This window comes from Scyliorhinus torazame, chromosome 12, assembly GCF_047496885.1.
Source record: "Scyliorhinus torazame isolate Kashiwa2021f chromosome 12, sScyTor2.1, whole genome shotgun sequence".
In the NCBI taxonomy this organism is placed as follows: Eukaryota; Metazoa; Chordata; class Chondrichthyes; order Carcharhiniformes; family Scyliorhinidae; genus Scyliorhinus; species Scyliorhinus torazame.
The window spans coordinates 86554266-86625737 of record NC_092718.1 but is presented as its reverse complement, the minus strand read 5'-3'; the positions used below and the strand labels follow the sequence as shown (position 1 = coordinate 86625737).

At 51.2% G+C, this 71472-nt stretch overlaps 1 protein-coding gene across 2 annotated transcripts; it reads left to right on the top strand.

The window, feature by feature from the left end:
• The first annotated feature begins 23842 nt into the window (after positions 1-23842).
• Positions 23843-60575, top strand: LOC140387207 (CD276 antigen homolog). Of its 2 annotated transcripts, none has more exons than XM_072470189.1 (8): positions 23843-24036; positions 28729-28811; positions 37991-38043; positions 49745-50098; positions 52029-52331; positions 53483-53614; positions 54590-54646; positions 60233-60575. In XM_072470189.1, exons 3-8 carry the CDS (start codon positions 37992-37994, stop codon positions 60268-60270), a joined length of 936 nt encoding a protein of 311 aa, XP_072326290.1. In that variant the 5' UTR covers positions 23843-24036; positions 28729-28811; position 37991; the 3' UTR covers positions 60271-60575. The 2 variants fall into 2 exon arrangements, with proteins under 2 accessions (XP_072326290.1, XP_072326289.1); XM_072470188.1 differs by having other exon boundaries at positions 52029-52367.
• Positions 60576-71472: the final 10897 nt, after the last annotated feature.

The following is a 71472-nucleotide window of genomic DNA, read 5'->3' as shown; positions in this document are numbered from 1 at the left end:
GACCATGCCGGTCCCAATCCGGGCCGGCTCTAGTTGGGGACTGCTGACCACGCCGGTCCCAATCCGGTGGGCTCTAGTTGGGGATTGCTGATCATGCCGGTCCCAATCCGGGCCGGCTCTAGTTGGGTACTGCTGATCATGCCTGTCCCAATCCAGCCGGCTCTAGTTGGCGACTGCTGACCATTCCGGTCCCAATCCCGCCGGCTCTAGTTGGGGACTGCCGATCATGCCGGTCCCAATCCAGCCGGCTCTAGTTGGGGACTGCTGATCATGCCGGTCCCAATCCGGGTCATCTCTAGTTGGGGACTTCTGATCATGCCGGTCCCAATCCGGAACATCTCATGTTGGGGATTGCCGATCATACCGGTCCCAATCTTGCCGGTTCTAGTTGGGAACTGCTGATCATGCCTGTCCCAATTCGGGCCGGCTCTAGTTGTGGACTGTTGATAATGCCGGTCCCAATCCGGGCCGGCTCTAGTTGGGCACTGCTGATCATGCCGGTCCCAATCCGGGACATCTCGTGTTAGGGATTGACGATCATGCCGGACCCAATCCGGCCGGCTCTAGTTGGGAACTGCTGATCATGCCTGTCCCAATTCGGGCCGGCTCTAGTTGGGGACTGTTGATAATGCCGGTCCTAATCCGGCCGGCTCTAATTGGGAACTGCTGATCATGCCGGTCCCAATCCGGGCCGGCTCTAGTTGGGAACTGCTGATCATGCCGGTCCCAATCCGGCCGGCTCCTGTTTGGGACTGCTGATCATGCCGGTCCCAATCCATTGGTCTGTCGTTGGGGATTGCTGACCATGCCGGTCCCAATCCGGGCCGGCTCTAGTTGGGGACTGCTGACCACGCCGGTCCCAATCCGGTGGGCTCTAGTTGGGGATTGCTGATCATGCCGGTCCCAATCCGGGCCGGCTCTAGTTGGGAACTGCTGATCATGCCTGTCCCAATCCAGCCGGCTCTAGTCGGCGACTGCTGACCATTCCGGTCCCAATCCGGCCGGCTCTAGTTGGGGACTGCCGATCATGCCGGACCCAATCCAGCCGGCTCTAGTTGGGGACTGCTGATCATGCCGGTCCCAATCCGGGTCATCTCTAGTTGGGGACTTCTGATCATGCCGGTCCCAATCAGGAACATCTCATGTTGGGGATTGCCGATCATACCGGTCCCAATCTTGCCGGTTCTAGTTGGGAACTGCTGATCATGCCTGTCCCAATTCGGGCCGGCTCTAGTTGTGGACTGTTGATAATGCCGGTCCCAATCTGGGCCGGCTCTAGTTGGGCACTGCTGATCATGCCGGTCCCAATCCGGGACATCTCGTGTTAGGGATTGACGATCATGCCAGTCCCAATCCGGCCGGCTCTAGCTGGGAACTGCTGATCATGCCTGTCCCAATTCGGGCCGGCTCTAGTTGGGAACTGCTGATCATGCCGGTCCCAATTCGGGCCGGCTCTAGTTGGGAACTGCTGATCATGCCAGTCCCAATTCGGGCCGGCTTTAGTTGGGGACTGCTGATCACGACGGTCCCAATCCGGCCGGCTCTAGTTGGGGACTGTTGACCATGCCGGTCCCAATCCGGCCGGCTCTAGTTGGGGACTGTTGACCATGCCCGTCCCAATCCAGGATGGCTCTAGTTGGGAATGTCCAATCAACTGGGCTGGCTTTTTAGCATTAGTATCACAAGCTGCCCAACGTGGGAGTTTGTATTCCACGGTTGGAGTTCAAGTGGGTCGTCCCCGTGGATCTCGAGCAGTTTATTACACTATTTATTCTGTTTCCCCCATCCTTTCAGGCAGCGCCTTCCAGCTAGGGTTGGATCTCTGCATGGAATCGTACTCCAGCTGTTGGAATTCTGTCAGTTTAATTTCACCGTGTTCCTGCTTTTGGTGGTGCTCGATGCCTATTATTAGAGCTCATGATCCCGAGAGCAGGTGTCCAAACTTTTAAAAGAGAGGCTGAAACTGTTGGTGATGATTGAAGGCCTCAACCAATCCTGGGACTGAATTTCTGAGGAGGCCCGGCCAAATGTTTCCTGATCCTGGGACCACCCCATGTCAAGTTTCTCTCCCCACCCCCACAAAACGTCAGGAGGGCAAAACTGTTTGGAATTGAAAAATAAAATCCCCCAAAACTACCTGGAAAGGCCCTGTTACTCATTTTCAAGGGTAACGGGGAAGATATTTTTGTATCTGATCTGATGACATCATATTGGAACCAGTTGATGAGTTCTGTGGACACAGTTCACAGTGATGTTTTGTTAAGCTGTGTTAGGGGTTTGGAATAGACCAGGAATTGGGGAATTTATTTTGCAAGAGGACACTGTTCTGACACAGGGGCCTATAGCATCCAGGCTGATCGCGGTAAGTGCCGAGCATTGGCCATTTCCAACAAGAGAGGATCTAACCATCGCCCCTTGACATTCAATGACATTACTGTTATATTACTTGAAGTTAAATATGTTACTCATTTGTTTATGCCGAGAAGTTCTTAAACTTGATGATGGTGAATAGTCGAAATCGTCCAGTGATAACAAATAATTTATTGAGTAATTAATCAATTAACTTGTGAGTTTGATTCTTTAATACTCTTATTAGCTATCAGAATAAAGAACATGATTAAAAATGAATATTATACTTGTACTCTGAGCTAACTCTACACCTCTGTTCTCCAGTCACAACACACCCGAAGAGAGCGGGAAAACAGATTGAGCTTGTATTTATACCCCCTGTTGGTGTTGCCCTCTAGTGATCATTTAACTGGAATGACTATACATTAACCCCTTATGTATATACATATACAGAGATCACTACAATTACCATTGCTGAGTCCCCCACAATCAACATCCGGGGGTTACCATTGATCAGAAACTGAACTGGACTAACTATATTAATGAAAGTAAATTACTGCGGATGCTGGAATCTGAAACATGCTGTTAGGTGAATTGGACACTCTAAATTCTCCCGCAGTGCACCCAAACAGGCACCGGAGTGTGGCAACACAGTAACTTCATTGCAGTGTTAATGTAAGCCTACTTGTGACACCAATAAAGATTATTATTAAATTCCGGCCTTGGGTAACTGTCTGTGTGGAGTTGGGACATTCTCACTGTGTCAGCGTGGGTTTCCTCTGGGTACTCTGAGTTTCCGCCCACAGTCCAAAGATGTGAAGAATAGGTGGATTGGCCATGATCAATATGCAGGGATACGGGGATAGGGTCGGGGAGTGGGCCTAGGTAGGCTAGTCTTTAAGAGGGTCAGTGTATACTCGATCATCAGAATGGCCTCCTTCTGCACTGGATTCTATGGAAATCTGTGTCCCCTCTGGTTCTCGATCGCTCCCCCAATGGGAACAGCTTCTCCCCCTATTCACTCGGAATCCCCCGTGATTTTGAACAGTTCAATCAAATCGCCTCTCCAACTTCTCTGAGGTGCTAAGTGAAATGGGGTTGCTCCATCACATCACAACAACCCTGTACCTATTTATGTCGACAATTGATGCCAGTCAATCATTGCAGCATCTGATACTGCAGCCACCTGACAATAACAGGTTTGGGCCTAGTGTGTCAAGTTTCCGCGATCCACCCCCACAATTGGGCTCCTTTATTAACAGACAACACCAGCCTCCATCTCAGCAACTTCCTTCCATTTCTGGGCCACCATGGCAATGAAATGAAATGAAAATCGCTTATTGTCACAAGTAGGCTTCAAATTAAGTTACTGTGAAAAGCCCCTAGTCGCCACATTCCGGCGCCTGTTCGGGGAGGCTGTTACGGAAATTGAACCGTGCTGCTGGCCTGCCTTGGTCTGCTTTCAAAGCCAGCAATTTAGCCCTGTGCTAAACAGCCCATCCAATACCAACAACACATTCATTTGGTATCGTGAGCATAATAAAACATTGATCCAACATATTAGGATTTTTGATCTCAAGTTGTAAATAGGTTGAACGCAAAACGAACTCTGTCAGAAATCTAGGGTAGGAGGAGGAAGCGCCTCACAGGAGCCAGTCAGACAAAGATTTGACCGAGAGATCCATATAACGAGATGTTAGGGACAAATGACCAAATGATCAGTCGGTTTTTAAATAGGGAGGGCGAGAGGGGACTCAGGGTGGGAAATCCAGAGCTCAGGGCCCCTTGGAAGCTGAAGGTACGGCAGCCAATGGTGGAGCGAGGGGAAACCGGGGGCTGCCTGAGAGGTCAGAAATGGAAGGGCACAGAGATCTCGGAGGGTTGTAGGGGCTGGAGAAGGTTACAGAGATAGGGGGGTTGTAGAGGTTGGAGGAGGTTACAGAGATAAGGAGGGTTGTAGTGGGCTGGAGGAGGTTACAGAGATAGGGAAGGTTGTAGGGGCTGGAGGAGGTTACAGAGATAGGGGGGTTGTAGAGGCTGGAGGAGGTTACAGAGATGAGGACGGTTGTAGCGGGCTGGAGGAGGTTACAGAGATAGGGAGAGGGTGGGAGGGATTTTGCAATACATATTGCAATGGCTAAACACTTCCTTGTGTTAACAATGAAACTGGCTGAAGCTCGTATAGTTACTGGGCAGTTGCAGCACAGAAAGAGGCCACCCGGCCCTTCGATTCCCTGCTGTCTCCCTGCACACCAATCCAGTTGGCCCCCAATCCCCCTCATCTGCTCTATCCCCATATTGCTGCAAGTTCATTTCCCTCCAATTCTCTCCCAATTTCCTTTTGAAGTAATTCACTGTCTTTGCCTCCATCTCCCACCTCGTGTTCCAGGCCCACTCGCTGAGTAAAGAAAATTCTTCCTCAAAACCCCACACAAAACCTTCAATTTGTTCCCCCCCTTCCCTGATAATGGGAACAGCTTTCACTACCTATTCCAAACCTTCTCCCCATCTTATCGACCTCAGCCAGAGCTCCCCTAAATCTCCATTTCTTGGCTATTCTCCATCTGACTCATCGTTAATTGGGTGATGATGAATCATCCTTTGATCTAATGTTGACAGAACATCTCAGTGCGGTTAAATGAAATGAAATGAAATGAAAATCGCTTATTGTCACAAGTAGGCTTCAATGAAGTTACTGTGAAAAGCCCCTAGTCACCACATTCCGGCGCCTGTTCGGGGAGGCTGGTATGGGAATTGAACCGTGCTGCTGGCCTGCCTCGGTCTGCTTTAAAATCCAGCGATTTAGCCCAGTGTGCTAAACCACATCTCTCTTACTCCCTCTCTCTATCTCTTTCACCCCTTTCTCCCTCGAGAGAGAGTCGCTGATCTTCTTCGCACACCCAGGCGTTGCACGTGAAGAGATTTATTTTCCTTGAATCTTTTTTGTAATAAATTTAGAGAACCCAATTTCTTTTTTTTCCCCAAATTAAGGGCAATTTAGCTTGGCCAATCCACCTACTGTGCACATTTTTGGGTTGTGTGGGGTGAACCTGACGCAGACACGGGGAGAATGTACAAGAATGTATAAGAATGTACAAAATCCACTACTTCAAAATTCTGATTGTAAATTTACCATTGGCTAAGCAGTAACCTGGGGGGTGAGAATGTTTCTCAGTCAGGTGTCCAAGGACACAGGGTTTTAAGAAATGTGGTCCATTCAGCCCCTCAAGGCTTTGCCCCTCCCCCGCTTAGTGTGATTGTGACCGATCTTCTGCCCCGCTCCACTTTCCCACCCTATCCCTTGGCGCCCATCAATCTCTTAATCTCGGTCTTGAATGTACTCAGTGACGTACCACCCACGGCTCCCTGGGGGATAGAGAATTCCCCAAGATTCACCATCCCCTGAGTGAAGAGATTTACCCTCATCTCGGCCCAAAATGGCCGACTCTTTATCCTGACACTGTGAACCCCCGGCAAGTTCAGGACTCTCCAGTTGGAGGGAACGGGGGGCATTGGGTGGCTGGGGGAGGGAGACGACAGCCCCTCAGCATCAAGATGGCATGGTTGTACAGCGATCAGCGTTGCTGCCTCTCATCGCCAGGGATGTGGATTTGATTCCAGCCTTGGGTATCTGTGTGGTGTTTGCACTTTCTCCCCGTGTCTGTGTGGGTTTCCTCCGGGAGCTTCTGTTCCCTCCCACAGTCCAAAGATGTGAAGAATAGGTGGGTTGGCCACGCTAAATTGCCCCTTAGTGTTCAAAGATGTGCAGGTTTGGTGGGGTTATGGGGATAGGGCAGGAGGTGGGACCTAGTAGTGTCCTCTTTCGGAGGGTCGGTGCAGACTCGATGGGCCAAATGGCCTTCTTCTGCACTGTCGCAATTCTATGGATTTTATGGATCCTGTCAAACCCTCAAAATGATTTATACCTCTCAATCAGATCACCACTCGCTCATCTAAACTCCAGAAAATAACTGCCCACTCGATTCTAACTATCCTCCCGTGACCCCTCCCATCCCAAGATTCAGTCCAGTGACGTCTTGTCATTCCCCCACACCTCCTTCCCCCCGAGAATACTACAAGTACGGATAGAGACCATTTGGCCCATCATGCCTGTGCTGGATTGAGGACTAAGGGGTGACCGGGTCGAGGGGTTCCAGACATTAAGGTAACTTGATGGGTTGGACAGGAATGGAGAGGAACATAGGGATGGGGCGGGAAACTGGGTTTGATTTATAATGTCAGTCAATGCAGCAAGACCTGGACAATTTCCAGACTTGGGATGACAAGTGGCATGTAACATTTGTGTCAGGCAATGACTGTCTCTACAAGAGAGGACCTAACCATCGCCCCTCAACATTCAATGGCATTACCACCGCTGAATTCCCCATAATCAATATCCTGGGGGTTGCCATTGACCAGAAACTGATCTGGATCCAAACATATAAATACTGTGGCTACCAAGGCAGGTCATAGGCTGGGAATCCTGCGGTGAGTAACTCACCTTCTGACTCCCCACTGCCTGTCCACCATCTACAAGGCACAAGTCAGGAGTGTAATGGAATACTCTCCACTTGCCTGGATGAGTGCAGCTCCAACAACACTCAAGAAGCTCGACACCATCTAGGACAAAGCAGCCCCGCTTGATTGGTATCCCTTCCACAAACATTCACTCCCTTCACTACCGACGCACATTGTCAGCGTGTGTACCATCTACAAGATGCACTGCAGGATCTCGCCAAGGCTCCTCAGGCAGCATCTTCCAAACTAACGACCACCTAGAAGGACAAGAGCAGCAGATCCCTGAGAACCCCACCACCTGGAGGTTCCCCTCCAAGTCACTCCAAGTCCCTGATTTGGAAATATATCAGCCATTCCTTCGCTGTAGCCTTGAAATCTTGGAACTCCCTCTTAACAGGGTGTACTTGCGCGTCAGGGACTGCGGTTCTCCCCGTGTCTGAGTGGGTTTCCTCCAGGTGCTTCGGTTTCCTCCCACAGTCCAAAGATATGCAGGTTAGGTGGATTGGCCATGCTAAATTGCCATAATATCCAAAAAGGTTGTGTGGGCTGCTGGGCTACGGAGATAGGCGTGGGCTTAAGTGGGGTGCTCTTTCCAAGGGCAGGTGCAGACTCGATGGGCCGAATGGCACCCTTCTTGCCTGTAAATTCTATGATTCTATGATTGATTGGGCGAATAGATCAGAATGGCTGAATGGCTTCTCCCTGCACCTATTCCCTCAGTTTGCCTTAAAATTCTTAAAATCTGAGCCAGGCAGTTCAGGGGGTGATGTCCATAAGACCATAAGACACAGGAGTAGAATTAGACCACTCGGCCCATCGAGTCTGCTCCGCCATTCAATCATGGCTATTTTTCTCATCCACATTCTCCTGTCTTCTCCCCATAACCCCTGATCCCCTTATTAATCAAGAACCTATCTATCTCTGTCTTAAGGACACTCAGTGATATGGCCTCCACAGCCTTCTGTGGCAGAGTTCCACTGATTCACCACCCTCTGGCCGAAGAAATTCCTCCTCATCTCTGTTTTAATGGATTGTCCTTTTAGTCTGGGATGGTGTCCTCTGCTTCTAGTCTTTCCGACAAGTGGAAACATCCTTTCCACATCCACTCTATCCAGGCTTCGCAGTATTTTGTAAGTTTCAATAAGATTCCCCCTCATCCTTCTAAACTCCAATGAGCACAGAATCAGAGTCCTCATACGACAAGCTCTTCATTCCAGGATTATTCTTGTGAATCTCCTCTGGACCCTTTCCAAGGCCTTCCTTAGATACGGGGCCCAAAACTGCTCACAATACTCCAAATGGTGTCTGACCAGAGCCTTATATAGCCTCAGAATTACATCTCTGGTCTTGTCATGAAGCACTTCCTCACACAAAGGGGGAGAAAACCTGGAACTTTCTCCACCCCCAAAAAATACTGTTGAGGTTGGGAGAGGCCAATTGAAAATTAGGTTAAGAGGATTAAGGATTACGGAACCGAGGAGGGGAGATGGAATTAAGATGCATGGTAGGAGAGGCTCAAAGGGGCCGAATGATCTCCACCTGGTCCTGTGTAACAGGCTCAAGGGGGTTGAATGGGCCTCCCCCTGTTCCTGTGTAACAGGCTCGAGGAAGCTGTTGGGCCTTCCCATGTTCCTGTGTAACAGGCTCGAGGGGGCTGATGGGCCTTGCCCTGTTCCTGTGTAACAGGCTCGAGGGGGCTGATGGGCCTTGCCCTGTTCCTGTGTAACAGGCTCGAGGGGGCTGATGGGTCTTGGCCAGTTTATTGTATCATTCTCGAGGGGGCTGATGGGCCTTGTCCCATGAAGGGCTGAATGGGCCTCCTCCTGTTCCTTTGTAACAGGCTCGAGGGTACTGAATGGGGCCTCCTCCTCTTGCTATTGGTCCTCCCATTACCCCGCGTGAGTGCATAATCTCCGTGTCCTCTGTTCCACACTCTTGTCTATCCCCTCTATTTTTCATTCATTTCCTTCTTTACTTCCTTTTCAATTTTGAGTCGAAACTTAGCCACCCACATCTTGGTCGCTGGTTTCAACAGGTGTTTCCTCTCCCGTGCCAAAACACAGGATGTGCCAGAAACCAAAACTAAGGAGAGAGGATGATGTCAGTGAAGCGAAAGCCACAATGTTTTTGCCACAATGCTGTACGTCACCACAGCCCCAGGCTATACCTTCCTTATCAAGGAATTGCATAAACTACTGCTGCTGTTTCTATCAATTTGGTGACAGTCTACACCCCTGACAATTCTCAGTTTCTCTGGATTAAACTGGCTGCTTCTCTTAACGACTCCACAGAACTCCCTTTAAACTCTAGTATAGGTTTTTTAATAATCAAATACAGCAGGAAGGACAGAACCACTGAGTGATTGGAAAAAGCCTTTGAAAAGCAATCATGACCTTGTCGAAGAGCTTTGCAGCCAGTGCTCTGCTTTAGTCATTTTCTTAATATCGGAAATTCTGCCAATCCTTTGTCCCCTAACTCTACCATCGAAGACCATCCTTCTAATCCCCTAACTCTTTCATTCAAGATAATTCCTCTCATCCCCTAACTCTCCTGTCGGAGACCCTTCCTCTAATCCCCAAACATTTCATCGAAGACCATCACTCTAACCTCCCCAACTCTCCCATCGAAGACCATCCCTCTAACCCCCTAACTTTCCCATTGAAGACCATCCCTCTAATCCCCTAATTTTCCCATCGAAGACCTTCCCTCTAAACTCCTATCTTTCCCATCGGAGACCATCTCTCTAATCCACTAACTCTCCCATCGAAGACCATCCCTCTAATACCCTAACTCTTTCATTGAAGATAATCTCTTTAATCTTCCAACTCTACCATCAAAGACCTTCTCTCTAATCCCATAACTCTCCCATCGAAAACCATCACTCTAATCCCCTAACTCCCATATTGAAGACCATCCCTCTAATCCACAAACACATTAATCGAAGACCATCAATCTAATCTCCTATCTCTCCCATCATAGACCATCTTTCTAATCCCCTAACTCTCCCATCAAAGATCATCACTTTAATCCCCTAACTCTCCCATCGAAGAGCATCACTCTAATCTATCTCTTCCATCGCACATCATCACTCTAATCCCCTAACTCTCTCATCGAAGACCATCACTCTAGTCTCTTAACTCTCACATTGAAGACCACCCCTCTAATCCACAAACACATTCATCGAAGACCATCAGTCTAATCTCCTATCTCTCCCATCGTAGACCTTCTCTCTAATCCCCTAACTCTGCCATCAAAGACCATCACTTTAATCCCCTAACTCTCCCATCGAAGAGCATCACTCTAATCTATCTCTTCCATCGCACATCATCACTCTAATCCCCTAACTCTCTCATCGAAGACCATCACTCTAATCTCTTAACTCTCCGATCAAAGACCATCACTCTAAACCCCTAACTCTCACATTGAAGACCATCCCTCTAATCCACAAACAAGTTAATCGAAGACCATCAATCTAATCTCCTATATCTCCCATTTTAGACCTTCTCTCTAATCCGCTAACTCTCCCATCGAAGACCATCACTTTAATCCCTTAACTCTTTCATTAAAGACCATCCCTCTAATTCCCTAACTCCCCCATCAAAGACTATCACTCTAATCCCCTAACTCTCCCATCGAAGACCATCACTCTGATCTCTTAACTCTCCCATCGAAGATGATCACTCTAATCTCTTAACTCTCCCATCAAAGACCATCAGTCTAATCCCCTAACTCTCCCATCGAAGAGCATCACTCTCATCTATCTCTTCCATCGCACATCATCACTCTAATCCCCGAACTCTCTCATCGAAGACCATCACACTAATCTCCAAAACCTCCCATCGAAGACCATCACTCTAAACTCTTAACTCTCCCATCGAAGACCATCACTCTAATCCTCCAACTCTTCCATCAAAGACCATTTTGCTAATCCCCTAAATCTCCTATCGGAGACCATCCCTCTAATCGGATGCTTTCCTATTGGAAACCATCTCTCCAATCCCTAACTCACCACTGAAGACCATTCCTCTAATCCCCTAATTGTCCCATCAAAGACAAGGAATTCAGGACCGGCATGTTCCTGTGAGGAAGAAGGATAAATACGGCAATTTTCAGGAACCTTGGATAACGAGAGATATTGTAGGCCTCGTCAAAAAGAAAAAGGAGGCATTTGTCAGGGCTAAAAGGCTGGGAACAGACGAAGCCTGTGTGGAATATAAGGAAAGTAGGAAGGAACTTAAGCAAGGAGTCTGGAGGGCTAGAAGGGGTCACGAAAAGTCATTGGCAAATAGGGTTAAGGAAAATTTCAAGGCTTTTTACACGTACATAAAAAGCAAGAGGGTAGCCAGGGAAAGGGTTGGCCCACTGAAGGATAGGCAAGGGAATCTATGTGTGGAGCCAGAGGAAATGGGTGAGGTACTAAATGAATACTTTGCATCAGTATTCACCAAAGAGAAGGAATTGGTAGATGTTGAGTCTGGGGAAGGGTGTGTAGATAGCCTGGGTCACATTGAGATCCAAAAAGACGAGGTGTTGGACGTCTTGAAAAATATTAAGGTCGATAAGTCCCCAGGGCCTGATGGGATCTACCCCAGAATACTGAAGGAGGCTAGAGAGGAAATTGCTGAGGCCTTGACAGAAATCTTTGGATCCTCACTGTCTTCAGGTGATGTCCCAGAGGACTGGAGAATAGCCAATGTTGTTCCTCTGTTTAAGAAGGGTAGCAAGGATAATCCAGGGAACTACAGGCCAGTGAGCCTTACGTCAGTGGTAGGGAAATTACTGGAGAGAATTCTTCGAGACAGGATCTACTCCCATTTGGAAGCAAATGGACGTATTAGTGAGAGGCAGCATGGTTTTGTGAAGGGGAGGTCGTGTCTCACTAACTTGCAAGGTGGATACAGAACTGGCTAGGTCATAGAAGGCAGAGAGTAGCAATGGAAGGATGCTTTTCTATTTGGCGGGCTGTGACCAGTGGTGTTCCGCAGGGATCAGTGCTGGGACCTTTGCTGTTTGTAGTATATATAAATGATTTGGAGGAAAATGTAGCTGGTCTGATTAGTAAGTTTGCAGATGACACAAAGGTTGGTGGAATTGCGGATAGCGATGAGGACTGTCAGAGGATACAGCAGGATTTAGATTGTTTGGAGACTTGGGCTGAGAGATGGCAGATGGAGTTTAATCCGGACAAATGTGAGGTAATGCATTTTGGAAGGTCTAATGCAGGTAGGGAATATACAGTGAATGGTAGAACCCTCAAATGTATTGAAAGTCAGAGAGATCTAGGTGTACAGGTCCACAGGTCACTGAAAGGGGCAACACAGGTGGAGAAGGTAGTCAAGAAGGCATACGGCATGCTTGCCTTCATTGACCGGGGCATTGAGTATAAGAATTGGCAAGTCATGTTGCAGCTGTCTCGAACCTTAGTTAGGCCACACTTGGAGTATAGTGTTCAATTCTGGTCGCCACAAATACATGAATAGGATGGGAATAGAGGTAGAGGGACCCAGGAAGTGTAGAAGATTGTAGTTTAGTCGGGCAGCATGGTCGGCACAGACGTGGAGGGCCGAAGGGCCTGTTTCTGTGCTGTACTTTTCTTTGTTCTTTGTTCTCATCATCTAATCCCCTAATCTCCCATCGAAGGCCATGCCTCTAATCCCCTAATTCTTTCATCGAAGACCATCCCTCGAATCCCCTTTTGGCTCATCAAAGACCATCATCTAATTCCCTAAATCTCCCATCAAAGGCCATCCCTCTAATCCCCAACTCTCTGTTGAAGACAATCCTTCTAATCCCCCAATTCTCAATAAAAGACTTCCTCTAAACCCCTAATTCTCCAATCGAAGACCATCCCTCTAATCCCCTAACTCTCCCATCAAAGAGCATCCCTCTAATCCCCTAACTCTCCCAACAAAGACTATCCCTTTAATCCCCCAACTCTCCCTTCGAAGACCATCCCGCAATCTCCTAACTATCCCATTGAAGACCATCCCTCTAATGTCCTAACTCTCCCATCAAAGACAATTCCTCTTATCCCCTAACTCCCCCATCCACATTCCCCCCTCTAATCTCTTAACTCTCCCACCGAAGACCATCCCTCTAATCCCCTAACTCCCCGATCGATGACCATCCGTCTAATCCCCTAACTCTCCCAATGATGACCATCACTCTAATCGGAATTGGTGTGGCCACAGGCAGTGGGGACTCTGAGCACTCTCACACCCTTGGGGTGTCCCGAGTGGAAGCCACCCTGGGTTATCCAGCTGATGCACATCCTCCCTGTGGGTGCCTGAGCACCCCAGTAAGAGTCCCGGAGAAGATGGGGCACCTGGAGGAAGGTTAAGGTGCTCCGTCCCTGTGTGGTCCACATCCTGATGGTGCCCACCAGGGTTTGTGGCCATGGGGTGCAGGGCAGAGCCCAAATCCAGCAGGACCTGCTGGACCAAAGTCTCTGAGGTACTTGTCAATATTCCCTTTGTGGCTCGACATACTTGCATGCCGGAACATCAGACAGAACGCAGAGTGACCCTTCCATCGGGCCCTCCACTCTGAAACTCTGCCTGATGTTCTGCTGCCTCCCTTCACATCTTCACCAGTGAGCTGGCGGCCGCTTTCAGAGGCTCATCATCTGGCTGGGACTGAACAGGTGGCTGGGAGCCAGCAGTTCCCCCTACCCCCCCCCTCCCCAGATGCCGGAGATCTGGGCTGTCCCTACCTCTGACTTCTGCAGCGAGGTGTCAGGTGAGGTGTTCCTCGTAGCTGCCCTCCACCTAGGTGTGTGTCTCTGCATATCTCTTGGTTAGACCACGCTTATTTTGTAAATAAAGTAACCCGGATATTGTTTCCAAGTGGGTGGATTGTGCAAACCGGACATGTCCATTCTCTCAGTCGCCGTTGTCGCGATGTCGCAATGACCACATTGGCATCTCGTGAACATAAACGAGCACCGGAAATTCTCTCTGCTGAGATTTCCCTCACTCGATTATGTCAGCGAGACAGGACTACAATCACACGAGGGCTAATGAGACTTGGAGACATGAGCTGACATCTGAACAGTCCCTGCACCAATCAACCAGCATTGGACATGTTAATAGATGCTTCAAGGGGAAGATGCAGCATTTGCTCTCCAATTCACCCAGCACAGGGGGGAGGCCATTGGGCCCATCAAGATCTCTCCAATTAGTCCCCACTCTTACCCCACCTTCACTCTCTCGCCCTGATTCCTGGTGGATTGGCCACTCTTTTGAGATCCACCAACAAAACAGAAGAATGGAAACAAACTGAGGGACAAAGCAAAAAAGGGCCGCTCCTGTTAGGGGCACTGCCCAAACATAACAAAGATCAATGGAAACTTAAAAACACATCAAGTAAGAGTGCAATTAAAGGGGTCAATAAAGCACCCCAGTCCCTGCGGTGCCCACGGGCACGGAAGACCTCGATGGTGCCCGTGGACACCGCATGCTCCCTCAAAAGATTGGGTAGAAAACTAAAAAGGGACTGCAGCCTAAGACATGTAACATAGACATGGTCCACGAACTCCACAAGGCCGCAAAAATGGCAGCTTCTTGGGAGTCCGTGAATCGGTGCAATCCGTGATTGTACGGCACTGCCGGTGGGTAGGACATGCTAAATTGCCCCTTAATTGGAAAATAAATGAATTGTGTACTTTAAATTTTAAAAAAACTCTGCAATTAAAGATCATCTCTCGAATCCCCTAACTCTTACATCAAAGACCTTTCCTCTAATTCCCTAAATCTCCCATCGAAACCCATCCCTCTAATCCCCAAACTCTCCCATCGAAGACCATCACCCGAACACCCTAACTCTTTCATTGAAGATAATCTCTTTGATCACGCAACTCTCCCATCGAAGACCTTCTCTCTAATCCCCAAACATTTTCATTGAAGCCCATCCCTCTAATCCCCTAACTCACCCATCGAAGACCATCACTCTACTCCCCTAATTCTGCCATCTAAGACCATCACTCTAATCTCATAACTCTCCCAGCGAAGACCATCACTCTAATCCCCAAACTCTCCCATCAAGGACCATCCCTCTAATCCCCTAACTCTCCCACTGAAGACCATTCCTCTAATCCCCTAACTGTCCCATCGAAGACCATCACTCTAATCCCCTAACTCTCCCATCGAAGACCATCACTTTAATCCTTTAACTCTCCCATTGAAGACCTTCTCTCTAATCCCCAAACACTTTCATCGAAGACCATCCCTCTAATCCCCTAACTCTTCCATCGAAGGCCATCCCTCTAATCCCCTAACTCTTCCATCGAAGACCATCACTCTAATCTCCTAACTATCCCATTGAAGACCATCCCTCTAATGTCCTAACTCTCCCATCAAAGACAATTCCTCTTATCCCCTAACTCCCCCATCCACATTCCCCCCTCTAATCTCTTAACTCTCCCACCGAAGACCATCCCTCTAATCCCCTAACTCCCCGATCGATGACCATCCGTCTAATCCCCTAACTCTCCCAATGATGACCATCACTCTAATCGGAATTGGTGTGGCCACAGGCAGTGGGGACTCTGAGCACTCTCACACCCTTGGGGTGTCCCGAGTGGAAGCCACCCTGGGTTATCCAGCTGATGCACATCCTCCCTGTGGGTGCCTGAGCACCCCAGTAAGAGTCCCGGAGAAGATGGGGCACCTGGAGGAAGGTTAAGGTGCTCCGTCCCTGTGTGGTCCACATCCTGATGGTGCCCACCAGGGTTTGTGGCCATGGGGTGCAGGGCAGAGCCCAAATCCAGCAGGACCTGCTGGACCAAAGTCTCTGAGGTACTTGTCAATATTCCCTTTGTGGCTCGACATACTTGCATGCCGGAACATCAGACAGAACGCAGAGTGACCCTTCCATCGGGCCCTCCACTCTGAAACTCTGCCTGATGTTCTGCTGCCTCCCTTCACATCTTCACCAGTGAGCTGGCGGCCGCTTTCAGAGGCTCATCATCTGGCTGGGACTGAACAGGTGGCTGGGAGCCAGCAGTTCCCCCTACCCCCCCCCTCCCCAGATGCCGGAGATCTGGGCTGTCCCTACCTCTGACTTCTGCAGCGAGGTGTCAGGTGAGGTGTTCCTCGTAGCTGCCCTCCACCTAGGTGTGTGTCTCTGCATATCTCTTGGTTAGACCACGCTTATTTTGTAAATAAAGTAACCCGGATATTGTTTCCAAGTGGGTGGATTGTGCAAACCGGACATGTCCATTCTCTCAGTCGCCGTTGTCGCGATGTCGCAATGACCACATTGGCATCTCGTGAACATAAACGAGCACCGGAAATTCTCTCTGCTGAGATTTCCCTCACTCGATTATGTCAGCGAGACAGGACTACAATCACACGAGGGCTAATGAGACTTGGAGACATGAGCTGACATCTGAACAGTCCCTGCACCAATCAACCAGCATTGGACATGTTAATAGATGCTTCAAGGGGAAGATGCAGCATTTGCTCTCCAATTCACCCAGCACAGGGGGGAGGCCATTGGGCCCATCAAGATCTCTCCAATTAGTCCCCACTCTTACCCCACCTTCACTCTCTCGCCCTGATTCCTGGTGGATTGGCCACTCTTTTGAGATCCACCAACAAAACAGAAGAATGGAAACAAACTGAGGGACAAAGCAAAAAAGGGCCGCTCCTGTTAGGGGCACTGCCCAAACATAACAAAGATCAATGGAAACTTAAAAACACATCAAGTAAGAGTGCAATTAAAGGGGTCAATAAAGCACCCCAGCCCCTGCGGTGCCCACGGGCACGGAAGACCTCGATGGTGCCCGTGGACACCGCATGCTCCCTCAAAAGATTGGGTAGAAAACTAAAAAGGGACTGCAGCCTAAGACATGTAACATAGACATGGTCCACGAACTCCACAAGGCCGCAAAAATGGCAGCTTCTTGGGAGTCCGTGAATCGGTGCAATCCGTGATTGTACGGCACTGCCGGTGGGTAGGACATGCTAAATTGCCCCTTAATTGGAAAATAAATGAATTGTGTACTTTAAATTTTAAAAAAACTCTGCAATTAAAGATCATCTCTCGAATCCCCTAACTCTTACATCAAAGACCTTTCCTCTAATTCCCTAAATCTCCCATCGAAACCCATCCCTCTAATCCCCAAACTCTCCCATCGAAGACCATCACCCGAACACCCTAACTCTTTCATTGAAGATAATCTCTTTGATCACGCAACTCTCCCATCGAAGACCTTCTCTCTAATCCCCAAACATTTTCATTGAAGCCCATCCCTCTAATCCCCTAACTCACCCATCGAAGACCATCACTCTACTCCCCTAATTCTGCCATCTAAGACCATCACTCTAATCTCATAACTCTCCCAGCGAAGACCATCACTCTAATCCCCAAACTCTCCCATCAAGGACCATCCCTCTAATCCCCTAACTCTCCCACTGAAGACCATTCCTCTAATCCCCTAACTGTCCCATCGAAGACCATCACTCTAATCCCCTAACTCTCCCATCGAAGACCATCACTTTAATCCTTTAACTCTCCCATTGAAGACCTTCTCTCTAATCCCCAAACACTTTCATCGAAGACCATCCCTCTAATCCCCTAACTCTTCCATCGAAGGCCATCCCTCTAATCCCCTAACTCTTCCATCGAAGACCATCACTCTAATCTCCTAACTCCTTCCCGTACCAGCCTCCCTGAACAGGCGCCGGAATGTGGCGACTAGGGGCTTTTCACAGTAACTTCATTGAAGCCTACTCGTGACAATAAGGGGATTTTCATTTCACTGTCCCATCGAAGACCATCACTCTAATCCCGTAACTCTCCCATCGAAGATCATCCCTCTAATCTCCTAACTCTCCCATCGAGGACCATCACTCTAATCTCCTAATGTTCCCATCGAAGACTATCACTCTAATCCCCTAACTCTCCCATCGAAGACTATCATTCTAATCCCCTAACTCTCCCATCAAAGACCATCACTCTAATCTCCTATGTTATGGGCGAGGCGTTTTCAGAACCTTAAAATGTATCATGGAGTTTAACCAACCTCTCCCTTCAATGCTATTGTTGCTTTTCCTTGCACACGGCTTGTTCCTTAGGTGTGGGATTACAATTATGGACACATGGGTTTTTAAACACAAAACAATGCTTATTCCATGAACTCAACTTAACATCTTAAATAAACATTGGATCTCTTAACACCCCTTACTTCAAAGATAACTCAGAAAATATTGCAACAGTAAATAATTCCTCAAAATGTTCCTTAAAACTTCCAAGAGACTTAATACCTTTAAACAGAATCACATCAGGTTAAAGACTTTACTATTATGAGTTTAAATCACCCAAATGATCCAGAGATAGTCTTTCATGGCAGAGATCCAGCTCACTGCAAACACAGACACTCCCCAAGCTCTTTTCAAACTGCAAAACTAAACTGCAAAATGGCTGACCTGACCTCAGCTCCACCCATTCTCTGACATCTTAAAGGTACATTGCTTAAACATCCATGTCTTAAAGGCACTCTCACATGACTCCTAATTCTCTCATCAAAGACTATTCCTCTAGTCCCCTAACTCTCCCATCAAAGACCATTACTCTAATCTCCTAACTCCCCCATCGAACACCATCATTCTAATATCCTAACTCTCCCATCGAAGACCATCCCTCTAATCCACTACCTCTCCCATCGAAGACCATCACTCTAATCTCCTAATTCTCCCATCAAAGGCTATCACTCTAATCTCCTAACTCTCCCATCGAAGAACATCCCTCGAACACCCTAACTCTTTCATTGAAGACCATCACTCTAATCCCCCAACTCTCCCATCGAAGACCTTCTCTCTAATCCCCAAACACTTACACCGAAGACCATCCCTCTAATCTTCTAACTCTCCCATCGAAAACCATCACTCTAATCCCTTAACTCTCCCATCGAAGACCATCCCTTTAATTCCTTAACTCTTTTATTGAAGACCGTCCCTCCAATCCCCTAACTCTCCCATCGAAGACTACCCTCTAATCCACCTAACTCTCCCATCAAAGACCCTTCTTCTGATCCCCTAACTCTGTAGTCTGATCTAGAGCTGTTCTCCACCTAGGTGTGTGTCTCTGCATATCTCTTGGTTAGACCACGCTTATTTTGTAAATAAAGTAACCCGGATATTGTTTCCAAGTGGGTGGATTGTGCAAACCGGACATGTCCATTCTCTCAGTTGCCGTTGTCGCAATATCAGGTGTCGCAATGACCATATTGGCATTGCATGAACATAAACAAGCACCGGAAGTTCTCTCTGCTGATGTTTCCCTCACTCGGTTAAGTCAGTGAGGCAGGAATACAATCACACGAGGGCTAATGAGACTTAGAGTGATGAGCGGACATCCTGAACAGTCCCAGCACCAATCAACTAGAATCAGACATGTTCATAGATGCTTCAAGGGGAAGGTGCAGCATTTGCTCTCCAATTCACCCAGCACAGGGGGGAGGCCATTGGGCCCATCAAGATCTCTCCAATTAGTCCCCACTCTTACCCCACCCCCACTCTCTCCGATTCCTGCATTTACCCCCTTTCAGTATTTCTCCAATTCCCCCCATTCAGGCAGCCCCTTCCAGATCACAACTCTGTGTGTAAAATAAAAATTGATTTGATTGATTGATCTGATTTATTGTCACATGTACCGAGGTACAGTGAAAAGTATTGTTCTGTGTACAGATCAGGCAGATAAAACAACATAGGACATACATAAATACCCAAAATAAATACATAGACACAGGCTTCGGGTGAAGCATATGGAGTGCAGTACTACTCAAGAGAACATGCGTGAAGAGATCAGTTCAGTCTATAAGAGGGTCATTCAGGAGTCTGGAAGCAGTGGGGAAGAAGCTGTTTTTGAATCTGTTAGTACGTGTTCTCAGACTGTTGTATCTACTGCCCGATGGAAGAAGTTGGAAGAGAGAATAACCCGGGTGGGAGGGGTCTCCTCCTCTATCCCTCTCAGGTTCTTTTTCCGATTCTCTTCAATCTGTGTCCCTCTGGTTACCAAGCCTCCTTCCGCTGGAAAACTCTACCTCCTCAATTAAGACCATAAGAGCAGAAGTAGGCATTTGGCCCATCGTGTCTGCTCCGCCATTGAATGAGAGCATGACTTATCTGTTAATCCTCAATTCCACTTTCCTGCCTTAACACCATGACCTTCGATTCCATTACTGAAAAAAATGATTTTCGTTCAGCACGGTGGCACAGTGGTTAGCACTGAGGTCTCACGGCGCCGAGGTCCCAGGTTCAATCCGGCTCTGGGGTCACTGTCCGTTTAGAGTTTGCACATTCTCCCCGTGTTTGCATGTGTCTCGCCCCACAACACAAACATGTGCAGGGTCGGTGGATTGGACACTCTAAATTGCCCCTTAATTGGGAAAAATGAATTGGGTACTCTAATTTTTATTTTTTTTTTACTCTGTTTTTCTCAACCTTGAACATACTTAATGATCCCGCCTCTACAGCTTTCTGTGGTAACGAATTCCACAGATTTGCTACCCTCTGAGAGAATAAGTTCCTCCTCATCGCTGTCTGAAATGAGCAACCACTTACTCTGAGATTATACCCTCTGGTCCTAGACTATCAGAATCTACCCTGTCAAGCCCCTGGAGAGTCCAATATGTCTCAATAAGATCACCTTTCATTCTTCTAAACTCCAATGAGTAGAGACCCAACCTATTCAACCTCTCTTCATAAGAAAATCCCTCCACACCCGGGATCAACCTAGTGAACCTTCTCTGGGCTGCCCCCAATGCCAGTATATCTTTTCTTAGGGTCCAAAACTGTTCACACATTCAGTCTCCCCCTTAACCTTCTCTGCTCTAAAGTAAACAATCCCAGCTTCTAATTATCTAATTGAAGGATATAAGATGCTTAAGGATGTTGTGTTTGGTCTTTTATACCTTACAAAGGAATCTGCCAAGCATTTTGACTTGTCCAACCCAGAATCTTTTATTGAGTCTCGTGTGTGTAGCACCATCGATCACACACGAGGCGAGACGTAAGGAACTTCAATCGAGGCTTTATTGAGCAGACTTGTTCAGACTCGTTCCCCAGCAGCTCAGTCACAGAATGCAGCTGCGGGGATTAAACCCAGGTTCTTATACCCCGCCTATCTGGGTGGAGCCCAGTAGGCGGCGGATCCAATCGGGATCCAGCATCTGTCCTCCAATGGCTCCTCGGCATTCATGGTGTACCGTATTACCCTTAATACATACCACCACATTCTCCCCTTGTTAAAAAAGAACCCGGCGGGGTGGTGGGCGGTAGGGTTTTACAGGGTCGGTACCTTAACCAGTGAACTATATACCATCATGCCGCTTTTACTGGGCCACCGAATTATTCACATTTTACCCGATTTGCAGCGTTAGCTATTTACAAGAATGCCGCTTTACTGGGCCACTGAATTATATACATCTTAAGTCGAATCGATGAGTCAAGATGGTGCTCTGGTCGCCCTTTCCGATCGTCTCAGCCCGGGTGGTGGTGGTGGTGCACGCTCGGGTCCGGTCGACTCTGGGAGCATCGCGCTGTCCCCCTCTGTTTCCTTACCCCTGGATGGGCCTGGGAGGAGAACTGATCCCCCCGGGAAGGGGGTGGCTGTGGGGTGCAACGGCGGGAGTGAGGGGGTGGTGATTGGTGTTAGGGGGGGTGTGGGGAGCTCCGGCGGGCACCAGGACCCACAGAGAGACCGTGTCCTGTCGGCCGTCTGGGTACGCCACGTAGGAGTACTACGGGTTTGCGTGGAGTAGATGTACCTTTTCCACCAGCGGGTCTGATTTGTGCGCCCGCACATGTTTCCAGAGCAGGATGGGTCCCGGGGCTGCCAGCCAGGTCGGAAGTGACGTTCCAGAAGCGGACCTCCTAGAAAAGACAAGGAGGCGCTCATGAGGCGTTTGGTTAGTGGTGGTACACAGCAGGGACCGGATAGAGTGAAGGGCATCCGGGAGGTCTTCCTGCCAGCGGGAAGTTGGGAGACTCCTAGACCGTAGGGCCAGTAGGACGGTCTTCCAGACCGTTCCGTTCTCCCTCTCTACCTGCCTGTTCCCCCGGGGGTTGTAGCTGGTCGTCCTGCTCGAGGCTATGCCCTTGCTGAGCAGGAATTGACGCAGCTCGTCACTCATGAAGGAGGACCCCCTGTCGCTATGGATGTAGGCGGGGAAACCGAACAGGGTAAAGATGGTGCCGAGGGCTTTAATGACCGTGGCCGCGGTCATGTCGGGGCAGGGGATGGCGAAGGGGAAGCGGGAGTATTCGTCAACGACGTTAAGAAAGTACGTGTTGCGATCGGTGGAGGGGAGGGGGCCTTTGAAGTCCAAACTGAGGCGTTCAACGGGACGGGAAGCCTTTATCAGGTGCGCTCTATCTGGCCTGAAAAAATGCAGTTTGCATTCTGCGCAGATTTGGCAGTTCCTGGTGACTGTTCGGACGTCCTCGACGGAGTAAGGGAGGTTGCGGGCCTTTATGAAGTGGTAGAAACGAGTGACCCCCGGGTGGCAGAGGTCCTCATGGAGGGCTTGGAGACGGTCCACTTGTGCGTTGGCACAAGTGCCGCGAGATAGGGCATCGGACGGTTCGTTCAGCTTTCCGGGACGGTACAAGATCTCATAATTGAAGGTGGAGAGTTCGATCCTCCACCGCAGGATCTTGTCGTTCTTTATCTTGCCCCGCTGTGCATTATCGAACACGAAGGCTACCGACCGTTGGTCAGTGAGAAGAGTGAATCTCCTACCGGCCAGGTAATGCCTCCAATGTCGCACAGCTTCCACTATGGCTTGGGGCTCCTTTCCTACTGAGGAGTGGCAAATTTCTGAAGCATGTAGGGTCCGGGAGAAAAAGGCCACGGGTCTGCCTGCTTGGTTGAGTGTGGCCGCCAGAGCTACGTCGGACGCGTCGCTCTCGACTTGGAAGGGGAGGGACTCGTCGATGGCGCGCATCGTGGCCTTTGCGATATCCGTTTTGATGCGGCTGTGACTGAGCTGCTGCGATCCTGAGCTCCATATTCCTTTTTAAGTCTGCTCAATAAATTGTAGCACCATCGATCACACACGAGGCAAGACGTAAAGAACTTCAATCGAGGCTTTATTGAGCAGACTTGTTCAGACTCGTTCCCCAGCAGCTCAGTCACAGAATGCAGCTGCAGGGATTAAACCCAGGTTCTTATACCCCGCTATCTGGGTGGAGCCCAGTAGGCGGCGGATCCAATCGGGATACAGCATCTGTCCTCCAATGGCTCCTCGGCATTCATGGTGTACCGTATTACCCTTAATACATACCACCACAGTGTGGTAAGATAGAAATCTGTTACAGAGCACGTTATCATGGAGTCTGCTTATTACTCCTCTGAACCTACACCTAACACTGACCACTCACTTGTATGTCTGATAACCCTCTCAATCTTCTTCTGAAGATGGCCGAATATGTCTCCCCTTATATGGGAGTCGCTGGTCACATGACCTTGGTCTAGAGACTGCATGGTGTCTGCACCACCGCCTGCTGGTTGGAGGTCCGCCACCATCCATCTATGATATAGCCCATAGACGTATCACCACAAAGGGTAGACATGGACATTCTAGAACGAGAGGCCATAGTTTCAGGCTAAGGGATGGCAGATTTAAAACAGAAATGAGGAACAATTGCTTCATTTACAGGGTTGTGAATCTGTGGAATTCCCTACCCCCCCCCCCCCTCTGTCCAATGAGGGGAATTATTAATTCAAGCTTCGGGCAAAATCGACCCCCTTTGACTGTTCTCAACTATTTTGGGCATAAATTGTTGCGGGGGCGGGAGGCTGATTTCAAGGGGTACCAGTTTTAAAATCTGCACAATATTCCTCGCTCTGCAGTCTCTGACGATGATTCATACCTCTGCCAGTTGCAGAGGAATCATTTTACAAGTAACCTCAAATAACAATTAACAAACGCTGCACACGTGTTGGTTAGTGATCTCAGAGGAGGGAGTGGTCCGTCAGAGAGGAGCGGGGGGGAAAGTCCAGGATGGTTTTTCGGTTTCAGCTCTGTATGTCCAGGACTCCAGTGGGGAGGAGCGATGGGATAACCCGGTCCACATTTCAGTCTCCTGAACAGTGAGTGGGTCTCCCATTTCGCTCTCCTGCTCGCAGTGGGAACAATCCCTCAGCTCTCTATACGCGCCCGAGGTAAGTCAGACCGTCAAAATTATTTCAAAACCCCTGCGACAGCAAAAAAAATTCTCATGGGAAATAGCTTGTTACATTTCTTTGGGACTTTGAGGACAAACTTTTGAAAGTAAGCTTAAAAATTGAATCAACCCGAACAACTTCAATCCGAACTTTTGAAAAGTGCTCAAAATGTTCTTTAAACCCGAGAGGATTATTTCCGATGTAAATTCAAATTGTTTGATAATTTTCCTGGGGACGATCATTTCTATGGGGGGGATAGTTTAATACTTAGGTGAGGGTTCATTTAAATCTGACAATCTTTTGTGCATACTTTAAAATTGACGGTAAACTTTTGATTTACATCTGAAGCTAAACTTCTGGGAACGGTTTCAGACAAAAGATTAAATTTGGGGAGTAATTTTTTTAAGACGGGTATATTTTAAAATATCTTAAAACTTGGCAAGTCGATGGATTAAAAAAATTAGATTTGTTGTACAAAGTGAATGTGTTTTACTATTTTGTGGGCTGTGGGCATTGATAGCCGCTCAGCATTTTTTGTCCATCTCTAATTGCCCCTTGAGAAGGTGGTGTTGAGCCGTCTTCTTGAGCCTCTGCAGTCCCTGAGGCGAAGGTACATCCACTGTGCTGTTAGGGAGGGAGGGAGTTCCAGCATTTTGACCCAGTGACGGAAGGAATGGCTGACATATGTCCAAGTCAGGGTGGTAAGTGACTCGGAGGGGAACCTCCAGGTGGTGGGTTCCCAGGTATCTGCTGCTCTTGTCCATCTAGATGGCAGAGGTTGTGGGTTTGGAAGGTGCCTTGGTGAGTTCCTGCAGTGCATCTTGTAAATGGTACACGCTCTTCGGCGGTGGTGGAGGGTTTGAAATTTTGTGGAAGGGGTACCAATCAAGCAGGGCTGCTTTGTCCTGGATGGTGTCGAGCTTGTCGAGTGTTGTTGGAAACATGGTCTAATTGAGAATTACTGACTGGGAATTGAATGAGAGAAGGTCTCGTCTCCAAGTGTTTGAGCCCCATTTTTTTGGTTCTGTTAACAATTGTTTTGATTTTGCAGTTGATTCCAGTCAGGGAAAGCAGGAAGGAGTCCAGACAGGGCTTTGAGGAGACCACACCTGGAGTACTGTAAACCGTTTTGGTCTCCATATCTCATTATCTCCCTGTCCAAGAGGGGCAGGACTGTGCCACAGTCGGTTAGCACTGCTATCTCACAGTGCCAGGGACCCGGGTCCAACTCCGACGCTGAGTGTCTGTGTGGAGTTTGCATTTTCTCACCGTGTCTGTATGGGTTTCCTCCGGGTACTCTGTTTTCCTCCCAAAGTCCAAAGATGTGCAGGTAAGGTAGATTGGCCACGCTAAATTGACACTTAGTGTCCAGGGATGTGCAGGTTAGGTGGTGGCTACGGGGACAAGGTGGGGGTGTGGACCTAGCAATTTGCTAGAGCATGTTATCATGCTCTTTTAGGGGGGTAGTGCAGACTCGATGGGCTGAATGGTCTCCTTCGCACTCTAATGATATCTATTCTGTAGATGGAGTGCATCGAAGGTTCATCAGATTGGTTCCTGGAATGTGAGGGTTATCCTTTGAAGAGAGATTGAATAGATTTGGCCACTGGTTTCTGGAGTTGAGAAGATTCGGAGGCAATCCCATTGAAAGATATAAAATTCTCACCGGGTCAATGCTGAGAGGTTGCTTGCCCCAGAGTGGAGAGTCGAGAGGGTGAGGGGGGTCTCAGGATAAAGGGGTCGCCCATTTTGCAGCGAGATGAGGTGAAATGCCTTCACTCAGAGGGTGCGAACCTTTGGAATTCTCAACCCCAGAGAACTGTGGGTGCGCAGTCACTGCATGTATTCAAGATAGTGATCGATAAGATTCTTGGGCCCTGAGGGGTAGGGTGGGAATGTGGAATAAGGTGGAAAATCAGCTATGATCTTATTGAATGGAGGGGAGCAGATGCGAGGGACTGAATGGCCTTATTTTTCTTTATTCTCTCATGGAATGTGGGCCCAGCAATTGTTCCCATTCTTAATTGCCTTCAAGCCGAGTGCCTCACTAAGCCATTTCGGGGGCAACCGCATTGCTGTGTGGGATCTGCAGTCACACTTAGGCCAGACTGGGGTATTGAGGCAGATTCCCGTCCCTAAAGGTGAACCGGATGGGTTTTTAAGGGGGAGAAACAGCCCATCCCTTATCACACCCGGTAGGAATTTTGTAATTTTTCAATTAGGTCGTCACTCATTCTTTTAAATTCCAGGGGAATTTTGCCTGGCCTAGTCTCCTCGCTCTCTCTCTCATAAGGACAAGGAGACTAAAACTGTACACAGTACTCCAGCCGAAGGCTCAGCAAGGCTCTATGCAACTGCAGCAAGACATCTTTACTTCGAGCAGAGGTTAAGGAGGAGATTGAATCGAGATATTCAGAACCATGAGGGGGAGTTTGGGTAGAGTAAATGAGGAGAAAGTGTTCCAGTGGCAGGAGGCTCCGTAACCAGAGGGATACAGATTGAAGAGAATCGGGAAAAAATCCGGTGGCGGGGGGAGGGAGATGAGGAGAATTTTTCAAATCTCACCGAGTTTTTGTGATCTGGAACCCTCAGTTCATTTCAGCTATCATGTAGAGAGAGAGAGAGAGAGAGGGAGGGAGGTGACTGAAGGTTATAGGGACAGAAGGAGGTCACTAAGACCGAATGGCCTCCTATTATTGTGAATCCATTCAGCCCGCCATTCTGTCAGATCCTGGCTGCTCTTCTCTATCTTAACCCCATCCCCCCGCCTCAGTTCATTGATCCTTAATCCCCTTAACTCAACAAAAAAATCTAGCGATCCCAGCCTCTACAGTATTTTTGGGGGGATGGAGAAAGTTCCGGATTTTCTCTCCCCTTTGGGAGAGGATGCGCTTCTTGACATCACCTGGATGGCCTGGCTCCGATTGTGAGGTTTTGCCCCTGCGTTCCGGTCTCTTTCCCCCACATCCCCACCCACCAGAGCAAATAGTTTCTCTCTCTCGACCCTAGCGAATCCTTTAATTATCTTCAACCCCTCTTGATTCGATCACCCCCTTGATCTTCTAGACTCGAGGGGACACCAGCTGGGTCTGTGCAACCCGCCCTCAGAATTTAACCCGGGTTCCCTTCGAAAGGGGGCACTGGGAAAGCAATTGTAAGGTATACTATTGGGCGCGCAAATTCCTAAATAATAGCTAGCAGTCTCTGGCAACCGCGGGACAAATTAATCTGGCTAGTATTGCTGGACTAACATGTTAAGCTGCAGCCAGCAATCGAGACCGATGATGCAGTCCGTCGCTTTGTGGGATCTGACTGTGCTGCAGTTTGTTACCTAACAATGGCGACTGCACCTTCCAAAAAGAGAATTTTCTTGGTTTTATTAATCCAAATTTGTCGAATTGAATTTACCTCTGCCAGCTGCCTTGGTGGGATTTGAATCTGGGTCCTGCTCCTCCCCCCACCTCAGAGCTTCGTGGCCTGCCTCTGGATCGCTCTTTGCAATATCCTGGGGTGGGGAAAGACACTATAGAAATGCAAATCCTTCTTTCATTCCATGTTAAATCTGGGATGCTCGATTACGATCTCCAGAGAGAGACACCAACTATTTAAATAAGAAATTTGAACTCCTGGTTGTTGAATGAAAGAATTCGGGCTGCAATGTTTCATGTTTTATGGAAAACATTTACAGTTGCAGAAAGATTTAGACAGTTTAGGAGAGTGGTCCAAGAAATGGCTGATGAAATTCAACGTGGGCAAGTGCGAGGTCTTGCACTTTGGAAAAAAGAATAGAGGCATGGACTATTTTCTAAACGGTGACAAAATTCATAATGCTGAAGTGCAAAGGGACTTGGGAGTCCTAGTCCAGGATTCTCTAAAGGTAAACTTGCAGGTTGAGTCCGTAATTAAGAAAGCAAATGCAATGTTGTCATTCATCTCAAGAGGCTTGGAATATAAAAGCAGGGATGTACTTCTGAAGCTTTATAAAGCATTAGTTAAGCCCCATTTAGTATACTGTGAGCAATTTTGGGCCCCACACCTCAGGAAGGACATACTGGCACTGGAGCGGGTCCAGCGGAGATTCACACGGATGATCCCAGGAATGGTAGGCCTAACATACGATGAACGTCTGAGGATCCTGGGATTATATTCATTGGAGTTTAGGAGGTTGAGGGGAGATCTAATAGAAACTTACAAGATAATGAATGGCTTAGATAGGGTGGATGTAGGGAAGTTGTTTCCATTAGCAGGGGAGACTAGGACCCGGGGGCACAGCCTTAGAATAAAAGGGAGTCACTTTAGAACAGAGATGAGGAGAAATTTCTTCAGCCAGAGAGTGGTGGGTCTGTGTAATTCATTGCCACAGAGGGCGGTGGAGGCCGGGACGTTGAGTGTCTTTAAGACAGAAGATGATAAATTCTTGATTTCTCGAGGAATTAAGGGCTATGGAGAGAGAGCGGGTAAATGGAGTTGAAATCAGCCATGATTGAATGGTGGAGTGGACTCGATGGGCCGAATGGCCTTACTTCCGCTCCTATGTCTTATGGTCTTATAGTACAAGAACTAAACAAAGCAAGTATCGCTTATGTCACACCTACAGTTTATAAACACTAATCTTTTTTACTGAAAAGCTCAACCGGATACTCTGTTCAAAAAAAAAATTCAATCTAAGAGTTTCCTTGTATTTTATAGGACCTTAAGGATCAACCCAAGGTGTGCCACAGCTCTCTGGAATTCACTTTGATTCTCCTCCGTGTTCCTGCTATACTCTCGAGGTATGAGATTTCTTGGGTTCTTCAGCCAGTAACATTCAGCCAGGCAACACATTGAACATCTTCTGAAGCATACCACGATTGTGAAGATCCCAATTTAATCATGGACTTCATGCTCTTCTTGCTTAGTGAGCTATTCTCCAGCCAGCTTTCCTCCTTTTTTGGCTCTTTCCAAGCTGTTCCAGCTCCAAACATAAACTGCTTTGATCTGATATGTATGTGGATACTTTAAGACCTTCCCTTGTTTACCAGTTGCTATTGTTGATTGAGGGAATTACATGAATAATTCAAACCATTTATGAAGACAACTGCAGGCATTTTGGGTGGAATTCTCTCAGAAAATGACTATGGGTGGGATTTTCCGTCCCACCATACCACTTTTCTGGTGCAGCAACCCCGCCCCCCCGGCAGCGGGAACCTCTGCCCCACCAGCCGGCCAATGGGGTTTCAGAAAATCCGTGAGCGTGAATGCACTGCCAGCGAAGCGGAAGATCCCGCTGACGGCGAGTCCAGCGTGTCATTTTGGGCAGGATTTGCGGGGAGATTTCTGCCGGGTGTATGGACGTGATACAGGTCGCAATTCACCCACATTTAGTCATTTTGTTTGGAGCTTGGGGAGATTCTCAGTGAATCATCCCACTGGAGTGGGGAACTAAACTCGCTGGCAACTCCAGCTCCTCAGAGATTGGGGCCCAGGGTGCCCAAACGTCAAAGTAAAGTTGAGGGTTCCCCACAACCACCCACCCACAACACTTCCAGATATCACAACCCCCCGCAAACATGAGCAACACCACCAACCCTGGAGAGGCAACTTCTCCCCATCACTAAATGTCTGCACCACACACCCCTACTCCATACCACCCAGGCATGGGGTGACCCAGCCTCACACCCATCCAGCCACGTCAACACGGGGCATTACCCCCACCCAAATGAGCATACCCTGCTATGGGGTCACTGAGCCCCCCCCCCCCCCCCACCATTAAGGCTCCCACCTTTCAGTGCCCCTTCAGCACCCCCCCCACCCGTGTTTTTCAGCCATCCCTTTCACCCCCCACTTCTTCAGCCCCCATTTTCAGTCCCCCTCCCCGTTCAGCCCCCTTCTCAGCACTCCTTTTCCAGCTCCACCACCCCTTCCAGCCCCACCCCTTCAGCCCCCTCCCTTTCAGACCGCCCCCCCCACTAGCCCACTTTAGGCCCACCCTGCATTCCCGCTCTTCATACAACCTCTTCAGCGCTCCTCTTTTCTCCCCCCCCCCCCTCCCCCCCAACCAATGATGTGACCATCACGTCTGGTACAGATTGGCGTTGACCTCACACTGTGCCACTGGGGCTGGTGAATCCTGCGAGCCAGAAGACTCCGGTTTCAAATGGGCTGCGCATATTTAAATGACTTTTAAGACTCATTTAAATATGCTGACCTGGTTCACATCCAGTGAGGGTGTGACCCAGATCGCATCGGGCACTGCGGGTCAGGAGCATTGCGATCGGTTTGGCGCCTGGCATGAAACCCGCTTAGGAGCTCTCCTGCTATTCACCAGGAATAACGGGATTGGCATCGGGCACAATGCAGCCAGAGAATCGCCCCTTTTGTCTCCATCAAGGAATGCAGAGAGGGATTCTGCTCCACTGTTTAATGCTTCCCCACTTCTAACTCTGACCTTATTAAATAAACAGAGGCTACCTTTTGAATTGCAATCACTTTATCAACTCCAGTTTTTTGGGGGGGAATGTTGTTGTAGGCTTAACACTTCCTGTTTTAGGCCAGAGGCCTGACTTCGGCCAGAGACCTGACTTCGGCCAGAGGCCTGACTTATAACTGTGGTAGGCAAGAGGCCTGTGTAGTTCAGAGCCCTACACAGGACAGAGCCTTGCAGTAGGACAGAGGTCTGACATAAGTTAGAGGCCTACAGAGGCTTGAGGTAGGTCAGCGGCCTGTACAGGCCTGAGGTCCGCAGGGGGCCAAGACCGATGTATAGGACAAAGATCTTAGAAGGCCTGTGAGTATGGGATGGGTGGATTAGGGAATGATTTCACTGCCCCAAGATGAAGTTGAGACTCATTGTTGAGTTGACGGCCTCCATTGCTAAGGTTACGATCTGCCCCACTTTATAGAGTGCCTCCTATATGGCCCCCAAGCCCAGGTTAGCAGTTGGTGATCAGTGACCAACCACCTGCTGACTTTTCGCAGCTGGGAGGGACCATCTGTTGCGCACAAGCTGAAACTGGGCTGGGGATAATCCCTCCGCAAAATTTCAGTGGCGCATGTAGCTGTCGCGTCCCTGGAGAATAATGCAGAAGTTCTATTGTGGGCCACACGGGATTAATTAGGGATTATTAATGTCATGTCTCACTCTTTCTCTGAGTCAGAACGTTGTGGGTTTGAGTTCCCAACCCCTCCCTCCCAGACATCCGCACGCCCTCAAATACAAAGTCAAAGTCGAGCATATGACACTTCAGGACACCCTTCTTTACCTCGTACGTAGGTCCACGCTACGCAAAGGCCCTGATGATAAATTTAGCCACGAGGAGCAGGCAAAGGAGCATCATGGGTTCTCGCTTTGGATCAGGAGGTCAGCCGCCGACGCCCGGCCTCAGGACCTTTGCTTCAAAGGGGAGGAGAGGGCCATGGGGTTGGAGCTGGGGAGCAAAATCACTTGGGTTGTCCCTTGTTCTTGGCCACTGAACAACTCTCACCCATCATGGCGAACCTTGCTGGGGTTGCGATGCCTGCTGTGGTCAGATTGCCAGCTTAGAACCCTTTTCCCCAGGAGGTTGTGATAGGCTGCGGAAGGGGTAAGAGGAAGAGGGGGTGGGAAGAGGTAAATAAGGAGAAAGCATTTCCAGTTGGTAGGAGGTTCGATAAACAGAGGGACACAGATTGAAGAGAATCGGTAAAAGAACCAGAATGGGGAGATGAGGAGAATTTATTTTTTTTTAAACAGTGAGTTATTGTGATCTGGCAGGTGCTGCCGGAAAAGGCGGTGGAAGGAAATACAATCTGAGGTCAGAAACTCCGCAAATAAAAACCCTCAGCCGTTTGGGTCAAATAAATATTTTGATTTTTGTTTAAATGTGGGGACAGGCCCGCTGTAACGTTGGGATTTCCCCAACTCTTGCGTAAATTTGGTTATGATTTTACCTGACTTTTAGAACTGAACCTTTATATACTTTCAGAAAAAATAGCAAAATCTTCCAGAATGTGTAAAAATAAAGGGCGGGATTCTTCGCCAGCCGATGCCAGAATCGGGAAAGGCAATTGGGCGGAGAATCGGTTCCAATACCAAAATCGCGGCAGGCGCCGATTTGACGCCAGATCACGATTCTCCGTCACCTCGACAGCGGCGCCAATGCATTCCAGAACACACATACAGTGAACACCATTTGCATGTCATTGGTGGGCCTTACCCGATATTCTCCGGCGCCTCCAATGGGCCGAGTTACCGATGTCACTGTTCACGTGTACTTTTAAAATCGTGAAACCGGCATGCTGACTGCTGAGGGAGAGAGAGGAGGTAAGACATGGAGAGGAGCGACTGCGGGCTTCTGGGCCGGACACTGGCTGGGGTGGGGGGCCCTACCAGGGTTGGGGGAGGAGGGGGACAAGGCCTCCCCTGGACTGGAGCGGTGTCAAAGAACAAGGAACAATACAGCACAGGAACAGGCTCTTCGGCCCTCCAAGCCTCTACTGGTCATGATACCAACCTTGGCGAAACCCTCAGCACTTCTTGTGCCATATCCCTCTATACCCATCATATTCATCCATTTGTCGAGATGACTTTTGAACGCTGTTAATTATCTGCTTCCACAACCTTCCTTGGCAACACGCTCTAGACACTCGCCTCCCTCGTGTGAAATACCTGCCTTGCACTTCTCCTCTAAACCTTGCCCCACGGATCTTAAACCTATGCCCACTGGTGACTGACCCCTCCATCCTGGGAAAGATTGCCTGCCCATCCTTGCTATCCATGCCCCTCATAATCTCAAAGACCTCTGTCAGGTCACCCCTCAACCTCTGTCTTTCTAATGAAAACAGTCTGAGTCTATTCAGCCTCTCCGCATTGCTAACACCCTCCAGACCAGGCAACATCCTGGTAACCCTTCTCTGCATCCTCTCCAAAGCCTCCATATGCGACCAGAATTGTGCGCAATATTCCAAGTGCGGCCGTACCAAGGTTCCATACAACTGCAGAATGACTTGCCTGTTTTTATACTCGATGCCCATCCAATGAGGGCAAGCATTCCGGGTGCTTTCTTGACTACCTTGTCCACTTGTGTAGCCACTTTCAAAGATCTGTGGACCTGCACGCCCAGATCTCTGACTTTCTATATTCCTAAGAGCTTTGCCATTTACGGTATATTTCCCCTCTTATGTTAGATCTACGAAAATGCATTACCCCTCATTTGTCTGGATTGAACTCCCTTGGCCATTTCTCTGCCCAGGTCTCTAACCTATCTCTGTCCTGCTGTATCCTCTGAGAATCCTCAACACTATCTGTGGTTGGTGTCATCCACGAACTTACTAATCAGACCCGTTACATTTAACTCCAAATCGTTGATGTATACTACAAACAACAGAGGTCACAGCACATATCCCTGTGGAACTATCTCATCTCTGATCCCATGTGACTTCAACTTTTGTATCAGTCTGCCATGAGTCACCTTGTCAAAGGCTTTACTGAAGTCCATGTAAACAACATCCACCGCCCTCTCATCATTAATCATCTTTGTCACCTCCTCAAAAACCTGATCAAGTCAATGGCGCACGACCTCTCCTTCACAAAACCATGCTGTCCATTGCTAATGAGTCCATTTGTTTCCAAATGGGTGTAAATCCTGTCCAGGCACCGATCGCTATTAACGTGACCTGCAAGGCAGCCATTTTGCTGCACACCCCGCTAACCACTCACCCTGGCCCCTGGTTCTGCAGAGTGACACAGACCGTATGAGCACCCCCAGGGCAACACCCATACTAGCCGCCACAGGGGTCATGGTGCTTACCCTTGGCAGGGACATTAGGGAAGTGCGCCAGGGCCAGAGACCCCCATGGTGCCGACTACCACGGGGCCAGGGGTGCGGGGGAGGAGGGACATGTGGGGGCGGATCCTGGAGTGCCAACTGGGGTCACCATGTAGCCGGTTGCCCTGGTTGGGCACAGGAGTACGCACCATGCTGACACGTCGGCCTTTCACCCCATGCAGACAATGGATATTGGAATTCAACCAGCAATGGTGGCCTTCCTGCTAGTCGCCGCAGCCCTGGGGATGCCCTGTGGCTGTACGGGCAGGCGCTGCAGCAGCGGCGTGGGCAGTTGCAGAGCGGGCATCAAAGAGGCAGGTGGCAGCCACCCAGGACGGAGGTCCAGCTGCCCAACAGGACAAGGAGGAGGAGCGTACCAAGGAGGCGCCACATGAGGCCTTGTGTCTACTGGCACCACCTGTCATTCGAGGAACTGCCGGACCAGGCATGCCATCGAAGAATCTGGCTGAGCAGAGAGAGACAGTTCGACATGACACCTGGCACTGCGGGGGAATAGGGAAGGGCACCCACTCCCGGTGGCCGTCAAGGTGACGGTCACCTTGAACCTTTATGCATGGGGTCCTTCCAGGAGCTGAGTGGGGGTCTGTCCGGGATCTCACAGACCTCAGTGCACAGGTGCATCCGTGCTGTGATGGAGGCCCTAAATGCCCAGGCGGCTCAAAACATCTACTTCAATTTGGACCGATCCCACCAGAATGCCTGGGCAGCGGGGTTCGCTGCCATCAACGAGATGCCTCGAGTGCAGGGGGTGATCGACTGGATGCATGTCCGTTCCCGCCCCCCCCCATGGCAGGCCGATCTGCACAAACTGAAAGGTGTTCCACTCGATGAACGTGCAGCAGATATGTGACCGTCAGATGCGCATCATACAAGTCTGTGCTCCATACACGCCACGGGCAGTGTGTACCTTCAACCTGGCGCACTCAACAATTCCTGACATGTTCGAGACGCCCTCCCGGCTGGCGGGTTGGCTCCTGGGTGCCTAGACCACTCTGTAGGGGCCCTCCAGTATAATGCTGATAGGGTCGCCCGCATTGTGGCGGCCTGCTGCATCCTCCACAACATCGCACAGCAGAGGGGCAATGTTTTGGGGGAGGAGGAGGAATGCTAGGCCTCATCCAATAAGGAGGAGGATGGGCAGGGCATGGAGCTCAGGCACGCACGGGATGCCGCATAATGTGTGCGGCAGGACCAACGCACACAGGATGTTCTGGTCACCTGCAGGTTCACCAATTGGGGGGGGGGGGTTGGACTGTCCAGGGGCACGGACACCGTACCCCCACCTCACTCTGTCACAACTCCCTCCGTGATACATACCTTCCGCACTACGGGGTGTGAGCCCTGGGTTGACGGTAACAGCGGGTCTGGGCCCTGGGATGGAGGATGATGACAACCCGCTCTGTGATGAGCTCTGGTAGGAATAGTCGGGGGGCGGGGGAGGGGAGTCCTGGCCACTCATGGGGTCCGCTTATTCCGCCTCGCCCCCGGCCAGCCCACCCCTCCCACCCATCAGAGAGAGCACCGAGGCAGGTTGTAATGGTGGTAACAGGTGGGATGGGAGTGCGAGCGGAGCTATCCCGTGAGGCTCCCCTTCCACCTGGCATTGCCAGTCCTGGACACCTGCTCTTATCTCGACCAGGGTCCAAACATTCGTGGCCATGAAGCACAGGGAGTGGACCATCTCCGTCTGGGAGATGCATCACGCTGTGGCTGTGCTACCGCCTTCTGGGTTTGTCACATCAGCCAGGACTGGGCCACCTCAGTCTGTCTGCGCCAGGTCGGCCAGTGCCTGGGCAATGCTGCCATCATTCCCAGCCATGGCCTGCTGTGACTGAGCCACGCTCAGGAACACCGCTGCGATTTCCAGATGCCTCTGGCGAGACAGCAACCCTTTCCTGGGCCTCGGCCAGCATCTACACAAAATGTCCCAGGCTTTGGACATGCTGATCCATAGCCAAAACCGTCATCTCCAATGCCTCCAAGCTGATGCGGTGTTGGCCTGGGTGGCACCATCTCCTGCTGCAGCAGGACTCCTCCAATTGCAGGTGCTGGATGCTCCCCAACAACCTCGCATGCAGTCCCTGGCTCTACAATTGCATCTCCACTGTGGACGGGATCGTTTGTTCCAGAAGCTCGAGACCCGTCGGCAGCTAGTCCCTGGGATCGGACTGCCCTCCGACCATCTGTTCCCTCGGGTGCTCCTACCTTCACCTGCCGGGTCATCTGTGTGGTGAGCACCAGATAATGTCCTAGGAGCCTCTCCACGAAAGTGCCCAACCGAGGGGTGTGTCTTTGGGATGGTGGAGGGTGTTGGAGACAGCTGTGATGGAAAATCACTGTCATCCTCTGGCCTGACCTCCAGAATCTCGGGCAGAGGGTTGTGTCTGAGCTGCTCTCCTCATCACTGCTCAGCTCATGTGCGGGCTCAGGCCGTGGCAATGGCTGCCGGTGAGGGATGCCTGATGGACCTGCCCCATCTCCAGCAGGTCCTGCAAGACACCAGACAAGATGCATGATTAGACTGTGCGGCGGGCGGGGTGGGGGGGGAAGAGGAGAGAGACTGTTAGAAATCCGATGCATGCAGCCCAGGGGGTGAGTAGCTGGTGGCTTCAGTGGCCAGGGCACGGGTTATGGCGGCCGGTATGGGTGCTGGCATGTGTTTCGGGGTGAGGGTCAGGCTGTTTTCCGGAGGGGGGGGGGGGGTGCGGGTAGAGGGGTGCGGGACAGAGGTTAGTTCCAGAGTCTCAATGCTGCCTACTCGCCTTGGCCCCCTGAGTAGGTCGTGCTGTTTTCCTCCTGCACAGCAGGCCCGTCCAGTGTTGCCCATGGCGCTGGCGGCCTCTGCCACCTGTGTGCAAGCACCGTGAGCGGCAGCGGCTGGCAGCCTTCTTCCCCAGCTGGGGTACAGGGTCACCTTCCTCTCCTCCACGGTGTCAAAGAGGGTCTCAAGCTCTGCGTCCGCGAACCTTGGTGCCTCTCTTCTTTCTTACTGCCATCTTATTGGCTGGGATGGAATGTGTGGGAAGTGAAGTGTGTATATGCCGCTGCAGCTAGTCAGCCTTTTAAGTGTGAATCGCAAATCCGGCACTGTTTCTCATTGTAATCGATTGTGTTCCACGTGGTGCCCGTGCTAGCCCCTTAAACAGTAGCGGAATCAATACAGGTGTGGCGGCAGTTTTTCTGTGTTGGAAGTCCCCGAATTCTGCGAAGGCGTCAACACCTAATATCAGAAATGGAGAATCCCGGCCCCCTACCCCGGTTCTTTTCCCGATTCCCTTCAATCTGCATTCCTCTGGTTACCGAGTCTCCTGCCGCTGGGAACACTTTCTCCAGAACACCTTCTTCTCATTTACTCTATCCAATCTCCCCTAATTTTAAATGTCTGGATTCAATCATCCTCTTCTATGCTCCCAAGGAGAACAATCCCAGCTTCTGGGACGGTACGGTGGCACAGTGGTTAGCACTTCTGCCTCACAGCACTAGGGACCCAGGTTCAATTCCAGCCTCTGGTAACTGTCTGTGTGGAGTTTGTACGTTCTCCCCGTGTCTGCGTGGGTTTCCTCACGGGTGCTCCGGTTTCCTCCCACAGTCCAAAGATGTGCAGATTAGGTGGGTTAGCCATGTTAAATTGTCCCTTAGTGTCCATAGATTAGGTGTAGTTACGGGGCTGGGGTGGGGGATTGGGCCTTAGGGTGCTCTTTCAGAGGGTAGGTACAGACTTGAAGGGTCAAATGGCTTCCTTCTGCACTGTAGGGATTCTATAATTATTGGCCATGTTAAATTGCTCCTTAGTGTCCAAGTTGTGGGGGTGGAGTGGAAGCATGGGTTTAGGTGGGTTGCTCTTTCCAGGGGCCAGTGTGGACTTGATGGGCTGAATGGGCGCATTCTGCATTGTAAATTCGATTCAAAAAATTCTCCCAGTCTCTCCAACATTGGAATCGTTGGGGGTGCTCTCTGGAAGGGAAGGTTGAGGGGGAGATTTAAATGAGATGTTCAAGGTCATGGGGATGGGTGGCAGTAAGGGAGAACCAGACAAAAGCAGACGTTTTGACTAAAACAAATGCAAAGCCTGATTTTTGTATGCCAAGAGCAACGTCGCCCATATTGACACGTCCATTAACATTCTCGTCCCTTCTCTCCATCAGGATGAAGAGCTGGATTGTCGGGCTCTACCTTGCTGTGTTCTGCGTGGCAGCAGGTGAGTACAAGGATATGCCTTCCTGGTGCAGGCTATTAGGTTTTCACCGCAAGGCCTCAGGCTGGAGCTGAGGCCCACGGGAGCGCAGAGCACCGTGGAAGGGGACAGTAAATGAGACAAATGAAAATTAGTATTTGGAAAACTGGGATGTTGGGAATATCCTTGACTATATTCAAATTACAACAACCTGTATTTCTGTAGCATCCTGGACTGAGAGAGACAGAGAAAGGGTGAAAGTGTGTCAGAGAGAGAGAGACAGACAAAGAGAGAGAGCGGGAGGCAGAGAGCGAAAGAGAGGGACAGAGCAAGTTAGAGAGGCAGAGCGAGAGAGAGACAGAGTGAGACATTGGCAGCGAGCAAGAGGGAGAGAAACAGAGTGACAGAGAGACCGAGAGAAACATAGGGCGCGATCTACGGCCTCGTTGTACTCGCGATCAAGCGTAATGAGGCCGGTGAACAGCGGGAGAGGCCAAAAACACGATCAGCGCAGGCGACAGTTTGCAATGCAACCGGCCCACTCCCACAGGTGAAATCGGGATCCCGCCGTAGTGTGGCGAGAAACCAATTATCACTACTTGAGCCCAATTTCCATACAATCAACGAGAGCGACCACATAGTCAACGGCGTCCCGTCATTCAGCGGCGTCCCCAGCAAGTGGTCACGCTGGTGCCGATTAGTACTCCTTTTGAAAAATGCGAACCTGACGGAAGGGCTTCTGTGGGGAGCCGAGGAGGTGAGTAGCCATCTTGGCAAAGCCCAGGTGTGCTGGGCTTGACACCCCAGTGCTCGGTGGGGGGTGGGGAAGTCTCTGCAGGGGTGGCCCGTCATGGGGGGGGATGGGGGAAACTGGTGGGGGAGCAATCGCTTGCCACACCACCATGTCAACCCCTGGATCCCAACCCCATTCCAAAGCAACCTTTGTCTGCCCCACCAATCACCCATAACCCCCACCGACTGTTGAGGCCTCTGGCTGTGCGGCTAAAAGCTATTGTGAAAATAGATTTGGCAATCGCGAGCACTTGACACATCCCAAGTGGATTCCTGGGAGTAGGTGGGCCATGTAGCAGATGGGAGTCATTGCCTAGCTTCCAATAGCACATAGTGGGAGGGTTGCCTGGAGAGATGGGCAAAGGATCGGGGGGTCAGCCCGCATTGCAGAAGTGACAGGCATCATAATGGTTGTGCAAAAAATTATTTAATGTGCTGTACAATACTCCATTTCCAATGCTGGACCTCGTCCCATGGCCCCCGATGCCCCTGGCGGGCATCCTCCTGGGGCTCTGGGGCCGGAGGAGCCCGGCTCACTTGTTGACGGCACATGCACAGCTGTGCTGCCTTGTCCCGTGAGCTGGCTGTGAGACGCGGCCTCATCAGAGGAACGGAACTCTGGGGAGCTGTTGGCCACTGTCACCAGTTCATGGGACGGGTCCAGCCGGCCACCCAGCGCCCCCTCCTCCTGATCTGTGTCCATACGGCCCTGGGGTTTACCTTGGAACAGAGGGGCAGCTGGTTTGAGCCACGGCAGCCCCTGCATCATCTGGTTCTGCCAGATCTAGCGGTTCCAAATAGACGGCACCATGGTGTTGACGCCCTCAGCGATGCTCCTCAGTGACTAGGCCACGCTGTGCAGTGCCTCAGCCATGCCCACCTGCAACTGGGACAAGCTTTGCAGCGCCTTGGCCATTCCCATCTGAGAGCGGGACATGTCCTGCGAAACTCATCAAGGTTAGCCTGGTACTGGGTGACATCCCGCAGCGAGTCAGGCATTCTGCCGAGACCCTCAGCCATGGCCGTCACCGACTGCGCCACGCCTTGTGCACCTTCACTCATGATGCCGACATTGTGCACCAGGCTCTCCACTGCCATCGCCACCCTAGCAGTGTTGGCCTCGGTGCCACTCATTGCCGGCACCATCTCCTGTGTCCGGAGCCTCTGGGACTCCATCAAGAGACTATGCATCTGCTGGAGTGATGCTGACATCTCCCACTGAATGTCCTAGCTGCTCCCTATCATCTCCATCAGCTCCGGGTAACCCTGTTCCAGAGGCTCAGCGTCAGGCTGGGTTGCATCCTCTGAGCTCTCCTCCGAAGTATTCTCCCCTGAGTCAGGAGAGGGGGCCACCCGGGATGGGCCGGCGCCATCGGCTGGAGGACTTGCAGGAGAATGGGCATATGATCAGTGGGAGGGATGTATCAGTAAGTAAGGCAACTCGCGTTTGACCTGTACCCCGGGTGGAGCCCAGTGGTTCCTCACCTCTGCGGCATCTGTCAGCCTCCGCGTGGGTGACCAGTCTGTCCTCGGCCACTCCAGTCACCTCCAGGGCCCACGCCTCAACAGAAGTGAGGATTCTTATAGCTGGCCCCTCTCCGCCAGCCTGGGCCCTCTCCCGCTGATTGTAGGAAGAGTTATTCCTGAGGGGACACAGAGCGAGCGTTAGCCACATGCGTGGTTAAGTGCTGGGAGAGGAGGTGTGAAGGCGGGGTTAGGGAGGGAGGGCTGTGGGTCACTTGGAAAATTGGGGGACGGGGTAGCGTTGGTGTCTACTCACTCGTGCTGCCTGGTGTAGGTCATTGACCTTCTTCCTGCACTGATGGTGAGTCCTCTTGGTTATACTGCTGGAATAACGGCTGCCCCCACCTCATTCCAGGCAGCACTGGCTGATTTGTGGCTCACCCTCCGGGACCTCTGGGGGAACAGGACAGGGGCTGTTTAGCACAGGGCTACATCGCTGGCTTTGAAAGCAGACCAAGGCAGGCCAGCAGCACGGTTCAATTCCCTTAACAGCCTCCCCGAACAGGCGCCGGAATGTGGCGACTCGGGGCTTTTCACAGTAACTTCATTTGAAGCCTACTTGTGACAAGTGATTTTCCTTTCCTTTCCCTCCTGGCCTCCACCACATCCAGGAGCCTCCCCAAGTCAGCGTCCGTGAATCTTGGGGCTGGTCTGCTTGGTGCTATTGTTGCGAGCTGGTTGGGGTTGGCTGAGCAAGTGCAGTTTAGTGCTGCTTGACCTTGTTAGCTGCTAGGCTGGCGAGCGCGGTCTTGGCGAATCGGCTGGCGAGGCATAATTTGCGGCAAGAAGCCCGTGAGGACTTGTTAAGGGAACCAATTAAAGTTAAATAGTGTTGCCTGTTTTGCTGGGCCGAGCACCGGGAAACACGCGGCAATTCCATTTCGCTACAACACTTGGAAATGTTTCCGGAGAATCACGCCCATAGAGAGGAACGGAGAGAGAGTTTGATTTAACTAAATGGGAACAAAGTCCCATAGCGAGCACATTTAGCCGTGTGTTTCCTGGTGCTCGCAGCGCCGAGAAACACAACGCTATCGAACAACACTCTGGTTAGATAAAGGGCCTGAGCGGGCACTGCGTGGCCAAGGCCGCACATAGCCCCGTTTTCTGCATGGAGGAACTCCACTCAGCGGAACCCCTCAATGTAGAAAGAGATCAGTGGCGTCCCACTCTCTGGATACCCCGACGCGACCCCTGACCGCCACAAGCCCGAACTCACGATGAGGGGGCCCCATGGCCCACCCACAAAGTACACCTTGGCCTGATGCACCATGCGATAAATGCCAGCTTGGCAGTGCCAACCTGGCACCCAGGTGGCACTACCAGGGTGACCAGGTGGCACCAGCAATGTCAAGGTACATGCCCCAAAGGGCATGCACCTGGGGTATTCCAATCTCCTGTGAGACCCCCCCACAAGTGCCCTTCCATCTAGACCCCGTTTGTGGAGACCAGTACTGAACAGCGCTCGTCCAGTCTCCGAGGCAAAGGGGATAGATCCCAACGCCTCGGGTGTCTCAGAAAATTGCATATTAGAGTGAGGCTAATGTGCAGATTTGGCAAAAAGTGATCCTGCCCACATTGGCAGAATTTACATCGCAACATCTTGTGAGATCTCGTTAGATCTCACGAGGTGTTGCAAACGAGTTAAGGGGGGGCAGGGAGAGAGAGGGGCAGAGCGAGAGAGAGATGCGCAGAGCGAGAGAGATGCGCAGAGCGAGAGAGAGATGCGCAGAGCGAGAGAGAGATGCGCAGAGCGAGAGAGGGATGCGCAGAGCGAGAGAGGGATGCGCAGAGCGAGAGAGGGATGCGCAGAGCGAGAGAGGGATGCGCAGAGCGAGAGAGGGATGCGCAGAGCGAGAGAGGGATGCGCAGAGCGCGAGAGGGATGCGCAGAGCGCGAGAGGGATGCGCAGAGCGCGAGAGGGATGCGCAGAGCGCGAGAGGGATGCGCAGAGCGCGAGAGGGATGCGCAGAGCGCGAGAGGGATGCGCAGAGCGCGAGAGGGATGCGCAGAGCGCGAGAGGGATGCGCAGAGCGCGAGAGGGATGCGCAGAGCGCGAGAGGGATGCGCAGAGCGCGAGAGGGATGCGCAGAGCGCGAGAGGGATGCGCAGAGCGCGAGAGGGATGCGCAGAGCGCGAGAGGGATGCGCAGAGCGCGAGAGGGATGCGCAGAGCGCGCGAGAGGGATGCGCAGAGCGCGCGAGAGGGATGCGCAGAGCGCGCGAGAGGGATGCGCAGAGCGCGCGAGAGGGATGCGCAGAGCGCGCGAGAGGGATGCGCAGAGCGCGCGAGAGGGATGCGCAGAGCGCGCGAGAGGGATGCGCAGAGCGCGCGAGAGGGATGCGCAGAGCGCGCGAGAGGGATGCGCAGAGCGCGCGAGAGGGATGCGCAGAGCGCGCGAGAGGGATGCGCAGAGCGCGCGAGAGGGATGCGCAGAGCGCGCGAGAGGGATGCGCAGAGCGCGCGAGAGGGATGCGCAGAGCGCGCGAGAGGGATGCGCAGAGCGCGCGAGAGGGATGCGCAGAGCGCGCGAGAGGGATGCGCAGAGCGCGCGAGAGGGATGCGCAGAGCGCGCGAGAGGGATGCGCAGAGCGCGCGAGAGGGACGCGCAGAGCGCGCGAGAGGGACGCGCAGAGCGCGCGAGAGGGACGCGCAGAGCGCGCGAGAGGGACGCGCAGAGCGCGCGAGAGGGACGCGCAGAGCGCGCGAGAGGGACGCGCAGAGCGCGCGAGAGGGACGCGCAGAGCGCGCGAGAGGGACGCGCAGAGCGCGCGAGAGGGACGCGCAGAGCGCGCGAGAGGGACGCGCAGAGCGCGAGAGAGGGACGCGCAGAGCGCGAGAGAGGGACGCGCAGAGCGCGAGAGAGGGACGCGCAGAGCGCGCGAGAGGGACGCGCAGAGCGCGCGAGAGGGACGCGCAGAGCGCGCGAGAGGGACGCGCAGAGCGCGCGAGAGGGACGCGCAGAGCGCGCGAGAGGGACGCGCAGAGCGCGCGAGAGGGACGCGCAGAGCGCGCGAGAGGGACGCGCAGAGCGCGCGAGAGGGACGCGCAGAGCGCGCGAGAGGGACGCGCAGAGCGCGCGAGAGGGACGCGCAGAGCGCGCGAGAGGGACGCGCAGAGCGCGCGAGAGGGACGCGCAGAGCGCGCGAGAGGGACGCGCAGAGCGCGCGAGAGGGACGCGCAGAGCGCGCGAGAGGGACGCGCAGAGCGCGCGAGAGGGACGCGCAGAGCGCGCGAGAGGGACGCGCAGAGCGCGCGAGAGGGACGCGCAGAGCGCGCGAGAGGGACGCGCAGAGCGCGCGAGAGGGACGCGCAGAGCGCGCGAGAGGGACGCGCAGAGCGCGCGAGAGGGACGCGCAGAGCGCGCGAGAGGGACGCGCAGAGCGCGCGAGAGGGACGCGCAGAGCGCGCGAGAGGGACGCGCAGAGCGCGCGAGAGGGACGCGCAGAGCGCGCGAGAGGGACGCGCAGAGCGCGCGAGAGGGACGCGCAGAGCGCGAGAGAGGGACGCGCAGAGCGCGAGAGAGGGACGCGCAGAGCGCGAGAGAGAGACGCGCAGAGCGCGAGAGAGAGACGCGCAGAGCGCGAGAGAGAGACGCGCAGAGCGCGAGAGAGAGACGCGCAGAGCGCGAGAGAGAGACGCGCAGAGCGCGAGAGAGAGACGCGCAGAGCGCGAGAGAGAGACGCGCAGAGCGCGAGAGAGAGACGCGCAGAGCGCGAGAGAGAGACGCGCAGAGCGCGAGAGAGAGACGCGCAGAGCGCGAGAGAGAGACGCGCAGAGCGCGAGAGAGAGACGCGCAGAGCGCGAGAGAGAGACGCGCAGAGCGCGAGAGAGAGACGCGCAGAGCGCGAGAGAGAGACGCGCAGAGCGCGAGAGAGAGACGCGCAGAGCGCGAGAGAGAGACGCGCAGAGCGCGAGAGAGAGACGCGCAGAGCGCGAGAGAGAGACGCGCAGAGCGCGAGAGAGAGACAAGAGAGAGAGAGAGAGATGCACAGAGCGAGAGAGAGACAAGAGAGAGAGACAAGAGAGAGAGAGAGACACACAGAATTAAACAGACAGAGGTTTAAGGAGGGAATTCCAGAGCTCGGGGCCCCAGGCAGCTGAAGGCACAGCCGCCAATGATGGAGCGATGGGAATCCCAGGATGATCAAGAGGCCAGAATTGGAGAATTGAGGGTCATTTCATCCCTATGTGAAGGGCATTGAATTGTAGATTCCGGAACGAGTGGGCAGAACCTTAAATTCGGAGCCAGGCCGTTCAGGGGGTAATGTCAGAATCTGATAGATTGGTGGGACAAACTCGAGGGACTGAATGGGCCTCCTCCAGTTACACAAGACATAGGTGGAGGTGAAGGTCATTCAGCCCCTTCAAGTCTGTTCTGCCCATCAATATGATGGTGGTTGATTGTTGATCACAGCTCTACTTCGCTGATCCCTCTTCCAACACACAGCCGGGTCTACCAAAAGGTTCAGCAAGGTGTTTATGCATGATTACCCAGGACACCGAAACAGGCCATTCAACCCAAACAGTCCATGCTGGGATTTCTGTTCCATTCGGGCCGCATCCCATCAATCCTCATCTGTACCTACAATTGTAACCCTCGGGGGAGCGAGTCCCGCGTTCTCCCCACTCCCCGGGGGAGCCAGTCCCGCGTTCTCCCCACTCCCCGGGGGAGCCAGTCCCGCGTTCTCCCCACTCCCCGGGGGAGCCAGTCCCGCGTTCTCCCCACTCCCCGGGGGAGCCAGTCCCGCGTTCTCCCCACTCCCCGGGGGAGCCAGTCCCGCGTTCTCCCCACTCCCCGGGGGAGCCAGTCCCGCGTTCTCCCCACTCCCCGGGGGAGCCAGTCCCGCGTTCTCCCCACTCCCCGGGGGAGCCAGTCCCGCGTTCTCCCCACTCCTCGGGGGAGCCAGTCCCGCGTTCTCCCCACTCCCCGGGGGAGCCAGTCCCGCGTTCTCCCCACTCCCCGGGGGAGCCAGTCCCGCGTTCTCCCCACTCCCCGGGGGAGCCAGTCCCGCGTTCTCCCCACTCCCCGGGGGAGCCAGTCCCGCGTTCTCCCCACTCCCCGGGGGAGCCAGTCCCGCGTTCTCCCCACTCCCCGGGGGAGCCAGTCCCGCGTTCTCCCCACTCCCCGGGGGAGCCAGTCCCGCGTTCTCCCCACTCCCCGGGGGAGCCAGTCCCGCGTTCTCCCCACTCCCCGGGGGAGCCAGTCCCGCGTTCTCCCCACTCCCCGGGGGAGCCAGTCCCGCGTTCTCCCCACTCCCCGGGGGAGCCAGTCCCGCGTTCTCCCCGTTCCCCGGGGGAGCCAGTCCCGCGTTCTCCCCGTTCCCCGGGGGAGCCAGTCCCGCGTTCTCCCCGCTCCCCGGGGGAGCCAGTCCCGCGTTCTCCCCACTCATTGGGTAAAGAAGTTTCTCCTGAAGTCCCCATTGGATTTAATTGTGACTGATGGCCCCAAGTTCTGGTCTCCCCCCTCAACAGAAACATTCACTCTCCATAAGACATAGTAGCAGAATTAGGCCACTCGGCCCATCGCGTCTGCTCTGCCATTCAATCCTGGCTGGTGTTTTCTCATCCCCATTCTCCTGCCTTCTCCCCACAACCCCTGATCCCCTTATTAATCAAGGCACTCTCAAACCACTCGAAGTTTTACGACCTCGATTAGGGTCAACCCTCAGCCTTCATTTCTCAGGACAGAAGAACTCCAGCCTGTCAATCCTTTCCTGATGCGTAAACCCACATTTCTGATATCACCTTTGTAAATCTCCTCTGCACCCTCTGTATCCTTTCTATAATATGGTGACCGAATGCACTCTCCTCCCAAGTTGGGTCTAATCTAGGTTTGGTACCGACAAAGCATGACTTTCCCCATGTTTCAATCCTGTCCCTACAGGAATAAATCCTGGTGTTTGGTTTGTGTTTTTCTGACCTTGTGAAAGTGTCCTGCAACTTTTAATGATTGACGGGTATGAACTCCGCGAATCCAGTTGTTGAAATGAAATGAAAATCGCTTATTGTCACAAGTAGTCTTCAATGAAGTTACTGTGAAAAGCCCCTAGTCGCCACTTCCGGCGCCTGTTCGGGGAGGCTGGTACGGGAATTGAACCGTGCTGCTGGCCTGCTTTAAAAGCCAGCGATTTAGCCCAGTGTGCTAAACCAGACCCCCATTTGTTCCTTTATGAACAAAAGATCTTAAGAACTAGGAGCAGGAGTCGGGAATTCAGCCCCCTTGAGCCCGCTCCGCCATTAAATTGCATCATGGCTGACCTCATCTTGGCCTCTCCTCCACTTTCCTGCCCATTCCCATAACCCTTCATCCCGCTACTCGGTAAAAACCTTTCTACCCCTGCTTAAATTTGTTCAGTGTTCCGACATCCCCCACACTCTGGAGAGAATTTCATAGATTCACGACCCTTTGAGTGAAGCAATTCCTGCTCAGTTTTGTTTTAAATCTGTCATCCCTTAGCCTGAATGTCCAACAAGGGGAAACTCTGCTGGGCATCAACCCTGTTGATCCCCTTTAGCATATCCTACACCTTAATTAGAAGCTGGGATTTAGAGCAGAGAAGTTTGAATGCGTGAACAGTTTTGATCCCCGTATGTAAGGAAAGCTACATTGGCATTAGATGCAGTCTAGAAAAGGTTCACTAGGATGATCCTGAGTATGGAGGTATTTTCTTATGAGGAGAGGTTGAGTAGGTTGGGCCTGTACTCATTGAAGTTTGGAGGAATGAGTGGCAACCTTTAATGAGACGTACAGTGGGATTGACAGGGTAGATGCTGAGCCGTTGTTTCCTTTGTGGGAGAGTCGAGGACCAGAGGGCATAATCTCAGATTAAGGGGTCACCCATTCAGACAAAGATCAGGAGGAATTTCTTCTCTCCAAGAGAGTAGTGAATCTGTGGAATTCTTTCCCGCAGAGCTGTAGAGGCTGGATTGTTGAGTATGTTCAAGGCTGCGATAGACAGATTTTTAATCAGTAGGTGCATCATGGGTTCAGGAGGTTAGCCGGGAAATTGGAGTTGAGGATTATCACATCAGATCAGTCATGATCACATTGAACAGCGGAGCAGACTCTAATGTCTTCAGCGAGGCGTTTAAAATCATGAGGTGGGGTGTGATTGGAGTAGATGAGGACAAAGTGTTTCCAGCGGCAGGAGGCTGGGTAACCAGAGAAGATTCTGGTTGAAAAGAATCGGTAAAAGAACCAGAGGGGCGGGGGGGAGATGAGGAGAATTTTTATTTTACACCGTTGAGTTGTTGTGATCCGTAAGGTGCTGCCTGAAAGGTGGTGGGAGCAGATTCAATAGAAATTTTCAAAAGGTGGAAATTTGAGAAATACTTGAAGGGGGAAAATTTGTAGGAATCGAGGTGTGGGGGGAATGGGATTAATTGGAGAGATCTTTGAAAGAGGCAGGACAAGCTCAATGGGCCCAATGGCCTCCCCCTGTGCTGGGTTAATTGGAGAGCAAGTGCTGCGTCTTCCCCTTGAAGCATCTGTGCCCTATAAACGTGTCCGATTCTGGTTGATTGGTGCAGGGACTGTTCAGATGTCAGTTCATGTCTCCAAGTCTCATTAGCCCTCGTGTGATTGTAGTCCTGCCTTGCTGACTTAACCGAGTGAGGGAAACCTCAACAGAGAGAACTTCCGGTGCTTGTTTATGTTCACGAGACGCCAATATATTTATTACGCCATCTGATAGTGCGACAATGGCGACTGAGAGAATGGACATGTCCGGTTTGCACCATTGTCCCATTTGGCAACCATATCCAGGTTACTTTATTTACAACATAAGCATGGTCTAACCAAGTGATATGCAGAGAGACACACCTCGGTGGAGGGCAGCTCTAGATCAGGGGTGAAATTCTCCGGTATCGGCGCGATGTCCGCCGACTGGCGCCCAAAATGGCGCAAATCAGTCGGGCATCGCGCCACCCCAAAGGTGCGGAATGCTCCGCATCTTTGGGGGTCGAGCCCCAACCTTAAGGGGCTAGGCCCGCGCCTGACTGATTTCTGCCCCGCCAGCTGGCGGAAAAGGCCTTTGGTGCTCCGCCAGCTGGCGCGGAAATGACATCTCCGGGCGGCGCATGCGCGGGAGCATTAGCGGCCGCTGACGGCATTCCCGCGCATGCGCAGTGGAGGGAATCTCTTCCGCCTCCGCCATGGTGGAGACCGTGGCAAAGGCAAAGAGTGCCCCCACGGTACAGGCCCGCCCGCGGATCGGTGGGCCCCGATCGCGTGCCAGGCCACCGTGAGGGCACCTCCCAGGGCCAGATCACCCCGCCCCCCCCCCCCCCCCCCAGGACCCCGGAGCCCGCCCGCGCTGCCTTGTCCCGCCGGTAAGAGAGGTGGTTTAATGTACGCCGACGGAACAGGCATTTTAGCGGCGGGACTTCGGCCCATCCGGGCCGGAGAATCGCCGGGGGGGGGGGGGCCCGCCAACCGGCGCGATTCCCGCCCCCGCCGAATCTCCGTGCCGGAGAATTCGGCAACCGGCGGGGGCGGGATTCACGCCAGCCCCCCCGGGTCGGAAAATCTCGCCCCAGACCTCCGAAGTGGAGAGAATTCCAGACTATCCACCCGCTAGGAGATGAAATTCCTCCTCCTCTCCATCTTAAATGGGCGACCTCCTTACTATCAAACTGTGTCCCTCCTAGCTCTAGATAACGCCCCCCCCCCATATGAGGGAAATCTCTTCTCAGCATTCACTCTGTCAATCCCCACCCCCATCTCAGAATGTTTCAATAAGATCACTTCTCATTCTCAAATGGGCACCGACCCAACCTACTCAAACGTTCCTCAGCAGATAGGCCCCCTTCACCCCAGGAATCAGCCCAGTGAACCTTTTATGAACTGCCTCCAATTCCAGTATCTCCCTCCCCAAGTGAGGAGTGCTCCCAGTGTGGTCTCACCAAGGGATATGGAGACCAGAACTGTGCAGTGCTCCCAGTGTGGTCTAACCAAGGGATATGGAGACCAAAACTGCACAGTGCTCCCAGTGTGGTCTGACCAAGGAATATGGAGACTAAAACTGCAGTGCTCCCAGTGTGGTCTAACCAAGGCATATGGAGACCAAAACTGCACAGTGCTCCCAGTGTGGTCTGACCAAGGAATATGGAGACTAAAACTGCAGTGCTCCCAGTGTGGTCTAACCAAGGCATATGGAGACCAGAATTGTGCACAGTGCTCCCAGTGTGGTCTAACCAAGGCAAATGGAGACCAGAACTGTGCACATTGCTCCAGGTCTCTGTACAGTCGCCTGTACAGTTGTAGCAAGACCCGCCACCCCCTTGATAATAAACAACAACATTCAAATTGGCTTCCAAATCGCGTGCGTGCTGACGTTTTTGTGATTCATGTACGAGGACAACCCGATCGCGATTTGATTGATTGTGATGGTTCTGTCTCCTTCAGTCACAGGCTGGCCCTCAGTGGTGGGGATCATAGGCGAGCGGGTGCTGCTGCCATGTAACTACACTGTGAACAAAAGCCAGAGAGGGACTGATTTGCACGTCCTGTGGCAGACTGAGGAAGATCAATTGGTGCACGCGCAGTTAGGGGATCGTGAATATAGCAAGACCCAGGTGTATAAGTACAGGAATCGCACACGGTTGACTGTGGAGAAGATGACTCGGGGCAATCTGTCCCTCGAGCTTGACGCCGTGAGCCTGGCAGACCAAGGGATGTACAAGTGTATTGTGTTGGAAGCTCAGCCAAACGAGGGGAATCGCATGAAACAAAAGACCAAAGTCAACCTGATGACAGCAGGTAAAGGGTCCACAAAACCCGTCTCGGTCTACGTGAACTCTCCAAAACTCTGCTGCACCCCCCCCCTTCCCCTGCGGCCTTCACCCGTCTGCGTCCCCCCGTCCCCCCCCCTCCAACCCCCTCTCAACCATGGCCCCGTATTGATCACTGACCGAGATGATAGGTCATGTGCTGCCGTGGGGAGCAGCCTTACCTCCTAGCCAGGAGCTCCTGCGCCGAGCCCCACCACAGGACTTCATGGTGAGGTAAATCCTTCCCAACACACAGGAGACGGGGAAATGGGGAGAGATTAACAGCTGGGCGGGAGGTGGCAGGCCTGGTTTGAAGATTCTGCCTAGGACTATGCTCCCTGGCAAATGCCCTCCTTCCAAAGCGGGACAGAGAGAGATTGATGCCTCCTGCGGCAAAAGCTTCATTGAAAATTATGATTGCGGTTTCCCAATAACTCCTCACCCCTCCGTATCTCTGTAACCTCCTCACAGTGCTGACAACCCTCCCTTTCTCTGTAACCTCCTCGAGCCCCTACAACACTCCATATCTCAGTAATCTCTTCCAGTACCTACAACTCTCCCTTATCTCTGCAACCTCTCACAGCCCCTACAACCCTCCCTATTTCTGTAAACTTGTTCCGTCCCCACAACCGCCCATCTCTGTAACTTCCTCCAGCCCCTACAACACCCTATCTCTGTAACCTCCTCCCGTCCCTACAACCCTATCTCTGTAACCTCCTCCCGTCCCTACAACCCTATCTCTGTAACCTCCTCCAGCCCCTACAACCCTATCTCTGTAACCTCCTCCAGCCCCTACAACCCTCCCTATCTCTGTAAACGCCTCTCATCCCTACAACCTTTCCTTTCTCTGTAACCTCCTCTAGCCCCGAGGTAAAATGTTTAACTGTCCTCCCTCTTCAAATAATGAGTGTCAAAGGTCTCAGCTTAATGCCTCATAAGTAAAACAGCCTAGATCGTAGGACTCAAAGATTCTGGAGTGACACTTACACCGACAATAGAGAAAGTGAGAGAAACAGACAGAGGGCGCGATCTGCCACGTCCACGGTTGGTCAAACTGGGGTGCGGCGTGGCCCGTGGATGTCGGGAGATCCCACTTCCGGGATCTACCCAGCTCGCCACGCCTCGTGAGATCTAATGGGATCTCGCGAGACATTGCGATCTATTGTATCTGGCAAATCTGCGTATTAGAGCGAGACTCTCATTCTAATATCCACTCACCTTATCTACTGGAGGCTTTGCGATCAAACTCCTTGGCCTCAGTGACCTTAGGTAAGCGCCGTTCAGTACTAGTCCCCAGTCATTGACCTCTGGGCAGGGTGGAAACCTGGCACTGCTGGTGCCACCTGGGTGCCAGCCTGGCACTGCCCATGTGAGGTGGTGTGCGGGGAGGGGGAACCTGAGGATCCCCTTATAGGTGAGTTGGGGATTGCGTCGGGGGGGGGTCAAGAGATTGTGACACCATTTAAAAATGGTGGCCCGATCTCCTCCAGCATTGAGGAGTTCTGCCGAGCGGAGCTCCTCAGTGCAAGAAATGGGACTAAGTGCGGCCTTGGTGGGTCATTCCCCGCTGAGGCCGCAGATTGCAACAAACAAGCGCCAGCAAACACCTGCCTAAACGTGCTTGACAGCAGACTGTGTTGCAATTCGGATGGCTCGAGCCCAGAGTGAGAGACCGAGACACCCAGAGTGAGAGAGAGCAACAGAGAGCAAGTGGGAGTGGGCCAGATAGAGGGAGCGAGAGAGACACACACAGCAATTGGGTGAGAAACAGAGAGCGAGAACTAAATGGACAGATGGAGAGACATATTCTTGCTGTCACTGGACTGCAGGACATGTCAGAAGCATGATGGGAACAATGATAGAAAACTGAGGAATAATGAATGATTGCACTGTAACAGCCTGATGTAATTGTGTTTCAGCTCATTACAGCACCCCACTGATCTCAGGACCCAGGCAGGAATCTATTCGAGAGGGTGAGGAAGTGAAACTGACCTGCACCTCCTCATCTGGTTACCCAGAGCCGAGGATTAATTGGATGGATGGAGGGGGCAACTTGTTGCCTTTGGGAAGCCAAGTGAACACCACAGTACAGTCCGATCCCGCCAGCGGCCTCTGGAATGTGACCAGTGTCCTGAGAGTTAATGTGACCGTCAACTGCACCTTCCTCTGTTCCATCTTCAACCGGAGTACCCGAGAGACCAAGTCATCACTACATTGGAAATGTAATTTCAAACCTCACCTTGCTTGGACTTTCCTTGGTACAACAAAGCTGAAATGTAACCTCCTCTAGCCCCTACTACCCTCCCTCCCTATCTAGTAACCTCCAGTGTCTTTAACTCTCCTCATCTCTGTAACCTCCTCCATTTACAGTGCAGAAGGAGGCCATTCGGCCCATCGAGTCTGCACTGGCTCTTGGAAAGAGCACCCCACCCAAGGTCCACACCTCCACCCTATCCCCATAACCCAGTTACCCCACCCAACACTAAGGGCAATTTTGGACACGAAGGGCAATTTATCATGGCCAATCCACCTAACCTGCACATCTTTGGACTGTGGGAGGAAACCGGAATACCCGGAGGAAACCCACGCACACACGGGGAGAACGTGCAGACTCCGCACAGACAGTGACCCAAGCTGGAATCGAACCTGGGACCCTGGAGCTGTGAAGCAATTGTGCTATCCACAAGGCTACCGTGCTGCCCATATCTCTAACCTCCTCCAACTCTCCCTATCTTTGTAACCTCCTCTAGTCCCTATAATCCTTCCTATCTTTGTAGCCTCCTCCAGTCCCATTAACCCTCCTTAATCTCTGTAATAACCTCTTCCAACCCCTACAATCCTCATCTCTGTAACCTCCTCCAGCCCATACAACCCTCCATATCTCTATCCTCCTCCAGCCCCTACAACCCGCCCTATCTCTGTAACGTCCTACAACCTTCCCTATCTCTGTAATCTCCTCCAACCGCTACAAGTCCCTATCTCTGTAACCTCCAGCCCCTGCAATCCTCAGACCTCTGCACTCCTCCAATTCTGGCCTCTTGAACATCCCATTCCCATCGCTCCACCATTGGCGGCTGTATCCCTTCCTAAATTTCTCCACCTCTCTCTCTCTCTTTCTATCTCTCCCTCTTTCCCCTCTCTTTCCCCCCCCCCCCCCCGCCCCCCCCCCCCTCCATTTATACGATGCTCTTTAAAAGCTGTGCTCGTTGTCCCAACCAATTTTAATTTCATATTCTGCGGCTCGGAGTCAAATTGTGTTTGGTACCCCTGTGTAAAGCACCTTTGGGGATTTTATTTTGTGATAGAAGTGGAAGGAAGTAGTTACTGTTCCATCTCTGTGACTGATTTCAATTGGGTGCCTCCCTTGATTTAGATTCCAGCATTCCGAATCTGTCTTTCAATGGCTACACACTAATTCTACTGCTTGTATTGATGGGACTTTGCCTTGCTGTCATCGTGGGAATGTTACTCTACATAAGGAGGAGGTCGAACAACACATATCCAGGTGAGCACCAATGAGGACCTGCTCTGAACGCGAGGTCAGTTTCAGTTTTCTTTCCTGGGATGTGTGTCTCTGGCAAGTCCAGCATTTGTTACCAATCCCTAATTGCCCCTTGAAAAGGTGTTGGTGAGCCGCCGCCTTAAACCACTGCAGCCTCTGAGGTGTAGGTACACCCACTGTGTTGTTAGGGAGGGAGTTCCAGGATTTTGATCCAGTAACAGTGAAGGAACGGCCAATATATTTCCAAGTCAGGATGGTGAGTGACTTAGAAGGGAACCTCCAGGTGATGGTGTTCCCAGGTATCTGCTGCCCTCTTCCTTCTATTTCTTTTAAATTTAAGTGCCCAATTCTTTTTTTCCAATTAAGGGGAAATTAGCATGGCCAATCCACCTGTCCTGCACTTGTTTGGGTTGTGGGGGGTGAGACCCTGCAGACACGGGAAGAACCTACAAACTCCACACGGACAGTGACCCGGGTCCTCGGCCCCATGAGGCAACAGTGCTAACCACTGCCCACTGTGCTGCCCTCCCTCATTCTTCTTCATGGTAGTGGTTGTGGGTTTCGAAGGTGCTGCCTAAAAAGTCTTGGTGAGTTCCTGCCATGCATCTTGTAGATGGTACACATGGCTGACACTGTTCGTCGGTGGTGGAGGGAGTGAATGTTTTGTGGAAGGGAGAGCAATCAAGCGGAGTTGCTTTGTGCTGGATGGTGTCGAGCTTCTTGATTGATGTTGGAGCTGTACTCATCCAGGCAATTGGACAGTATTCCATTACACTCCTGACTTGTGCCTTGTAGATGGTGGACAGGCTTTGGGAATTCAGGAGGTGAGTTCCTCGCCGCAGGTTCCAGCTTCTGGCCTGCTCTGGTACCATTGTCATGCAACTGAGGTAATTTTGGAATGTGTGTGCTATTTCAGTAAAATGGAGGCAATTTTCAGATTTTGTACCTGATGGATTGGTGTATTTTTGTCTTTCACAGTAATGGACAGAACTTATAATTGTCTCAAATGTGAATCTTCAGAGCCAAGATCCATCGGTAAGTAGCAAGCCGAGCTCCACTGGTTGATCCCGATATGGAGGGATTTTCTTATGAGAAGTTGAGTAGGTTGGGCTTGTACTCATTGAAGTCTAGAAGAGGCGACTTTATTGAGACCTATCGGATTCTGGAGGGGATTGACAGGGTAGATGCTGAGAGGATGTTTCCTCTTGTGGGAGAGTCTAGGACCAGAGGGCATAATCTCAGAGTCAGGTGTCGCCCATTTCAGGCAGAGATGAGGAGGAATTCTTTCTCTTGAGGGTAGTAAATCAGTGGAATTCTTTACCGGAAATCACCCTTCCTCTAAACCATGTGTTTTAATAAAATCATATGCCTCTTCAGGTGATGGATCTTTTCCTTTCAATGTTATTCAAAGTTTGGCCGGATATAATATGCCAAAACTAATTTTATTACAACAAAGAATCGCTTTTGCTCGATTAAAGTCGGCTCAAACTAAGTCTGCTCTAATATTTGATAAATTTGTATTTTGTTATTCGTGTGGGAGTTATCACGTTATTAAATGTGCTAATAAGTGAAAATAAAAAGGGAGCAGGTGTTATAACAGGTTGACTAAAAGGGAGAGGGGAAACAATTAAAGTAATTGTAGGGAAAAGGGATTGGGAGATGGGGGAATGTTGGGGGCAATTGGGGCTATGAAAGATTGGTGTAGAGTTGGAGATGGGGGAGTAGGATGCTAGCAACACTAATGATATGTATAGCTAATTATTTAAAGATGAGACCGAATAGGACGGATATCCAATTTGTACGGTCACTCATGGAAAAAGAAAGTGGAGGTTCCATAATAGAATGAGATGTCAAACTTAAATAAAAGTGGAGGACAGAAGCCCCCATTAAGAATAGTGACCGGGAACGTACAAAGTTTAAACGGACCAGTGAAACATTCCAGAATTTACATATTTAAATAGCTTGAAGGGGGAAGTAATATTTCTCCAAAAGATACATTTATTGATTGAAGACCAGGTTTGGTTATAAGTGGAATGGGTGGGGAAGACATTCCATTCGCGATTTAATCCTAAATCAAGGAGGGCCGCTGTCTTTGATAAGAAGGTGTTATTTGTACTGACCAGGGAGGTGCAAGATCCAAAAGGTCAATTTATAATGGTTAGTGGAATCTTAGAAGGGGTCCCAGTCGTGCTCATAAGCATTTACGCACCTAATTGGGATGATGGGGAATTTATTAAATGAATGGTAGCTGGCATCCCAGACCTGGACTCGTGCAAATTTTTCATGGGTGATGATTTTAATTGTGTAATGGATCCTCAACCAGACTAGTCTTGCCCAAAGACAGTAATAAAACCGTGAATGGCAAAGAAACTGGGGATATTTAAGGACAAGTTGGGGGTGGGGAGTAGATGCTTGGAGATTTCAAAATCCAGGAGGAAAGAATTTTCATTCTTCTTCCCGCATAGATTTTTCAATCGTGAATAATTCAATTCTCCCAGAAATAGTCGTTGGCATGGAAAATGGGGTGATTGTAGTCTCTGATCATGCTCCACATTTGATGAATATTAGACTGAGAGAAGGTCAATCTCAGGGACTCTCATGGAGGATAAACTCTATTATTAGCTGGTGAAAGATTTTGCGTAAAAATTACTTTCGTCATAAAAGAATACATAGGGCTGAGTTATTCTGCCCCGCTCGCCACAGGAATGCCATGGGTGAGAGGCGACAATGGAGAAGTCCATTGACCTCGGGTGGGATTCTCCGGCCGGCGGGCAGACATGACCAGAGAATCTCCCCCAATAGCAGCAGAGAGATAGAGGAACAGATTGGGAAGCAGATCTTGGAAAAGTGCAGAAGTAACAGAGTTGTTGTCATGGATCACTTCAACTTCCCTAATATTGACTGGAACCTCCTTAGTGCAAATGGTTTGGATGGAGCAGATTTTGTCAGGTGTGTACAGGAAAGATTCCTGACTCAATATGTAGATAGGCCGACTAGGGGAGAGGACCATATTGGATTTGGTGTTCGGCAACGAACCAGGCCAGGTGCCAGATGTCTCGGTGGGAGAGTATTTTGGTGACCGTGACCACAATTCCTTGACGTTTACCATAGTCATGGAGAGGGATAGGAACAGACAGTATGGGAAGGTATTTAATTGGGGGAGGGGAAATTATACTGTATTAGACAGGAGCTGAGGAGCATAAAGTGGGAACAGTTTTTGGGGAAATGCACAATGTGGGGATTGTTTAAGGAGCACTTGTTGTGGAGTGCTGAATAGTTTTGTCCCACTGAGACGAGGAAGGAATGGTAAGGTGAAGGAGCCTTGGATGACAAGAGAAGTAGAGCTTCTAGTCAAAAGGAAGAAGGAAGCTCACGTAAGGTTGAGGAAGCAAGGATCTGACTCTGCTCTAGAGGGTTACAAGGTAGCCAGTAAGGAACTCAAAAATGGACTGAGGAGAGCTAGAAGGGGGCATGAAAAAGCCCTGGCGGGAGGATTATGGAAAACCCCAAGGCGTTCTACACTTATGTGAGAAATAAGAGGATGATCAGAGTGAGAGTAGGGTCGATCAGGGATAGTGGAGGGAACTTGTGCCTGGAGTCTGAGGAGATAGGGGAGGCCCTAAATGAATATTTTGTTTCAGTATTCACTGGAGAGAAGGACCTTGTTGCTCATGAGAACCGTGTGAACCAGGTTAATAGACATGAGCAGGTTGATATTAAGAAGGAGGATGTGCAGGAAATTTTGAAAAGCATCAGGATAGATAAGTCCCCTGGGCCTGACGGGATATACCCAAGGTTACTACGGGAAGCGAGGGAGGAGATTGCTATGCCGTTGGCGATGATCTTTGTGTCCTCACTCTCCACTGGAGTAGTACCGGATGATTGGAGGGAGGCGAATGTTGTTTCCCTGTTCAAGAAAGGGAATCCCTGGGATTAACAGACTCATCAGACTTGTGTCTGTGGTGAGCAAAATATTGGAAAGGATTCTGAGAATTAGGGGGCGGGATTCTCCCATCGGGTGGCTAAGTGGCGCCGTTAAAAACGGGAATGTTTTATTCCGGCGTCGGCACCCGTTCCAGGACCCCATTCTGCGGTCCACAGGGGGCTAGCATGGCCCACCCCGCTCCAGCTGCCGATCCCGGCCTGAACCCGGCGCCGGGGGATTCGCGCATGCGCAGTTTGGCCGGCACCAACTAGCGCATGCGCAGTGGCCTTCTTCTCTGGGCTGGCCCCAATGCCAAATGGCGCAGGGCTACAGGAGCCGGCGTGGAGAAAATAAGGCTGGGGAACCGAGAGACCGGCCCATCGATCGGTGGGCCCCGATCACGGGCCTGGCCACTATGGACCCCCGCCCTCCCACAGGCCGCTCCTGGACCCTTCAACGCTGAGGTCCCGCTGGCTCTGAGGATGTTCGAATGGCACCGGCAGGACTCGGCTTTTTGATGGTGGCTGCTCGGCCCATCCGGGCCAAAGAATCGGCGCACCAGCCCGTGCCGGAGAATCGTCGCATACCCCAACCGGCGGCGCGTACGCCGGCCCCAATTCTCCGCTCTGTGGAGAATTGCGTCCCGCATCAGGGCGGCGTGGCACGATTCGCGCGGCCCGCCGGCGATTCTCCGAGGAGCGGAGTATCGGCGCCATTTGCGCCGGTCGCGGGCCGCTGTCCGCAGCCGCCAATTCTCCGGCCTTGATGGGTCGAGTGGAAACGGCAGAGTCCCGCCGGTGCCGTTCACACCTGCTCGCAGCCAGCGGGAACTCTGCGCGTAGGGTCGGGGGGGCGGCCTGTGGGGCGGGGAAAAACGATCCTTCACCGGGGGGGGGCCTCCGATGGGGTCGGGCCCACGATCGGGGGCCACCAATCGGCGGGCTGGCCTCTCCAGCCCCAGGCCTATTTTATTATGCGGCCGGCCCCTGAACCCCCACGCCATGTTGGGTCGGGGCCGGCGCGTTGAGGAAGTCCACCACGCATGCGTGGGTTGGCGCGGCCCAACTGCGCATGCGTGGGTTGGCGCGGCCCAACTGCGCATGCGTGGGTTGGCGCGGCCCAACTGCGCATGCGGTTGTTGGCGCGGCCCAACTGCGCATGCGGTTGTTGGCGCGGCCCAACTGCGCATGCGGTTGTTGGCGCGGCCCAACTGCGCATGCGGTTGTTGGCGCGGCCCAACTGCGCATGCGGTTGTTGGCGCGGCCCAACTGCGCATGCGGTTGTTGGCGCGGCCCAACTGCGCATGCGTGGGTTGGCGCGGCCCAACTGCGCATGCGTGGGTTGGCGCGGCCCAACTGCGCATGCGTGGGTTGGCGCGGCCCAACTGCGCATGCGTGGGTTGGCGCGGCCCAACTGCGCATGCGTGGGTTGGCGCGGCCCAACTGCGCATGCGTGGGTTGGCGCGGCCCAACTGCGCATGCGTGGGTTGGCGCGGCCCAACTGCGCATGCGTGGGTTGGCGCGGCCCAACTGCGCATGCGTGGGTTGGCGCGGCCCAACTGCGCATGCGTGGGTTGGCGCGGCCCAACTGCGCATGCGTGGGTTGGCGCGGCCCAACTGCGCATGCGTGGGTTGGCGCGGCCCAACTGCGCATGCGTGGGTTGGCGCGGCCCAACTGCGCATGCGTGGGTTGGCGCGGCCCAACTGCGCATGCGTGGGTTGGCGCGGCCCAACCGCGCATGCGTGGGTTGGCGCGGCCCAACCGCGCATGCGTGGGTTGGCGCGGCGCCCATTTGCCGTCGGGAAGGGAGGCTGGAGCGGTGTGAACCGTTCCAGCACCGTGTGGGGGCCAGAATTTAATAGAAATGAGAAAAAATCTCAAATTAGGAGAATTGTATTTTGTTTATTTTATTATTGAATGATCATTTATTTTATGTATATTAGTTATTTGAAAATATATATATATGTTTTAAAAATTACAAGGAAAGATTAATAACGAAGCTTGTAATCCCTGGAATTACGATGATTAAGGGGAGTGGGATTGGATCAAAGTGTTTTTTTAGTCAATGAGGGGAACAGATAGGGGTGGATAGAGGGAAACTATTTACACCTGTTGGGGGAGGTCTAGGACAAAGGGGGACAGAGTGTGACGAGGGGGACAGAGTCTAACAAGGACAGGTCGACCTTTCACGAGTGAAATTGTAGACAAACTTCCACACACTGGGCGAAGTTTAGAATTCTCTCCCCACATAGACTGATCCAATCGTTCATTTTCAATCTATGAGATTGTGATTTTTATTATCGGAAGGTATTTAGGGACACTGGGTGAAGGCGGGTAAATGGAGAGAGATCACAGATCAGCCCTGATCTCACTGAGTGGAGGAACAGCCTTGACGGGCAGAATGGCCTCATCCTGTTCCTGTGTAACAAGCGCAAGTGGGCTGAATGGAGCTTCCTCCTGTTTCTGTGTGACATCCTCGAAGGAGCCGATTGGGGCTTCCTCTTGCTTTTGCGTTTCTCATGTTACAGAGCCCTGTTGTCCGGTTTCTAATATTGAATCTAGGAAGGCTGGACTAAGTGTGTGAATGATACACCCGGGAATTCGAGGGGGAGGGGGGGTTCGGGACGAGGCTGCTGTACAAAAGCACGATGGAGTATTGGACCTCATTGTAAAAATCCTGTCTTCCTTTCTTTCAGAAATGGAGAAGATGAACCAGAACAAAAATTGTGTGTGATCTTGGTCTTCACGGTGGGCCACCGCTCATGGGTGGCAATGGCCGTGATTCTTCACTTCCCCTCCACACAGGAAGTGATTGACGGACTGCCCCCTGGCGGGGAGTTTGGGATAGAGAATGGAGACAGACTTGGAAAGGGGTTTGGCTGCATCAGACCAATGGCGACCCCAATGCTGAATGTGGAGAGGTTCATCACGTTCCGGGCCTTTGCGTTATCCATCCTGCAACACCCTCCATCAGTCGAACAGCCGTGGGTACAGGAAGATCACAGGTCTACCCAGGTCCCTGGTGGGAGGGGATGAGGGGGTGGAGGTCCCTGGTGGGAGCGGATGGGGGGATGGAGAAGGGCGGGCTGCAATTGACCTGTTACAGATGCAACTGATCGACACTGGGTAGGGGGGGGAGGAGGAGTCGTGCTCAGGCTGCCCATCGTTAACCCGCCACCCCCGAAAGGGTCTGAAAATGTGACTGCGATGCCACTAAAGTAAAATAGCACATCTAGGCTTGCAAATCTAGGTTGAAATGCTGGATAAATACTGGAAGGGGAAAGATTTGCTGGACTGAGGGGAAAGAGCAAGGAGGAGAGAGAGTGGGGACTAATTGGAGAGATCATTCAAAGAGCCAAGATACACGTGATGGGCCCAATGGCCTCCTTCTGCTGCTATGAGATCCTGTAAATGTTGAAAGAGCCCTACAGCAGGCTGTAGCCTTTGTACAGAAATAATTATCGTGAATATATTGTTAATAAATGATTATCTTTTTTGCAATGAATTTTCTGGTACCATGTTTGAGAATCTAGAACTCGGGGTCACTGTTTAGAAATAAGGGGTTGTTCATTTAAGGCCGATGAGGAGGAATTTATTCACAGAGGGTCGAGTCTCTGGAACTTTCTTCCTCAAAAGGCAGTGGAAGCAGAATCTTTAAATATTTTTCAGGCAGAGCTGGATAGATTCTCGATTAACAAGGGGGGGGTGGGGGGGGTGAAAGTTTCAGGGGTGAGGCAGGAACGTGGGGATGGGATCACAATCCGATCAGACACAATCGTATTGAATGCGGCAGCAAGCACGAGGGGCTGAGTGGACGCCTCCTGCTCCTCATTCTTATGTTCGTCTCCAAGGGTGTGAGTTCACAGCGAATTGACATTCAATTCTTGTACAGTATTCGGCAAGCATATTTCATCCGGAGTATCAGAAATGGGAGATAAAAGACCTGCATTTAGGCAGAATGGAGCATCAAGTCTTCACCTCCAAGGTCCATAGCTTATCCCCACCCCTAAACCTCAATCTCAAGCCTGTTACAATTGATGCGCACAGCTACCAGCAACAATGGCATCAATCACAGTCGCACCAACCCATGAGGAACAGCCAGACTGGAAATTATGGGCCGAAGAGCCTCCTCTGTTAAACACATTCCATGATTCTACGAAGTGTCTCCTGCATTCAGAGAGATTTGCAACGGTAAGGACAGTGTAGAGGTAGCTTTACTCTGTATCTAACTTCATGCTGTACCTGATCTGGAATTGTTTGATGGAGACAGTGTAGAGGGAGCTTTACTCTGTATCTAACCCCGTGCTGTATCTGTCCTGGGAGTGTTTAATCGGGACAGTGTAGAGGGAGCTTCACTCTGTATCTAACTTCATGCTGTACCTGTCCTGGGAGTGTTTGATGGGGACAGTGGAGAGGGAGCTTTACTCTGTATCTAACCCCGTGCTGTATCTGTCCTGGGAGTGTTTGATGGGGACATTGTAGAGGGAGCTTCACTCTGTATCTAACTTCATGCTGTACCTGTCCTGGGAATGTTTGATGGGGACAGTGTAAGACCATAAAACATAGGAGCAGAATTATGCTGCTCAGCCCATCATAGAACATACAGTGCAGAAGGAGGCCATTCGGCCCATCGAGTCTGCACCAACCCACTTAAGCCCTCATTTCCACCCTATCTCCGTAACCCAATAACCTCTGCTAACATTTTTTTTTGGTCACAAAGGGCAATTTATCACGGCCAATCCACCTAACCTGCACGTCTTTGGACTGTGGGAGGAAACCCGAGCACCCGGAGGAAACCCACGCAGACACGGGGAGAACGTGCAAACTCCGCAGAGACCGTGACACAGCAGGGAATCGAACCTGGGACCCTGGCGCTGTGAAGCCACAGTGCTATCCACTTGTGCTGCCCCATTTCTGCTCCACCATTCAATCATGGCTGATACATTTCTCATCCCCCATTCTCCTGCCTTCTCTTCATAACCTTTGATCCCCTTATTAATCAAGACCCTATCTATCTCTGTCTCAAAGACACTCAGTGATTTGGCCTCCACTGCCTTCTGCGACAAAGAGTTCCATAGATTCACCACCCTCTAGCTGAAGAAATTCCTCCTCATCTCTGTTTTAAAGAATCATCCCTTCAGTCTGAGGCGGTGTCCTCTGGTTCTGTTTTTCCTACTAATGGAAACATCCTCTCCACATCCACTCTACGCCTCTCAGTACTCTGTAAGTTTCAATAAGATTCCCCCTCATCCTTCTAAACTTCAACGAGTACAGACCCAGAGTCCTCAACCGCTCTTCATATGACGAATTCTTCATTCCAGGCATCCTTCTTGTGAACTTCCTCTGGACCCTTTCCAAGGCCAGCACTTTTATTCCCCAGATATAGGATGAGAAACTGCTCACAATATTCCTAATGGTGTCTGACTAGAGCCTTACACAGCCTCAGAAGTACATCCCTGCTTTTGTATTCTAGACCTATCAACATGAATGCTAATATTGAATTTGCCTTCCTAACTGCCGACTGAACCTGTACGTTAACCTCAAGAGAATCTTGAACTAGGACTCCTAAGTCCCTTTGTGCTTCAGATTTCCTGAGCATTTTTCCCATTTAGAAAAGAATCTGTGCCAAGTAGGAAGGTGGAGGTAGTGGTCGTGATGGATGTGAGAAAGTCTTTGAACGGGTTGAGTGGGATTATTTATGGGAGATAGTGGAATTATTTATGGGAGGTTCTGGGACGGTTCGGATTTGGGAGGGGCTTTATTGACACGGTCAGGTTGCTGTACCAGGCTTCTGTGGCAAGTGTACGGACGAACAGGACGACTTTGAACTTTTTTAGACTGCACCGGGGAACAAGACAGGGATGCCCCCTCTCCCCACTGCTGTTTGCACTGGCTATAGAGCTGCTGACAATTGCTCTTGAGGGCCTCAAGGGGCTGGTCGGGGGGGTGGGGGGGGGGTTGGAGCACAGTCTCTCTGTATGCGGACGACCTGCTGATCCAATTGAGGGGATGGAAAAAATCATGGGAATTTTAGGGGAATTCAGCTGGTTTTCGGGGTATAAGCTTAATATGGGGAAGAGCGAGATGTTTGTGGTCCAGGCGAGGGGTCAGGAGAGGAAACTGGGGGAACTGCCGTTTAGAGTGGTAGGGGACAGTTTCAGGTACCTAGGTATCCAAGTGGCGCGGGAATGGGACCAGCTACATAAATTGAACTTGGCCCGGTTGGTGGATCAGATGAAGGAGGATTTCCAAAAATGGGATGCACTCCCGTTGTCTCTCGCGGGCAGAGTCTAAACGGTCAAAATGACGGTCCTCCCAAGATTCCTGTTTGTATTTCAATGTCTACCCATCTTCATTCACTGGTCCTTTTTTAAGCGGGTCAATAAAGTTATAGCGGGCTTCGTATGGGGGGGGGGCAAGTCCCCGTGAGTGAGGAGGGTAATGCTTGAGCGGAGTCGGGGGGGCGGGCTGGCGCTGCTGAACTTCAGCAATTATTACTGGGCAGCTAACTTAGCCATGATTAGGAAGTGGTTGGTTGGGCGGAGGGGGGGGGGGTGGGGGGGTTGGCATGGGTGCGTATGGAGGCGGCTTCTTGCATGGGCACAAGGTTGGGGGCGCTGGTAACTGCGCCTCGGTCGTCCCCGCCGGCGCAGTACTCCACCAGCCCAGTGGTGGTGGCAGCCTTGAGAGCCTGGGGGCAATGGAGGAGACATGTGGGAGCAGTGGGAGTGTCGGTCTGGTCCCCAATCTGCGATATATCACCGGTTTGCCCCGGGGAGGATGGACGGGGGGTTCCGAGGGTGGCGGAGAGCAGGGATTGAGAGGATGGGGGACTTGTTTATAGAGGGGTGCTTTCAGAGTATGAGGGCGCTGGAGGAGAAGTTTGCATTGGCGGGGGGAAACAAATTTTGATATCTGCAGGTGCGGGACTTTCTGCATAGACCGGTATCAACCTTTCCACTTCTGCCGCTAAGGGGGATTCAGGATAGGTTGGTTTCTAGAGGATGGATAAGTGAGGGGTGCGTTTGACATTTATAAGGAGCTTATGGGATCAGAGGAGATGCAGAAGACGAGCTGAAGCGAAAGTGGGAGGAGGAGCTGGGGGGAGAGATAGAGGAGGGCCTTTGGGCGGACGCGTTGAGTAGAGTCAACGCGACCACAACTTGTGCCAGACTCAGCCTGATTCAATTCAAGGTCGTTCACCAGGCTCACATGACAATGGCCCGGATGATCAGATTTTTTGGGGTGGAAGATGGGTGCGCAAAATGTGTGGGAGGACCAGCGAACCATGCCCAAAGCTGGGGGGGATTTTGGCAGGGGTTTGCTGACATCATGTCCAAGGTATTAACAACAAGGGTGGCATTGAGTCCAGAGGTGGCGATTTTCGGGGTGTCGCAGGATCCGGGAATCCAGGAGGAGAAAGAGGCAGACTTCTGACCTTTGCTTCCCTGGTAGCCCGGAGGAGGATATTACTAGCATGGAGGGGCTCAAAGCCCCCGAAATCGGAGACCTGGCTATCGGACATGGCTGGCTTCCTCTACCTGGAGAAAATTAAGTTCACCATGAGAGGGTCATTATTAGGATTCACCATGAGAGGGTCATTGTTAGGGTTCGCGGGGAGGTGGCAACCATTCATCGACTTCTTCGCAGGGAATTAATCGTCAGAAGGCAGGGGTTAGGTTAGCGTAGATTAGGGAGTTAATTAATGGTGGGACCTGTGGGAGAGGGAGGTGGTACTTGCACTATGTTTATATTTTTATGTACATTGTTTATATTGCTGCTGTTAGAATGCCAAAAAAAAAAATCTCAATAAAATGTGCCTCCATTCATCTTTTTCAAGTTCATAACCTCACACTTTTCTACGTTGTATTCCATCTGCCACTTCTTTGCCCACTCTCCTAGCCTGTTTAAGTCCTTCTGCAGGACCCTTCCTCAATACTACCTGTCCCTCTGCATATCTTTGTATCATCTGCAAACTCAGCAACAGTGCCTTCAGTTCCTTCCAGACCATTAATGTATATTGTGGAAAGTTGTGGTCCCAACACCGACCCCTGAGGTGCACCACTAGTTACCGGCTGCCATCCTGAAAAAGACTCCTTTATCCCCACTCTCTGCCTTCTGCCAGCCAGCCAATCCATGCCATTATCTTACCCTTCACACCATGGACTCTTCACATATTTAACAGTCTCCTCTATGCCATCTTGTCAAAGGCCTACTGCAAATCTAAATAGATCACATCCACTGGTTCTCTTTGTCTAACTTCCTACTTACCTCCTCAAAGAATTCTATCAGATTTGTCAGACATAACCTCCCCTTGATGAAGCAGTGCTTACTCAGTCCTATTTTATCATGCACTTTCAAGTACTCCACAAACTCATCTTTCATAATGAACTCTAAAATCTTACGAATGATCAAAGTCAGGCTACCAGTCTATAATTTCCCATCTTCTGCTTCCCTCCCTTCTTAATCAGGGGTGTTAGAATAACCATTTTCCAGTCCTCTGGGACCATTCCTGCCTCCAGTGACTCCTGAAAGATTACCACCAAAGCCTCCACAATCTCCTCAGCTATCTCCTTTAAAACTCTGGGGTGTAGTCCATCTGGTCCAGGTGATTTATCCACCTTCAGACCTTTCAGTTTCACCAGAACCTTCTCCTTAGTGAAGGCCACTACACTATATTCACCTCTACTGCCTTATTATCCTGGAGTTCTGGTATCCCACTGGTGTCTTCCACCGTGAAGACTGATGCAAAGCAACTATTCAGTTCCTCTGGCATTTCCTATTACTACTTCTCCAGCCTCATTTTCCACTGGTCCAATGTCTATTCTTGCCTATCTCTTAACTTTTGCATATCGAAAAAAAACTCTTTTATATTATTTTTCTATATTATTCTATTAAATTATAATATTTTATATTACGAGCTAGCTTACACTCATATTTCACCTAGTCCCCCCCCCCGTTATTGCTTTCTTAGTTGTCCTCTGCTCGCTTTAAAAAAAAAAAAAAAATTTAGTGTACCCAATTCTTTCTTTTTTTCCCCAATTAAAGGGCAATTTAGCGTGGCCAATCCACCTATCCTGCACATGTTTAGGTTGAGGGGGTGAGAGCAACACAGACACTGGGAGAATGTGCAAACTCCAAACAAGCAGTGATCCGGGCTGAGATTGAACCCAGGTCCTTGGCGTCGTGAGGCAGCAGTGCTAACCACTGCACCAGTGCTGCCCCTCTGCTCGCTTTTAAAGGCTTCCCAATCCCCTTGCTTCCACTAATCCTCGCCACATTGCATGCTTTTTATTTTGCTTTAATGCTGTCCTTGACTTCCCTCGTCAGCCATGAATGTCTCGTCCTCCACTTAGCACGTTTCCTCCTCCTTAGGATTAATTTCTGTTGTGCCTCCCAGAAAAAAAACTCCTGCCATTGCTGCTTCACTATCTTCCCTGCTAGGTTCCTTTTCCAATCAACTCTGGCCAGCTTTTGTCTCATGTCTTTGTAGTTACGTTATATCTGATTCCAGCTTCTCCCTCTTAAACTGCAGGATAAATTCTATCATATTGTGGTCACTGCCTCCTAAACGTTCCTTCACCTGAAATTCCCTAACCAAGTCCGTCTCATTACACATCACTAAATCCAGAATTGCCTGTTCCCCAGTAGGCTCTGTCACAAGCGGCTTCAAAAAACCATCTCCTCAGACATTCCACAAATTCCTTTTCTTGGAATCCACGACCAACCTGATTTTCCCAGTCCACCTGCATATTGAAGTCCTCCATGATTATTGTAATATTGCCTTTCCTATCTCTTTTATTTTCTGCCCCACATCCTGATTACTGGTGGGGGTCCTGTACATAACTCACATCAGGCCCTTTTTGCATTTGCAATCCCTCAACTCTACCCACAGAGATTCTATGCCTTCTGATCCAATATCCACATCTTGCTATCGATTTAACTTCATCCCTTACTAACAATGCAACCCTGCCCCCTTTGCCCATCTGCCTGTCCTTTCGATAAGACACACATCCTTGTGTTTTAGATCCTAGCCCTGAACCCCCTTGTCTCTGTGATTCCCACAACATCGGACCAGCCAATTTCAATCTGCGCAACAAGCTCATTTACCTTGTTCTGTATACTGCGTGCATTTAGGTACGACACCCTCAGTCCTGCATTGACCACTTCCCTTCTCGTATTTGTCACGTTTGTGCTCTTCCTGAAGCGAGATTTCTGTCAACTTCCCCACTCACTGTTCTATTATGTGGTCTGAAAACTTTACTGACCTCTCCTGAGCCCTTGGCTCCTTTAACTGGTTTAAAGTCCTCGTCATTAACCTGCACTTCTACCTTCTCATTTAACTTTGATTTTCTAATTCTCCATACAACTGAACCCCCACCCTACTATTTAGTTTAAAGCCCTAGTGTAGAGGGAGCTTTACACTATCTAACTCCATGCTGAACCTGTCAAACAAAGAACAAAGAAAAGTACAGCACAGGAACAGGCCCTTCGGCCCTCCAAGCCCGTGCCGACCATGCTGCCCGACGAAACTACAATCTTCTACACTTCCTAGGTCCGTATCCCTCTATTCCCATCATATTCATGTATTTGTCAAGATGCCCCGTAAATGTCACTATCGTCCCTGCTTCCACCACCTCCTCCGGTAGCGAGTTCCAGGCACCCAGTACCCTCTGTGTAAAAAAACTTGCCTCGTACATCTACTCTAAACCTTGCCCCTCTCACCTTAAACCTATGCCCCCTAGTAATTGACCCCTCTACCCTGGGGAAAAGCCTCTGACTATCCACTCTGTCTATGCCCCTCATAATTTTGTAGACCTCTATCAGGTCGCCCCTCCACCTCCGTCGTTCCAGTGAGAACAAACCGAGTTTATTCAACCGCTCCTCATAGCTAATGCCCTCCATACCAGGCAACATTCTGGTAAATCTCTTCTGCACGCTCTCGAAAGCCTCCACATCCTTCTGGTAGTGTGGCGACCAGAATTGAACACTATATTCCAAGTGTGGCCTAAGGTTCTATACAGCTGCAACATGACTTGCCAATTCTTATACTCAATGCCCCGGCCAATGAAGGCAAGCATGCCGTATGCCTTCTTGACTACCTTCTCCACCTGTGTTGCCCCTTTCAGTGACCTGTGGACCTGTACTCCTAGATCTCTCTGACTTTCAATACTCTTGAGGGTTCTACCATTCACTGTATATTCCCTACCTGCATTAGACCTTCCAAAATGCATTATGTGAGTATTGTAGCCACATAAAATGGCTGCGTTCCGATTAATCTGGCCAAAACCCAGTTTAAAATGGCTAACGCGAAAGACTGCTGGGAAAAGCAGCTAAGAAGACACAGGCAGGCAGCTGCAGACAGTATTGCATATTCGGCTCTGGGAAGTTAGCCCAGATCGATACTCAGGGCTATCAACAGCCCATCAGCCCAGGTATTTGCAGTTGCATTCAGGACTGTTTGCAGCCCATCTATTCAGACATCCACAGCTAAATCGGCTATCCCCGGGAACAATTGCAACATATTAGCAATTGAATACCGGGCCAGACCTGTCGGCGCCTGCAGTGGCCGAAACAAAGACAGGTGAGCGACCACCCCCCAATCGAGGAATCGCCTCACCATTGGACACATCGACCCCAGAGATTGGGGACAGATCCAATCACTTGGGACTCAGGGTCAAGAGCCGCCCCGGGAGGCGGGAAGCCCCTGGGCCCTATAAAAGTGAGGGTCCAAGTTCAGATCTCTCTCTCTCCTCTTCACCTGCTCGAGACCTTCGCAAGAACAGCAACCGGCAACAGTAAGTTTGAATCCAGCGATCGCTATCCGGTAGAGACACCTAGCCACCGACCTGTAGCAGCCTTTTGAATCCCGCGGGCCAGATCTGATTGGACAAGCCATTCGTTTCCCTGACCTGGTGGGCTCTTCCTAAGTTAAGTATTGGCCAGTAGTGATAGGTTTATTATATAGAAAGTAGTATTAGGGTATTAATATTGCTTGTTGTATATAATAAATGACCGTTGTTTTAATCCTTACTAAGCGGTGTGCTGTATTATTAATCATAACCTGAACTTGAACCACGTGGCGGTATCATAAAGATACCTGGCGGCTCATGAGCAAAGGTGACGTGATCAGAGCAAATAGACTCGGGTTAAAAAGAGCAACAGTGTTTGATGGTGACAGTGTAGAGGGAGCTTTACTCTGTGTCTAACCCCCAGCTGTTGCTGTACTGGGAGTGTTATTTGATAGGGACAGTGTAGAGGAAGCCTTACTCTGTATCTAACTCTGTGCTGTACCTGTCCTGTGAGTGTTTAATGGGGACAGTGTAGAGGGAGCTTTACTCTGTATCTTAACTCCATGCTGTACCTGTCCTGGGAGTGTTTGATGGCAACAGGGTGGAGGGAGCTTCACTCTGTATCTAACTCCATGCTGTACCTGTCCTGGTAGTGTTTGATGGTGATGGTGTAGAGGGAGCTTTACTCTGTATCTAACCCCCTGCTGTACCTGTCCTGGGATGTGTTTGATGCGGAGAGGATGAGCTGGGACAGTGTTTGATTCTCTCATTGGTGAGCACTGATGGGGAAACAGTTCTTGGCTGTTTTTAGGATGTGGCTCCTCACATGAAGGAGAGATGTTGAGAATAAAAATGACATTTGCAGCTTCCTCTTTTTTCTGAATCTCGGGCCTCAGTGGAATTACCGAGGACCCACTGTTGATCCATTCTCTGAATCAGTGAACTTCCCCCACCTCCACATTACTCATTCTGAGGGCCCATCACTCACAGATTATTTCCAACCACTGTCCCCGCAGCCTGTCCAATTCTACCTATCATGGTTTCTGGGTATTTGTGACACAGAAACAGGTCATTTGTCCTGACCAATCCCTTTATACTCCAGGCAAGTCTTACTCTGCTAGGTCGCTGTTGGACTGGACAATTTTTCACGGGGATCTTTGCAGTCTTTCCCCCTCGCCCTCCTGGTGGACCATTGCAACCCTGTCCTCCCCGTTCAGTTTTCCTCTGTGAAAACGTGGCAGGAAATTCCTCCATTTGTCTTTGGGGGTGTCTCATACTCTCACTCTGTACGAATTAGAGCAAGAGTGTGCCCCTCAGGCACTGGAGCCTACATCGCCTTTCAATAAGATCATGGCTTATGTCGACCCTCACTGGATAACCTTTCACTCCCTTTGCTTATCAAGAATCTATCTCCTGCTGCCTTAAAAAAATATTCAATGAATTCCAAACTTCTTCCACCCTTTGTGTGTGGAAGTCTTTCCAGAATTTCACTCCTGAAAGGTCAGCCTCTCATTTTTGACTCCGTCCCTTCATCCCAGACTGCCCCCAACAAGTGTAAATAGTTTCTCTCTAAACACCCTGATGCACGATCAATAACTATTAAAATGAGGTTGTAACATAACTGAAGGCTTTAATAGACTAGAATTGTTCCCCAGCAGCTTCGGTACAGAATGAGGGCTGCTGGGACGGCACCGGTTCTTATACCCCACCTGTCAGGGCGGAGCTACATACTATACAGCCAATGGTAAACTCCTAGGTTCAACCAATGGACTTCAGCCTCTCGGGTACTGCAATACCTGATAATACCACATTCACCCCGTTAAAAAAAGAGTCTGGCGGGGGTAGTGGCCAGTGGTTACGATTGCATTCAACATGGTATGATCAAATATGGAGGTACTGTGATACCTCCTTACACGGTGTAGAGAATATTTACAATCGTGGAAGATATATACAGTCAGTGTTTATTTACAGTTACAGATCGGTTGTACTGAAGCGATCAGTCGGTCGGGTGGCCAGGTCGTCCTCCTGGATCGTCTGAGCCTCGGTGGTGATTCCGGTGGGGGTCCAGGTGTCTGCGACTCCGGGAGTGTGGCTTCGGCCTCCATGGCAGCTTCGTCACCCCTAGACGGCGTTGGTGGGGCAAA

Bases quoted from the DNA above. Each gene is read 5' to 3' on its own strand.
- LOC140387207 (XM_072470188.1), top strand. From the start codon at position 37,992: ATGAAGAGCTGGATTGTCGGGCTCTACCTTGCTGTGTTCTGCGTGGCA. The intron at 38,044-49,744 runs GTGAGTACAAGG...TGTCTCCTTCAG, and splicing joins TGTGTTCTGCGTGGCAGCAG to TCACAGGCTGGCCCTCAGTG. The intron at 54,647-60,232 runs GTAAGTAGCAAG...CCTTTCTTTCAG, and splicing joins TTCAGAGCCAAGATCCATCG to AAATGGAGAAGATGAACCAG.